Source organism: Aegilops tauschii, chromosome 7 (assembly GCF_002575655.3).
Source record: "Aegilops tauschii subsp. strangulata cultivar AL8/78 chromosome 7, Aet v6.0, whole genome shotgun sequence".
Classification (NCBI taxonomy): Eukaryota; Viridiplantae; Streptophyta; class Magnoliopsida; order Poales; family Poaceae; genus Aegilops; species Aegilops tauschii.
The window spans coordinates 244,456,719-244,528,308 of record NC_053041.3 but is presented as its reverse complement, the minus strand read 5'-3'; the positions used below and the strand labels follow the sequence as shown (position 1 = coordinate 244,528,308).

General features: G+C 43.7%; 3 protein-coding genes across 6 annotated transcripts; 2 read left to right on the top strand and 1 right to left on the bottom strand.

Moving 5' to 3' along the window:
* The first annotated feature begins 18,546 nt into the window (after positions 1-18,546).
* Positions 18,547-24,780, top strand: LOC109766670 (uncharacterized). The gene is made up of 12 exons (XM_020325445.4): positions 18,547-19,013; positions 19,412-19,540; positions 21,410-21,502; positions 21,920-21,999; positions 22,162-22,275; positions 22,551-22,624; positions 22,804-22,880; positions 23,042-23,125; positions 23,213-23,305; positions 23,382-23,489; positions 23,609-23,683; positions 24,115-24,780. The coding sequence occupies exons 1-12, from the start codon at positions 18,612-18,614 to the stop codon at positions 24,556-24,558; spliced, it is 1,773 nt and encodes a 590-aa protein (XP_020181034.3). The 5' UTR covers positions 18,547-18,611; the 3' UTR covers positions 24,559-24,780.
* On the bottom strand, positions 21,541-43,729 carry LOC109766671 (65-kDa microtubule-associated protein 8). 3 transcript variants are annotated; one of them, XM_020325446.4, is made up of 11 exons: positions 43,447-43,729; positions 43,160-43,363; positions 42,825-43,070; positions 42,530-42,748; positions 41,984-42,139; positions 41,722-41,881; positions 41,464-41,615; positions 41,305-41,392; positions 41,155-41,228; positions 39,011-39,085; positions 38,430-38,890 (listed from the first exon to the last, which is right to left on the bottom strand). In XM_020325446.4, exons 1-11 carry the CDS (start codon positions 43,528-43,530, stop codon positions 38,576-38,578), a joined length of 1,773 nt encoding a protein of 590 aa, XP_020181035.1. In that variant the 5' UTR covers positions 43,531-43,729; the 3' UTR covers positions 38,430-38,575. The 3 variants fall into 3 exon arrangements, with proteins under 3 accessions (XP_040252363.1, XP_020181035.1, XP_020181037.1); XM_040396429.3 differs by lacking the exons at positions 38,430-38,890; positions 39,011-39,085 and adding an exon at positions 21,541-21,564; XM_020325448.3 differs by having other exon boundaries at positions 38,879-39,098; positions 41,167-41,228.
* LOC109766669 (uncharacterized) lies at positions 25,683-39,120 on the top strand. Of its 2 annotated transcripts, none has more exons than XM_073502783.1 (21): positions 25,683-26,243; positions 26,739-26,987; positions 29,754-29,859; positions 29,944-30,100; positions 30,207-30,499; positions 30,723-30,944; positions 31,050-31,177; positions 32,062-32,136; positions 32,357-32,428; positions 33,213-33,278; positions 33,359-33,470; positions 34,031-34,127; positions 35,292-35,451; positions 35,534-35,582; positions 35,668-35,750; positions 36,517-36,725; positions 37,672-37,758; positions 37,841-37,916; positions 38,005-38,061; positions 38,268-38,378; positions 38,746-39,120. In XM_073502783.1, the coding sequence occupies exons 1-20, from the start codon at positions 25,851-25,853 to the stop codon at positions 38,340-38,342; spliced, it is 2,766 nt and encodes a 921-aa protein (XP_073358884.1). In that variant the 5' UTR covers positions 25,683-25,850; the 3' UTR covers positions 38,343-38,378; positions 38,746-39,120. The 2 variants fall into 2 exon arrangements, with proteins under 2 accessions (XP_073358884.1, XP_020181033.1); XM_020325444.4 differs by having other exon boundaries at positions 38,713-39,120.
* Positions 43,730-71,590: the final 27,861 nt, after the last annotated feature.

The window sequence follows — 71,590 nt, the reverse complement described above, 5'->3', positions numbered from 1 at the left end:
GAGATGTATCACTCTCTCTAGCTATCTATGCCTTTTCTCATCTCAAATTATTTTCATGCTACATAACAAAATAGGAACAAGTCATCTTCGGACCCTTCGGGTGAGGAGCACTCGGAGCCACCGATCCGTCAAGGGCTGACTTCCAAAACCTCTTAGTGAATTTCGGTCACACTAACTCATTCCTTTTCAGTCCCACCGAAACCACTAAGTTGATCTAGGTTTTCACCTCGGTGCCACTGATTAGAACGATTTGGTCTCACCGAGTTGCAGCAACTACAAGTAGTTTTGCATCTCGGTGCCACCGGGACATTCCACTCGGCGCCACCGACAACATATGGGTATATATACCGCGGACCGAACGTTTGGAAATTTCTTCAAACTCCTCGCTCCCGCACCCCATTGTTGCCGCCCCTTGGTCTCCGGATCGTCGCCGTCTCCACTTGTGCGCCGTCGTCGCAGGTCTCCGCCGCCGTCAATGGACATCGCCTCCGTCGTTGGCGCCGTAGCAAATCACCGCCAAGTTAGGGTATGGTTCGGCCCATTTGTGCTATTTCCTTACTCTAATTCAATGCACAAAGCAAATGCATGTATTCTTGCCACGATTGAAAGCTTCTTATCCACACAAAAATTCCTATAGATTAGATTTGATGCAAAATCTTAGGGTTAGGTTTCCACCGAACCCATCTCGGACCGATTGAATTGAAGTTTTCGGTCACACCGATTGGCCCTGGCCATTGCACTAAGTACAACTCGGTCTGACAGAAGTGTACTAATCAGTGAGACTGAAAGCAATTTCTCAGTGAAACCCTAGCATCTCGGAGTCACCGAACTGCAACTCGGTCTGACCGAAACTGCATGTTTAGACTCTGTTAGTGCTTCAGTGTCACCGAGATTATCAAATCGGTAGCTCCGAAATGCTTTCTGTACAAAACTAAAATTAAGGTTTTGAATCAATTTTTGCAAAAACTAGTTGTATTTTGTGATGCTCATCTACTCTACCTACACCCATCTATTCACAGGGTCAGTGGCAGAGATGTCAGAGGCCAGTGACAGTCAGAACAGGTCAGAGGAGGAGGTGAACCTCAGTGAGGGTACAAGCCCTACTAGTAGCTATGATGAGGGAAGCAGAAGCACCCCTAGCAATTTGCCAAAGGCAGTTACCAGACAGAGAAAGAAGAGAAACTCATAAAGTGAGGATGAGGACTTTGTGATTGAGGAGGAAGTGACCTCCAAGAAGAAAGTGGTGAAGAAGGAATATGTCAGTGCTGCTGCCACCACCAAGCCAGGTCTGCAAAAGAAACCTCCTGCCAAGAGAGATCCAATGTCCAAAGCCAGAGCTTCAACTCAAGAAACCATGCAATTCACACTTGAGACCAGAGAGGAAGATAAAGCTGCTGGTGGGAAGAAGAAAAGGAAGGAAAGGGTCAAGAAGACCATTGCCAGAGTGATTGGAAGACCATCCATGATGAGGGATGAGGAAGAAGAAGAGGAGGAGGAAGAGCCAGTTGCACCGCCTACCAAGTCACCGAAATTGATGGCTGATGCCATCAAGACTCGTGTTGCTCCTTCCAAGCCCAAGCCTACAGCTCCAGCTCAAGCACCCAAGTCATCTGCCCCAAAGAGATAAACTAGGAATATACCAGCTGCAGAGAAGAACAAGGCCCCAGTGCCTGAAATCCAAGAAGATGATGAGCCACTAGTGCTCAGGAAATTGAAGCCCAAGATCCCAGATCATAATGATGATCAGTGCCTAAAAATATGAAGTTGAGGAAGGATCATGGTCTGAGACTATGGAGACACACATATCCATATACCACAAGGAGAAGGACTACTATGGACTACCTTTTCATACCAGAGAGCAGCAGGACTTCTGTGAGACTATCTTATTGGACAAGAAGCCCATAGTTTGTGACATGAAATGGGTTGATTGGGAATATATTGATGACAATGAAGATTGTTTTCCCCATGTGCATGAGAGCTTCAGGCTGAATGGAGTGGACAAGTTTGTTGGATAGAAGTTGACAAAATGAAACGATGAGATGATCATGCAGTTCTACTCCACTGCCCACTTTTACCCTAATGGGAAGATTGTCTGGATGACTGAGGGAACTAGATACCAGTCATCAATTTCTGAATGGGCTAAGCTTATCAATGCTCCAAAGGAAAGTGAAGATGATCTTGATGTGTATATATAGCAAACTCAGGAAGGATCACAACTCAATGGCCAACATGTACAAGCCTATACCTGATGCAGCTCTGGAGACCCACAAGCTAGGTTCAATCTACTATCTGCTTGCATGATTGACCACCATGAACACTATCTTGAGGCATACTTTGTTGCCCAAGTCTGGAGATCACAGGATGATACATGGTCATTCAATCAACTTGCTCCACTTGTTTGACATTCCCCAGAAGTTCGAAGTCATGAGCTTGATAGTTGAGACAGTGAAGAGGACAGCAGCAGACCAGAAAAGGTCTTGTGGATATGCCCCACACATTCAGATATTGATTAACTCCAAGGTTGGAACTGGGACATATCTGCTTGACAAAGAGCACCTACCTCTTAGGCCTAATTTTGAGGACAATGAGGTTGTCATGGATGCATCACATCCTACATCTGCTGAGGCCCGGGAGAAGATTGAGAAAGCAAAGGCTGCAAAGGCAGCAAAAGCAACAAGTGCTCCAGATGCTTCAATAGTGGATCTCAAGACCAAGTAAGATCAGCTCAGTTATCTGCTTGAGGCTACTGTGAGGATTGAGAAGAGCTTGGCCACCTTGACTCAGAATCAGGAGAGTCTCGAGAGGATCATTGAGACCAAGATGTATGACCTTGATGTGAAGGTCACAAAGATTCAAACCATAGTGGAGAAGCTTCGATATGATGCTTAGGACAATGATGCTAGAGCTACAACAAACAGATTCCAAACAGTGCCAAGGGCACAAAGGTCATCAGTTGTGCCAGTTATAGACTCCAAGACTACCATCTCAGCACCTGCAACCATTGCCATAGTTGTTCCTCCAGTATCTCTTCCACCAGCTCCACAGACTTCAGCAGATGCATTTGTAGATGGACTCCTCTCCACGTCGTCTACGCACACCGGAGCTACACGTCAGAAGACCCCTTCAGGAGCTCCCGAAGATCTTGCTTAGAGTGTCGTATAGCACTATACATTTTCGATCTTTTTAGTAACTTGTTGCCAAAGGGGGGGAGTGTATAGATCATAGGCTTCGAGAGAGAGTGCCTTTTGCCTTTTGTTGGTTTTATTAGCCTTGCTACTTGCTACTTTGGTTTGATTTGGTTGTTGCCTCCTATGCTACATTTGTGTTATGATTGTGAGATACTTATGTGATCATGTGTTTGATCATACTACGCTTAATGCATGTGTGCTTGCATGAATATCTCTATGAATGTTTATGTATGATCAATCACTTGTATCTTTGGTTATGAGTGCATGTTATTGAATTCTTATCATTTTGTGCGCTCCACCAAGATGTATGTGACATGTAAGAGTGACCCATGATCCTAATCGATTGTGCATTTGCATTCAAACGCAATTTTTGAATAATGCACAAATTTAGGGGGAGCTCTTGCTTATCACATACTTCTCAAAGCGACGATGTATTTCATTCATATTGTCATTTGTCGAAGCTTTGATCTATATGTTGTCATCAATTACCAAAAAGGGGGAGATTGAAAGTGCAACTAATCCCCGAGTGGTTTTGGTAATTCATAACAACATATAGCTCATTGACCTAATATCCATTCCAGTTTAATATTTCATAAAGTTCAATGAATGGCATGGCATGGACTAGAGATGTGGACCCCTCAAAATGCTAAGGACACATATTGGCAAAAGCTCAAGACTCTTCATTTCTATTTTAGAGATCCAAGATCACATTGAGTCCATAGGAAAGCCAATACTATTAAAAGGGGATGAGGTGTTGCTTAATGGCTTGCTTGATCAAATGCTTAGTGATATTGCTCCAAAGCCCTCAACCACTTTCTCATTCCAAATATGTCAAAACCCTAAACTCCAACTCGGCCCCACCGATTCATTCCATCCGGAGCCACCGAGTTCATATGGCATAGCCACTGCCAAAAACCCTAAACAGTTCGGTCACCCTGATACGAATCTCGGTCTCACCGAGATGGCCTTGCCAATTCTCTGTTGCCTGTTGCAATTGTTTTGGTCTCACCGAAATAGCAATCGGTCCTATCGAGTTGGCTTGCCATTTTCTATGTTACCTTATTGCTTCACTTCGGTCTCACCGAGTTGACGCAATCGGTGCCACCGAGTTTATGTTTGCCTTAAGCCCTAGCACATCAGTCCCACCGAGTTGTTCCAGTCGGTCCCACGGATTCCTAACGTTCACATTTTGAACTAAATCGGTCTCACCGGGTTCTTCTATTCGGTCTGACCGAGTTGGGTCAAATGTGTGTAACAGTTGGATTTTGTATGGAGGCTATATATACCCCTCCACCCCCTTCTCCATATGTGAGAGAGCCATCAGAACGTGCCTACACTTCCAGCATACATTTTATGAGAGAGAACCACCTACTCATGTGTTGAGATCAAGATATACCAATCCTACCACAAGAATCTTGATTTCTAGCCTTCCCCAAGTTGCTTTCCACTCAAATCATCTTTCCACCATATCCAAATCTGTGAGAGAGAGTTGAGTGTTGGGGAGACTATCATTTGAAGCACAAGAGCAAGGAGCTCATCATCAACACACCATCTATTACCTTTTGGAGAGTGGTGTCTCCTAGATTGGTTAGGTGCCGCTTGGGAGCCTCCGTCAAGATTGTGGAGTTGAACCAAGAAGTTTGTAAGGGCAAGGAGATCGCCTACTTCGTGAAGATCTACCCAAGTGAGGCAAGTCCTTTGTGGGTGATGGCCATGGTGGGATAGACAAGGTTGCTTCTTTGTGGACCCTTCATGGGTGGACCCTCTGTGGACTCGCGTAACCGTTACCCTTTGTGGGTTGAAGTCTCCATCAACGTGGACGTACGATAGCACCACCTATCAGAACCACGCCAAAAATCTCCATGTCTCCATTGCGTTTGCACTCTCCAAACCCTTCCCTTTACCTTCATATGCAATGTTTTACTTTCCGCTGCTACACTCTTAGAATTGCATGTGTAGGTTGATTGCTTGACTTGTGCTAATTGCTAAAATCTGCCCACAACTAAAATTGAGAAAATGTTAGATTTTTATTTTGTCAAGTAGTCTAATCACCCTCCCTCTAGACTTACCTTCGATCCTACAATAACAAACAGAGTAAGGCTGTCGTTTTATCATTAGTAGCAAAAATACAATACGTGCCTCGCTACCCCTTCTGTCATGAGGTGAGGACACCACAAGATTGAATCACTACGAAAGCACCTCTGACAATGAAGATAAATCAATCTAGTTGGCCAAACCAAACGGATAGATCGGAGAGAAATACAAAGCTATCATAATCATGCATAATAAAGTTCAGAAAATACTCAATTACTTTTAATGAATAATCTGATCATAAATCCGCAATTCATCGGATCCCAACAAACACACAACAAAAGAAGTTTACATTAGATAGAACTCCAAGAAGATTGAGGAGAACATTGTATTGAAGATGAAAGAGAGAGAAGAAGCCATCTAGCTAGTAACCCGTAGGTCTGTAGTGAACTACTCACACATCATCGGTAGGGCAGCAAGGTTGATGTAGAAGCCCTTTGTGATCGATTCCCCCTCCGATAGAGTACTGGGAAAGGCCTCCAGATGTGTCACGCCCAATATGCGATACTATCCTAAAGAGACTCGAAAGCCCCACCAAGGATAGAACCGCATATTGAAACGCTTTTGCAAGGTGGACATCATTACATCAACATTACATAATATTTGGGGATACATACAAGGCATACAAATGCCGCAAGAATACATCAATACATCATACAAGAGATCAACATCCGACTACGGATGAAACATAAATAGAAACTCAAACGACATCCACCCTGCTAGCCCAGGCTGCTGGCCTGGAACCTATCCCCTGATCGAAGAAGAAGCAGAAGAAGAACTCCAAAGAAGCAAACATCGATTCCGCGTCATGATCATCACATAACCTGAACCTGCAACTGGTGGTGTAGTAATCTGTGAGCCACGAGGACTCAGCAATCCCATTACCATGGGTATCAAGACTAGCAAAGCTTAAAGGGAAAGGAAGGGGTAAAGTGGTGAGGTTGCAGCAGCGACTAAGCATGTATGGTGGCTAACTTACGCAAAGAAGAGCGAGTAGAGAAGCAACGGAACGGTCGTGGACTAACAATGATCAAGAAGTGATCCTGAACTCCTACTTACGTCAAACATAACCCAGAAACCGTGTCCACTTCCCGGACTCCGCCGAGAAGAGACCATCACGGCTACACACGCGGTTGATGCGTTTTAATTAAGGTCAAGTGTCAAGTTCTCTACAACCGGACATTAACAAATTCCCATATGCCACATAACCGCGGGCACGGCTTTCGAAAGATAATACCCTGCAGGGGTGTCCCAACTTAGCCCATGATAAGCTCTCACGGTCAACGAAGGATATTCCTTCTCCCGGGAAGACCCGATCAGTCTCGGAATCCCGGTTACAAGACATTTCGACAATGGTAAAACAAAACCAGCAAAGCCGCCGATGCGCCGACATCCCGATAGGAGCTGCACATATCTCGTTCTCAGGGCAACACCGGATGAGCAATCCGTACAACTAAAACCAGACCTCAAGTTTCCCCGAGGTGGCGCTGCAAGGGGCTCTAGTTCGGACCAACACTTAGACAAGCATTGGCCCGGGGGGGCTAAATAAAGATGACCCTCGAGAGAGCGACTCCCAAGGGAAAAGAAAAAGGCTAGGCAAATGGTAAAACCAAGGTTGGGCCTTGCTGGAGGAGTTTTATTCAAAGCGAACTGTCAAGGGGGTCCCATAAATCACCCGACCGTGTAAGGAACGCAAAATCCGGGAACATAACACCGGTATGACGGAAACTAGGGCGGCAAGAGTGGAACAAAACACCAGGCATAAGGCCGAGCCTTCCACCCTTTACCAAATATATAGATGCATTAATAATATAAGAGATATTGTGATATCCCAACATAAACATAATCCAACATGGAGCAATCTTCATCTTCACCTGCAACTAGCAACGCTATAAGAGGGGCTGAGCAAAGCGGTAACATAGCCAAACAACGGTTTGCTAGGAAGGGTGACAAAGGTTAGAGGATCATGGCAATTTGGGAGGCTTGAGGAGCAAGTGAATAGGTAGCGCAGCAAAGCGATAGAACGAAGCAACTAGCATAGCAATGATAGTAATGAGATCCAAGGTGACGGTCATCTTGCCTGAAATCCCGCTAGGAAGGAGAACGGATCCATGAAGAAGATGAAGCCACGAAGACGAACGAATCCTCACGATCGCAACGACACGGGAACTATCGAGAAGAAGCACACAACAAAGTAAACACACCACACATGAACAAGGCATGATGCTCAACCAAGAATGATGCATGACGAGGCTACATGAAGCTACTCGTGACAAGAGAGGATGCATACAAGAACAACACATCAAAGCAAGTTTAAATGAGGCCGGAAACAACATATAACAAATCCGGTAAGACCTCATATGCAAATTTCGAAATTGGTCCAGAACTGAAAAAGCATTAAGTTGAAGTTGTTAAACAGCAAGTTAAAGAGCACCATGATGATCTACACGAAATTCTAGTCAAGTTACATATAAAGTTCATTAGATTCGGAGCTACGGCCTAGAAGATATGAGCAAGACGAGTTAAACATGGCATTGATGCAAAATGCATACAAACATCAAGCAAACACCTCAAAACAATGATGCATCGAGATAATATGGAACTACATACAATTCTAAGCAAGTTTCATATAGAGCATGCTCAAAACGGAGCAACGGTGCAACACATACACTCCAAACAATACATAGCAACAATCTGTCCAAAACAGCAACTAGGCATAATTCAAGCATCAAAACAATATGCTACAGCAACTCAACATGAAAAAAAAGGCATGGACATGATGTACAGGTAAAGCACAACAAAACATGAACACTGAGCTATCTCCATAAATCACTAGAACATGCTCAAAAGGACATGGCAAGATTGCAAATAATAACAGGTTCACAGACTTAGTGAAATACTGGACATGACAGAAATAACATCAGGTTGCAATGTTCAGAGCACGATATCAACATGCTACAGGAATTTAACATGGCAAAACAAGGCATGGCATGAATCTACTCAAAGCATAAAACAAATGTCCCTTACTGACCATAAGCCAAAAAGGACCAGAAGATATGATGGCAAGCATGTAAACATAGCAAGTTTCGTTATCAGGTTTCAGACTTAGCAGAAAACAGAGCATGGCAGAAGTAATAATATGAAGGCCTCTTTGTGAGCTTGATGCACTCACTGCAGAGCAATGCATGACAATACAAGCATACCTACAGCAATATGGCATGTTTATGAAGCTAACCATGGCAAGAACAATAGCATAGCATGTATGGATCAACTACAATAAGCTTGGCAAAATTGCATATCATGTTAAGAATCTGCCAGAAATATTTTATAGCAAAAGTAGAGCAACTTGAGTCATGCTATGGCACTCCATAATTGCAAACAAGGGCAGTAATGGATCAATTACAACAATAGCTACAAAATATCCTTACTGAACATCTCCAAAATATTCATGGATCTCTCTGTAGCATCAAGTTTACATGGCAACAAAATTACAGCAGACAAAGACTTAGAGAAATCACTAAGTCTCTGAAATCAGAAACATTACGGAGCCTACTTTGCAAGCTTGTGCTAGTCACCATAGAGATCAAAAAAATACATGGACTACACCACTGGAAATAAGGCATGGCATACTTCAAAACACATGTAGAGCTCATACTCATAAGATGCACAGATTAAATGATACAAAAATGACAAATCTCCAAGTTCTGTTAAGAACCAGAGAATAACAGCAACTAGCCCTCTTCCAACAGAGATTTGGGCATCAAGATGACCTCTAATGAACATGGTGCAATTGAACAAAATGAAGAGCATCACGAGGCGAACAATTTGACATATTACTCGCGTGAATCGGAGCTACATGCAAGAAGTTATGATGCAGAGAACATGACATGATAATGATAAATTTTCAGGACTTAGAATATTTCGGAGGGGGAGGAAAGTCAACGTACGGGCAACCGGATCGAGATCTGGCCGAGGCGACGCTCGAGCTCGGGCCGGAGGACGGCGGCAGAAGCGCGCCGGCGGGGAGAGGAGGGTGGACGCCGGCGGCGGCGGTTGGCGGCGGACGGAGGCGGGGCACGGCAGGAGGTGGTCGACGGGGCGAGGCGACGGCGGAGCTCCGGCGTGGAGGCGCGCTCCGGCGGCGGGGCGGGCGGCGCACTCCGGCGGGCGACGGGCCGCGGGCTCGGGCGCCGGCGTGGGAGGCGTGCGCGGAGGCGGCGGGGTCCGGGGCAGCCGACGGCGGGGACGAGGCGCGAGGCGGCGAGGTGCGCGGTGGCCGACGGGATCGGGCGGCGGGCGGCGGCGCTGGCCCGGGCGGCAGGCGGCGGGGCACGCGGGCCTGGGCGGGCCGCGCCTGGGCCCGGCGGGCCGCGGCGGCGGGGACGGCGGCCAGGACAGGTGGCGGCGTGTGATTCGCGGAGGGGTCGGTTGGACATGTCCGACGGCGGCGCGGACATGTCCGGCGGCGCGAGGGGAGCGGAGCTAGGGTTAGGGTGGAATTCATCCGCGAATTTCGGGGGAGGGGGTGTTTATATAGGTAGAGGGAGCTAGGAGAGTCCAAACGAGGAGCGGTTTTCGCCCACGCGATCGTGATCGAACGACCGAGAGCATGGCGGAGACTTAGAGGAGTTTTGGGGCTGTTTGAAAGGGGGTTTTGCTGCAATGTCAAAACGGACTTTGCGGTTACCCGGCTAACCGTTGGAGTACCAAACGACCTCCAAATGGAACGAAACTTGACCGGTGGTCTATCGGTAGTATACCCAGGCCACTTGACAAGCCTCGGTCCATTCCGAGAAAGTTTGACACACGCACACGAAAGAAAACAAGAGGGGTGCACCGGAGGAGATAGGAGCACCGGATTGCAAAACGGACAACGGGGAAAATGTTCGGATGCATGAGACGAACACGTATGCAAATGCAATGCACATGATGACATGATATGAAATGCAGATGATGACATGGCAAAATGCAACACGCGAGCAAATGACATGGCAACGACAGCGAATAACTGGCAGACACCTGGCGCAACGGATCCGGGGCGTTACAAGATGGGATCGCTAAAGAACAGAAATTTACGGTGGCAGAAAAATTGTTTTGGGTGTCTCTCTGTTGGTTTCCCAATATTGAGAATTTATACAAGTGTAATTAGGTCAGGCGAAGCCACGTGTGGCCCATAAGGCATCAGGGCGTGCCTACCCCCAGGGCGCGCCCTGTTGACTTGTTGTCTCCTTGTTTGCCGTTTGGTCTCCTCCCGAAGCTTCTAGGGCCTCTTTTATCCAGAAAAAAAACATTAAAAAGTTCAGTAGGGTTTGGACTCTCTTTGGTACTGATTTTCTGGAAAACCAAAAACAGACAAAAAATAACAACTGGACTAGGCACTGGGTTAATAAGTTAGTTTCAAAAATTGATATAAAAGTGCATATTAAAGCATACAAAGTATACAATTGATAATATAATAGCATGAAACAATAAAAAATATTGATATGTTGGAGACGTATCACTGTCCCTGACGCTAATCTCCAAGTTCCTGAATAGATCATGCAACAATGGATGGTTTCTCGCGGTGTTAAGAAGATTCTTCACTCATCAAGTGGTCCGATAGCTCCGAAGAACTGGCCACCTGGGAAGACTTGGAAGCTCCCAAGCAATTGTTCCCTGATGTCTACTACACAACCTTCTTCTTGTAGACTCGTGTTGGGCCTCCAAGCGCACAGTTTTGTAGGACAATAGAAAATCTCGCTCAAGTGGATGACCTAAGGTTTATCAATCCATGGGAGGTTTAGGATGAAGATGGTCTCTCTCAAACAACCCTGCAACCAAATAACAAAGAGTCTCTCATGTCCCCAACACACCCAATACAATGGTAAATTGTATAGGTGCACTAGTTCGGCGAAGAGATGGTGACACAAGTGTAATATGGATAGTAGATATAGGTTTTTGTAATATGAAAATATAAAAATAGCACGGTAGCAAGTGGTAAAAGTGAGCGAAAACGGTATTGCAATGCTTGAAAACAAGGCCTAGGGTTCATACTTCACTAGTGCAAGTTCTCTCAACAGGGATAACATAATTAGATCATATGGCAATCCCTCAACGTGCGACAAAAGTCACTCCAAAGTTCCTATCGCGGAGAACATAAGATGAAATTGCTTGTAGGGTACGAAACCACCTCAAAGTTATTCTTTCTGATCAATCCATTGAGCTATTCCTATAAGTGTCACAAAGAGCCCTAGAGTTCGTAGTAAAATAACACCATATGACACACATCAATCAACCCTAATGTCACCTAGATACTCCAATGTCACCACAAGTATCCGTGGGTCAATTATACGACATGCTTCAAACAACTTCAGATTCATAATATTCAATCCAACACAAAGAACCTCAAAGAGTGCCCCAAGATTCCTACAGGAGAAACAAGGATGAAAACGTGCATCAACCCCTATGCATATATTACCCCAATGTCACCTCGGGAATCCGCGATTTGAGTGCCAAAACATACATCAAGTGAATCAATAGAATACCCGATTGTCACCATGGGTATCTCACGCAAGACATACATCAAGTGTTCTCAAATCCATAATAGTATTCAATCCGATAATAGTGAAACCTCAAAGGTAAAACTCAATTCATCACAAGAAGGTAGAGGGGGGAGAAACACCATATGATCCAACTATATAACTAAGCTCGCGGTACATCAAGATCGTGCCAAATCAAGAACACGAGAGAGAGATCAAACAAATAGCTACTGGTACATACCCTCAGCCTCGAGGGTGAACTACTCCCTCCTCGTCATGGAGAGCGCCGGGATGATGAAGAAGGCCACCGATGATGGTTTCCCCCTCCGGCAGGGTGCCAGAACGGGCTCTCGATTGGTTTTTCGTGGCTACAGAGGCTTGCGGCGGCGGAACTCCTGATCTAGTTTTCTTTCTGGGGGTTTCTGGATTTATAGGAATTTTTGGCGTCGGTTTCACGTCAGGGGGGTCCAAGAGTCAGCGACAAGGCAAGGGGGCGCCCTAGGGGGGTGGGTGCGCCCTCCACCCTTGTCGTTGACTCGGGACTCTTCTGGCCCAACTCTTGTTCTTCGGGGGCTTCTTCTGGTCCATAAAAAATCACCGCAAATTTTGAGCTCGTTTGGACTCCGTTTTGATATTCCTTTTCTGCAAAACTCAAAAAACAAGGAAAAATAGAAACTGGCACTGGGCTCTAGGTTAATAGGTTAGTCCCAAAAATAATATAAAATAGCATATTTATGCATATAAAACATCCAAAACAGATAATATAATAGCATGAAACAATAAAAAAAATACAGATACGTTGGAGACGTATCAAGCATCCCCAAGCTTAATTCCTGCTCGTCCTCGAGTAGGTAAATGATAAAAACAGGATTTTTTTTGATGTGGAATGCTACCTAACATATTCATCCATGTAATTTTCTTTATTGTGGAATGAATGTTCAGATCCATAAGATTCAAAACAAAAGTTTAATATTGACATAAAAACAATAATACTTCAAGCATACTAATAAAGTAACCATGTCTTCTCAAAATAACATGGCCAAAGAAAGTTATCCCTACAAAATCATATAGTCTGGCTATGCTCCATCTTTATCACACAAAGTAATCAAATCATGCACAACCCCGATGACAAGCCAAGCAATTGTTTCATACTTTTGATGTTCTAAAACCTTTTCAACTTTCACGCGATACATGAGCGTGAGCCATGGATATAGCACTATAGGTGGAATAGAATATGGTGGTTGTGGAGAAGACAAAAGGAGGAGATAGTCTCACATTAACTAGGCGTATCAACGGGCTATGGAGATGCCCATTAATAGATATCAATGTGAGTGAGTAGGGATTTCCATGCAACGGATGCAGTAGAGCTATAAGTGTATGAAAGCTCAAAAAGAAACTAAGTGGGTGTGCATCCAACTCGCTTACTCACGAAGACCTAGGGAAATTTGAGGAAGCCCATCATTGGAATATACAAGCCAAGTTCTATAATGAAATTTTCCCACTATTATATGAAAGTGACAAAATAATGAGACTCTCTATCATGAAGATCATGGTGCTACTTTGAAGCACAAGTGTGGAAAAAGGATAGTAACATTGCCCCTTCTCTCTTTTCTCTCATTTTTCATTTTCTCTTTTTTTGTTTGGGCTCTTTTTTTCTTTTTCTTTTTCGTCTGGAGACTCATCCCGACTTGTGGGGAAATCATAGTCTCCATCATCTTTTCCTCACATGGGACGGCTTTGCCACAAATACGATGTCAACTACATGATCATGCAAAGCAATATGACAATGATGAAGCGTGTCATAATAAACGGAACGGTGGAAGTTGCATGGCAATATATCTCGGGATGGCTATGAAAATGCCATAATAGATAGGTATGGTGGCTGTTTTGAGGAAGGATATATGGTGGGTTTAAGGCACCGGCGAAAGTTGCGTGGTACTAGAGAGGCTAGCAATGGTGGAAGGGTGAGAGTGCGTATAATCCATGGACTCAACATTAGTCATAAAAAACTCACATACTTATTGCAAAAATCTACTAGTCATTGAAACAAAGTACTACGCACATGCTCCTAGGGGGATAGATTGGTAGGAAAAGACCATCGCTTGTCCCCGACCGCCACGCATAAGGAAGACAATCAATAAATAAGTCATGCTCCAACTTCATCACATAAGGGTTCACCATACGTGCAAGCTACGAGAATCACAAACTTTAACACAAGTATTTCTACCAATCCACAATTACTCACTAGCATGACTCTAATATCACCATCCTCATATCTCAAAACAATCATAAGGAATCAAACTTCTCATAGTATTCAATGCACTTTATATGAAAGTTTTTATTATATCCCTCTTGGACACCCATCATATTAGGACTAATATAAATTCATAACCTTAGCAAATTACCATGTTGTTTAAGACTCTCAAAATAATATAAGTGAAGCATGAGAGTTCATCAATTTCTTCAAAATAAAACCACCGCCGTGCTCTAAAAAGATATAAGTGAAGCACTAGAGCAAATGACAAACTACTCCAAAAGATATAAGTGAAGATGAATGAGTAGTCGAATAATTATGTAACTATGTGAAGACTCTCTAACATTTAAGAATTTCAGATCTTGGGAAACTATTCAAACAACAAGCAAAACAAAATAAAATAAAATGACGCTCCAAACAAAACACATATCATGTGGTGAATAAAAATATAGCTCCAAGTAAGGTTACCGATGAACGAAGACGAAAGAGGGGATGCCGTCCGGGGCATCCCCAAGCTTAGATGCTTGGTTGTCCTTGAATATTACCTTGGGGTGCCTTGGGAATCCCCAAGCTTAGGCTCTTGCCACTCCTTATTCCATAGTCCATCAAATCCTTACCCAAAACTTGAAAACTTCACAACACGAAACTTAACAGAAAACTCATAAGCTCCGCTAGTATAATAAAGCAAATCACCACTTAGGTACTGTTGTGAACTCATTCTAAATTTATATTGGTGTTGTATCTACTGTATTCCAACTTCTCCATGGTTCATACCCTCCGATACTACTCATAGATTTCACCAAAATAAGGAAACAACACATAAAAAACGGAATCTGTCAAAAACAGAGCAGTCTGTAGTAATATGGGTACTTTCCATACTTATGTAACTCCAAAACTTCTGAAAAATTAGGACAAGAGAGGCAATTTGTATATCAATCTTGTGTAAAACATTCGGAATTTTATCACGCTTCAGTGAATTTTCAGAATTCTGCAACTGGACGCAAAAGTTTCTGTTTTTGCACAGAATCAAGTCAACTATCATCCACACTATCCTAAAGGATTTACTTGGCACTTTGTTGAAACAAAAGCTATAAAACATGATTACTACCATAGCTTAATCATGTGAACACACAAAAATAGTAGGTATAAGTATTGGGTTGTCTCCCAACAAGCACTTTTCTTTAATGCCTTTTTAGCTAGGCATGATGATTTCAATGATGCTCACGTAAAAGATAAGAATTGAAACACAAATAGAGCATCATGAAGAATATGACTAGCACATTTAAGTCTAACCCACTTCCTATGCATAGGGATTTTGTGAGCAAATAACTTTTGGGAGCAAGAATCAACTAGCATAGGGAGGCAAAACAAGTAAAACTTCAACACTTTAAACACATAGAGAGGAAACGTGATATTATTGCAATTCCTACAAGCATATATTCCTCCCTCATAATAATTTCCAGTAGCATCATGAATGAATTCAACAATATAATTATCACATAAAGCATTCTTTTCATGATACATAAGCATATAATTTTTATTACTCTCCACATAAGCAATTCTATTCTCATGAATAGTGGGAGTAAACTCAACAAAATAACTATCATGTGAGGCAATATCCAATTGAAAATTAAAATCATGATGACAAGTTTCATGGTTATCATTATTCTTTATAGCATACATGTCATCACAGTAAACATCATAGATAGCAACTTTGTTCTCATAATCAATTGGAACCTCTTCCAAAATAGTGGAATCATTACTAAATAAAGTCATGACCTCTCCAAATCCACTTTTATCAATATTGTGAAAAGATTCAACACCCTCCAAAATAGTGGGATCATTACCTAGAGTTGACACTCTTCCAAACCCACTTTCATCATCATAATCATCATAAATAGGAGGCATGCTATCATCATAATAAATTTCCTCATCAAAACTTGGGGGAGAAAAAAATCATCTTCATCAAACATAGCATCCCCAAGCTTATGGCTTTGCATATCATTAGCATCATGGATATTCAAAGAATTCATACTAACAACATTGCAATCATGCTCATCATTCAAAGATTTAGTGTCAAACATTTTATAGACTTCTTCCTCTAACACCTGAGCACAATTTTCCTTTCCATCATTTTCACGAAAAATATTAAAAAGATGAAGCATATGAGGCAACCTCAATTCCATTTTTTGTAGTTTTCTTTTATTGACTAAACTAGTGATAAAACAAGAAACTAAAAGATTCGATTGCAAGATCTAAAGATATACCTTCAAGCACTAACCTCCCTGGCAACAGTGCCAGAAAAGAGCTTGATGTCTACTACGCAACCTTCTTCTTGTAGACTCGTGTTGGGCCTCCAAGCGCAGAGTTTTGTAGGACAGTAGCAAATTTCCCTCAAGTGGATGACCTAAGGTTCATCAATCTGTGGGAGGCGTAGGATGAAGATGGTCTCTCTCAAACAACCCTGCAACCAAATAACAAAGAGTCTCTTGTGTCCCCAACACACCCAATACAATGGTAAATTGTATAGGTGCACTAGTTCGGCGAAGAGATGGTGATACAAGTGTAATATGGATAGTATATATAGGTTTCTGTAATATGAAAATATAAAAATAGCAAGGTAGCAAGTGGTAAAAGTGAGCGAAAACGGTATTGCAATGCTTGAAAACAAGGCCTAGGGTTCATACTTTCACTAGTGCAAGTTCTCTCAACAATGATAACATAATTAGATCATATGGCAATCCCTCTACGTGTGACAAAAGTCACTCCAAAGTTACTATCGCGGAGAACATAAGATGAAATTGCTTAGGGTATGAAACCACCTCAAAGTTATTTTTTCCGATCAATCCATTGAGCTATTCCTATAAGTGTCACAAACAACCCTAGAGTTCATAGTAAAATAACACCATATGGCACACATCAATCAACCCTAATGTCACCTAGATACTCCAATGTCACCACAAGTATCCGTGGGTCAATTATACGACATGCATCAAACAACTTCAGATTCATAATATTCAATCCAACACAAAGAATCTCAAAGAGTGCCCCAAGATTCCTACTGGAGAAACAAGGACGGAAACATGCATCAACCCCTATGCGTAGATTACCTCAATGTCACCTCGGGAATCCGCGAGTTGAGTGCCAAAACATACATCAAGTGAATCAATAGAATACCCGATTGTCACCATGGGTATCCCACGCAAGACATACATCAAGTGTTCTCAAATCCATAATAGTATTCAATCCGGTAATAGTGAAACCTTAAAGGTAAAACTCAATTCATCACAAGAAGGTAGAGGGGGGAGAAACATCATATGATCCAACTATAATAACAAAGCTCGCCGTACATCAAAATCGTGCCAAATCAAGAACACGAGAGAGAGAGAGGGAGAGAGATCAAACACATAGCTACTGGTACATACCCTCAGCCCCGAGGGTGAACTACTCCCTCCTCGTCATGGAGAGCGCCGTGATGATGAAGATGGCCACCGATGATGGTTTCCCCCTCCGGCAGGGTGCCAGAACGGGCTCCCGATTATTTTTTCGTGGCTACACAGGCTTGCGGCGGAACTCCCGATCTAGGTTTCTTTCTAGGGGTTTCTGGATTTATAGGAATTTTTGGCGTCGGTTTCACGTCAGGGGAGTCCACGAGTCAGCGACAAGGCAGGGGGCGTGCCCTCCACCCTTGTCGTTGACTCGGGACTTTTCTGGCCCAACTCTTGTGCTTAGAGGGCTTCTTCTGGTCCATAAAAAATCATCGTAAATTTTCAGCTCGTTTGGACTTCGTTTGATATTCCTTTTCTGCAAAACTCAAAAATAAGGAAAAACAGAAACTAGCACTGTGCTCTAGGTTAACTGGTTAGTCCAAAAAATAATATAAAATAGCTTATTTATACATATAAAACATCCAAAATAGATAATATAATATCATGAAATAATTAAAAATCATAGATACATTGGAGACGCATCATTCCCTCGCGCGCCGGCTTGGGGGCAAGCTGCATCTTGTCCGGGAGGGATTGTCAGCAGCAACAGCAAGCCTCAAGCGCGGGAAGGAAGCGAAGCAAGTTCAAAGGGGCAGCCCACTTGCAAGCCTTGACCGCCCGCTCGGCTTGCAGGCCCAAATGGGCCTTGTGTCTTGTAAACATGTAAATACCCCATTGGCTGTAGCAAGGACAGGCCAGCAATTGCTAGAATAGGGTCGCTGCGAGCTTCATCCACCTCTCGTTCTCCTCGGGAATTCCCCTCTTCGTGTAGCTCGGATTCGAAATTCATGGTGAAACAGAGAGAAGGCCTCACAGAATCGCCCTCATGCCTAGCATCGTGGCCCAGCCAGGGCCCTAGGCGGGCCACGTGCCGGCATGGCCAGCAGGCGAGGACCAGCCCATTTGGCCCCCTTGATATATACCATGCTTGGTGGGCCGAATTTCCACCACGGGATCCAATTCTTCGGGCCGTGTACGCGACTAATGCGTTACTGGCATACCGGCCTACACGGATAGGTCCCATTCCCACCGTGCCCTTGATTTTTCGCTGCTCCCGCAGAAGCGCACAGCCATGGCCACCGCCGCCGCCACAGCCACCTCACCGTTGCACGACTCCCGAACCTTCGCCCTGCAGCAGGGCGAGTTGGATGGGCGCTTTGCGGATGCCGAAGAGAAACCAGCAGCACCATCCGAGGAGCCCGCGGAGGCGGAGGCGGAGGAGGACGAGGACGACGATGAGGACGAGGACGAGGAGTATTGGTCCTACCATGACGTGGGTGAAGCCCTAGACTGGCTCGACGCCGCGGAGGGCCCGGATGGCTCGACGCGTCTTTCCTCAACATTCTCGGCCGCCGGAAGCGCCGCTGCGGCGCGGAGGCCGAACGCGCACGGCGGCATGCTCGCGCGCACACTCCAGCCACTCTCCAACCGCACACAGAAGCTGGCCTCGCACGTCCGCGCCGCTCCCTTGGAGGTATGCTCTTTCAACTCACCTTGGATTAGTTCTGATCGGCCTGTTCTGTATTACTAACTTTTATGGCCGTATGCTATCAAGGACTAGGGTTCAGCGGTTCACTATCTTCTGGCCAATTACCTAAAATTACTAAAGAGAACAGTTGCACTTCATATTAGAGCCAGGCCTAGTAGTATCAGCTAGGGATATTCTAAGTTTCCAACGTCACTCTGCAAACCAATAACTGAAATAATTCTGCTCAAGTTTTGATGTCTGCTGCAGTACTGAATTTTATGTAACCCCGGTGCCTTAACATATGGATATTGTTATCTGAACGAAACATTGGTCATGCTTTATTCATCTGGGTGTTGTAGCTTTTTTTGCTGATCATTTGATGTCGTGAGTTTTGAACCACTCAGGAGTGGGAAGGTAGAATGAACGTGGGGATGTCAAATTCCGTGACGACTGCAATCAGGGACAGCATAAGGGATACTGCAATTGGGAAAACAAGGAACACTGGGAAGGCAGATCGTGCTACAGTTGAACAGGTTTGTACATTTTTTTGCTGTTTGGTGATGCTTAATTGCTTATTTCATTTTCTGCTTGGGAGTTGAATCTGTGCATTTTCATATTCCTGTAGCAAATTAAGAATCAATCCCGCAGCCTTTCACCCTAATTTGCTTTCTGTCAAGTGGTTGTCTGTTTTAAAAGTTTCTCCCCTCATCAAGTATGCAGTAAATCAAATTTTACTCCCTCCGTTCCTTTATATAAGGTGTATTTGTTTTTTGATAAAATTCCAGAATGTAAGGTGCATTTCTTCTAATTCCTCATAATTCCCTTGTTAGCCCTCCAGAAAAAGGGAAAGCATCTCTATCCTGATTGTCTGTATCTCTCCTTGTAGCAAAAGAAGGAAAGTATCTCTCCATCGATTGCATGCATCTCTTACTTTTCTGGACTAACTGATTTACTTGTCACTAACCAACAAATTTGCCAAGGGTAATTTCGTCGTAACATGTCTATAATTATGTGCCTTGGTCACCGTGCCGAAAATAATACACCTTACATAAAGGAACGGAGTATTTATTAGTGCTAGATTATAAAACTTTGGTTTGATGTACATGAATAAATTCCTATTGAAGTTATTGCAGTTCCTGCTCAACCTCCCATCGCAGCATATTCCCAAACCCACTGCATTCCTGGGTATATAGGTGGCTGAAATGGCACCATTAATCCGCTGTTGACTACAACAACAACAACAACAACAACAAAGCCTTTAGTCCCAAACAAGTTGGGGTAGGCTAACAGGTGAAACCCATAAGATCTCGCGACCAACTCATGGCTCTGGCACATGGATAGCGAGCTTCCACGCACCCCTGTCCATAGCTAATTCTTTGGTGATACTCCAATCCTTCAGGTCTCTCTTAACGGACTCCTTCCATGTCAAATTCGGTCTATCCCGACCTCTCTTGACGTTCTCCGCACGCTTTAGCCATCGGCTATGCACTGGAGCTTCTGGAGGCCTGCGCTGAGTATGCCCAAACCATCTCAGACGATGTTGGACAAGCTTCTCTTCAATTGGTGCCACCCCAACTCTATCTCGTATATCATCATTCCGGACTCGATCCTTCCTCGTGTGGCCACACATCCATCTCAACATACGCATCTCCGCCACACCTAACTGTTGAACATTTCGCCTTTTAGTCGGCCAACACTCGGCGCCATACAACATTGCGGATCGAACCGCCGTCCTGTAGAACTTGCCTTTTAGCTTATGTGGTACTCTTTTGTCATAGAGAATGCCAGAAGCTTGGCGCCACTTCATCCATCCAGCTTTGATTCGATGGTTCACATCTTCATCAATACCCCCATCCTCCTGCAGCATTAATCCGCTGTTGACTACTTGAACAAAAAAAAAGCTTTATAAATCTTGGTTGTTACTTATTGTATACCTTCATCAGACTTGAGTTCCGCTTCATTTTCTATTGCCTGTTGTGTAAGTTCGTGAAGCAGAAATTTGTTAGTCTGAAGTTTGAACATCACTCTTTTTGGTGCCTACTGCATTTTTGTTTATGAGTTCTCCTGACTGATTAGGTACCATTGCTTCAATGCTGATAAGCAGGGGGTGATCTGATCTATTTCTTTTCCTCTTCTGCAATTTGTTTAATTAATATTGTCATTGTGGGCCTCAAAAGAATGCTCTCTATTGCACATGTGATTTGATTACTTGATCTTATGACCGCACGATAATTTCAGTTCTTATAGGCAGGGCATACTTGCTCATTCGTCCATCCATATAAAGTTATAAATTTTGAATAACTGGGAAAGACAAAAACATGCTTTAACTCTATAGTCTATGTAATGAATGATGTTTTAGTGAAGTACTTATTCTGAACATTTATTTTTTTCTTTATATGCAGGCTATTGACCCAAGAACCCGCATGGTTTTGTTCAAAATGTTAAACCGTGGTGTTTTTAATAACATAAATGGTTGCATTTCTACCGGAAAAGAGGTAATCTTCAATTTGCAGTGCACATCGTAGCGCCAAGGCATCTGCTACCAATTTCATTGCACCTGCGGATTTAAAAATAATATTATGAGATAAGTGTGTGGAGCACAGCGCTACTTTAGCTGTTGACAGAGGAACATGGAGAAGGCAGGGGGATTGGATGATTTGCCCCACTTTACAAGGGGTTGGATGATTTGCCCTTTGATTGTCTCAATGACAGTGGCCCCGGGCCCCACCCGGTAGCCTCTCAGGGGGGGGGGGGGCAGATGATCCAATGGAGAAGTAAAGTGGGGCAAAAGATCCAATTTCTCATCCCATACTACAAGTTGCATTTTTTTCTTCATCATTCTATATATCTATAATTAGAATAACACACTCAATATTAACTGTGGCAGTTGATTTGTTTTTTTTCCTTTGTAGGCAAATGTATATCATGCAACAAAGACAGATGGCAGTGAGTTAGCAATCAAAGTCTATAAAACTTCAGTGCTTGTTTTTAAGTAAGATATGGATTTTTTTACTTGCTTTGTCTTATAACTGGATACTCAAAGCTACATCAGTAGGCTGTTTATGGGCATTTTGCTGTATCCTTCAAGTACTTCTAAATTGTTTTGATTCAAAAGGGTTTCTGTGTGAACAGAGTACACACTTCCTTGTTGCAGGGATAGAGATCGATACGTTCAAGGAGATTATCGCTTTAGACATGGTTACTGCAAGCATAATCCTCGGAAAATGGTAAAGACCTGGGCTGAAAAGGAAATGCGAAATCTTTTACGGTATGAAATATTCTCATTAAGCATGCTTTATTCATGATTTTCATTCCAGTAATTTGGCAAGATGTTTCTCAACGGGATTCTGTTGTTGAACTGGGTTTAATTTTTTGGGGAAAAAGGGCATGCATTTGGTGGCACAAGCTGTTGCTATCCTATATTTTGTTCTGTCTCTCTCTAAATTAAATTCTCACTTTATATAATTTTTATCTTCTGCAATACTTCGCAAAATGCTTTCAGTTATTGAAATAGAAAGATTTGCACTTCCCTCTCTTGTTCAGAGTTAGAGCAGAAGGAATCCGATGCCCGAAGCCGTTGCTCTTGAGGCTTCATGTTTTGGTGATGGAATTTATAGGTAAAACTTGTGGTGACATTTGCTTATTCAATGCCTATCAACATTTTCCTACAGAAATGGTATCATACCATGACCTAATAATTGTTCAAAACATAGGCCTTGTAGCAGAACATCCCACAGATCAGTATTTTCAAAGGTATTATCAGTGCGTCTAATAAATTGAGTTGGTTCTCCTTCAGGAAAAGGAGGTTGGGCTGCTCCTCGTCTTAAGGATGCTGCTTTGTCGGATGACAAGTTGCGTGAAACTTACTTTGAGGTACATGATGCATGCAAAGATTAACTACCAGTTGAAATGTCGGCTGAATATGGTCTTTTCATATAGAAGAATGAACAAGGAACCACATAGTACCCAAACATTAGATTGTGGGTACTCTTATCATACCATTTTCCAATATACTTACTGCAGCTTATTTTCAGATTGTTACAACGATGCGGACACTTTACCAAAAGTGCAAGCTTGTCCATGGTGATTTGAGTGAATACAACATTCTTTATTTTGAGGTAGTTGAACACTTCTGATTAAGCCTCTTTAACCTCTTTTATTTCCCTGTTAACCAGGTTCCTCATTCTTATTTGCTTGTTGTGCAGGGACACTTGTACATCATTGATGTTTCACAGTCTGTCGACCTTGACCATCCTTCAGCTTTGGATTTCCTGAAGGAAGATTGCTTGCATGTTAATGTGAGTAAAATTAAATTAAAATTGACCAGACATGGATAACTCGTGGTATTTAATACGTGTGCAATGCTGTTTTCAGGATTTCTTTGAAAAACGAGGCATTCCTGTCATGACAGTAACAGAGCTATTTAATTTTGTTGTGGATCAAAATATCGCTGATGAAGATGTTGATGATTACTTGGAGAAGGCATGTCCTTATTTTACTTTCAGTAGTTACATTACTTTGCAATCATCGATTTTTGCGTGATACTATGCTCATCCTTGGACAGAAGATCTGACGGGTTAACAATATTGTGGTTACAACAGGTTCAACAAAAGATTTTGGAAAATGGAGATACAGCTGCAGATGATGATGAAATTGCTCCGACAGTCTTGGTGCAGGTAGGAATATGAATATTGTACTATGCATTTGTGCAGCTTTGCCAGAAATATACTCCCTCCGTCCCAAAATAAGTGTCAGCTGAGTTAGTACAAAGTTGCACTGGAGTAGTTTACAACAGTGAGCATCTTCACTTCTCCAGTGAGGGACCTTAATATCTGAGGCATATGTTTATTTATTGCATATATCTGTTACTCGTCAATCATCACTATTTTATACCATGTTTTGATTCAAGGTATTGACATTACCTTGGTGGTAACTGTTTTATCTCATGTACACAATTCATTGGTCTGATTCCAGTTAGTCTTGTCTTCCAGATCTCTTATACGAGTTTGTAACTACTTTGTGTTTATTTTGTTTCTTTCATATGTTTGTGCTGTGTGTTATACAGTTCACTTACTAATAATATTACCTGCTTTGCTCTTTTTGATAGACGTTGGATTATGTGAAGCAATGCGAGGCAGATATTGTCAGCATGTCAATGATGCAACGCCCATCCGTTGGTTATGAGCCAACAGCAGATAAGCTTTATGACCAGCCACTGTTAGGATTTGTGCGGGCTAAAAATGAGCCTACCGAAAACCAGGAAGCACAGCCGGCACAAAAAACACGGGAAGAACCCTTGGACCTGCAAACTAAGTGCTCGTTGGAGAACAAGGAGGAAGATGAATCGGGTGACAGTGAGTCCTGCTCTAGCTCCGACGAAGATGGTTCGTGGCACGAGTCCACAAAGATGGGGCCCGAGGAAAGGAAGGCTGCTCGCAAGGAAAACAAGAAGAAAGTGAAGGAAGAAAAGAGGGAAACTCGCAAGACGAAGATCCCCAAGGCCGATAAGAAGAAGAGGAAGAAAATGGCGAAAGCGAAGTGCAAGCGGTAGTGGATCACTGCTGGCTGGCAATCCGCATGGTTGACACCCATCAATTTTGTTATAGAAATCTACTTGCAGTCAGTGTTGTCTCTAGTGGAAGTAAGTCGATGTGTTGGATGTGCTTCTTTTCTGTTGTGGTCCTTCTAAATGTATTGCTTAAAAACCGATGTTGTTAAAGATCTGTCCTGCCGCAACATTATCAGATATTTTGAGTTGGATATATGCTTATAATTCCGTCTGTTCTGTTGGTTACATCTTACGTGGCGATTCTAGGGTAAACTATGGATGAGAACATCAACTCTTTATGGATGTACAAAGTTCACGATAAATTGTTCTCAAGCCCAAATCGCATACAGAAGCAGGAAATTTTGAATAGTTTGTCTAATTCATATCTAGATGTTTTTAAGGATATCACATCTAAGCTCCCACAAATATATAATATGGCAACAAGAAACAAAAAAACTAGAACACAAACAAAGTAAAAATCAGGTTAGACGTGACATAGTTGATGTAACTATGTCACATCTAGATGTGTCCTAAACCGACCCAATTTTGAATGTGTGATGTGAAGATAAAGAAAGGAGACGGGTGCCTATGCCTGGACTGTGTGATCCAAATCTCCTAAGCTTGCATCAAATAGGAGAGCATCCCATTTGAAATTTCACTTAGTACAGCCCTGTTTAGAGTCCCTCCACTCCGCCGCTCCACTCCGGGAGCAGGGTGGAGCTACAGTTAAACAGTACGGAGCTGCAGTCCATCTATACCTGGCCATACCTCGGGCCGGGCCGGGCTTCGGGCCGGGCCTCGGGCCGGGCCTAGCCAAGCCCGACGTAAAAAACCTAGGCCCGAGCCCGGCCCGGCCCGGCCGTCGGGCCTGTTTTCTGGGCCCGAGCCCGGCCCAAACACGTAAAAGCCCGTCGGGCTTCGGGCCGGCCTGACTCATCCTTCAGGAAAATGCGAAAACGATGGGCCCAGGCCCGGCCCGGCCCGGTCTTTGGGCTCAAAATCTAGGCCCGAGCCCGGCCCAGGAGCGGTGTCGGGCCGGGCTGCCCATGGCCAGGACTGAGTCCATCCACTTTGCAGCTCCTCATATTTTGAGGAGCTGGTACGTTTATCTGATTCCAAAATTTTCCGGAGCACCCCTGACATAACCCCCCGGTAAGAGTTAAAAAAATCCACATCTTACGGTCGCCCTTCCTTCGATTCGAAGGCGAGGCGAGCGAGCGAGCAAGCAAACCCTCCCAAAACCACGAGCCCCTCTCCTCCGCGTCCCCGGCCCTCCTCTACCGAAGCCGGAGCGAATGCCGGAACCGCAGGCCATCCTCCCGCTCCGCGCGCTGCCGCCGGACGCGCCGCTCCCCTTCCCCCCGCCGTTCCACCACCAGACCCCCGCCACCCCCGCCTCCACGGCCACGGCCACGGCCACGGCCAACGCCAGCGCCACCCCGACCCCTCCCCCGGCCACGCCCCCGAACCCGACCCCTCCCCCGGTCACGCATCCCCACTCCTCGTCCTCCACGCGGCCGCCGCACCCATGGGAGATCGCCGCGCGCGCCTGGCTCGAGTCCTTCCCCGACGGCCGCCCTCCCACCGAGCCCGAGGTCGACGCCTACATCGACGCCCACCGCCCCGAGCTCCCGTCCCTCCCCCGCTCCCAGCTCCACCAGCGCCTCCTCGCGCTCCGCGGCGACCAGGTAACCCATCTACCCTTTCCCTTTCCACGGTCGACGATTCGCGCACTGGATGGAATTATTACCTGATTGCTCCGTGGTTAAGTTTACTGGATTCATCAACTTGAGCTCTTAGAGTGGCTGCACGAATTGTGACATGATAGGTTGACGGCTGTGGGGTATCTTTTACATCAATCGAGGTGACCATTGTTTGGGGTTCCAAGTAGCACCAGTCATGCAAAAGTTCAAAAACAAAAACCATGCAAAATTTAGCTTCTCAAATTAGGTTTTCTGAAATCGAATCATTATTACTTTTATTGGAACTCTAATTCGAGCACATTAAATTCTTACTTCAGGTCTTCAGCTATGTGCCTGTGTTTATGAGCTTCATTAGCCCAATTTGATCTGCACAATATCTCTTAAATCTGCTAAGATGTAGCTATCTTTTGCATTCCTCTAATCCTTCCAGTGACCAAGGAAGCTAAGTTCATTGTGCAATTTTTTTGTCGTTTCCATCAGGTTTTAGATCCAGACCAAAGTGCATTCCCATACAGGTTCCAGCGAACTGATCTATGGAAGCCTGTGTATCAGTGGTTGGAAACTCTTGAGATGGACTCGCTAGTTACATCAAAGCAGATATCGGACTGGCTTGCATCGAACCCACAGGTGATGGATAGGCTGGTTGAGAAGCATTCCAAGTATCATCTGATACACTACAGCCAGCGGATGCACTTGAAATTGCTCAAGAAGAGAGGGAAGTTGCCAAAGGTACAAAATTTTCTGAACCACTTTGATTGGTTCGTGGGTGAAATGTTTTTATTTTCTTTGTACTGGCTGAATTTGTTTAAACCTTTCCAAACAATACTATATTGGTATTTTGACATCAATTGTATTTATATTTGTTCTTTAGGAGATGTGTGGTACTCTGACATGTTTCTGTTTTTCATGAATCAAATATACTATGTCTAATTTAAATTTAACACCCTTGTAAAGTAGTATTAGCTTTTGTACCTTCCTTGTATTATTACAACAACAACAGCAAAGCCTTTAGTCCCAAACAATTTGGGGTAGTCTCGAGCTGAAACCCATAAGATCTCGCAACCAACTCATGGTTCTGGCACATGGATGGCTAGCTTCCACTCACCCCTGTCCATGGGTAGTTCTTTGGTGATATTCCAGTCCTTCAGATCTCTCTTTACGTACTCCTCCCATGTCAAGTTTGGTCTACCCCGACCTCTCTTGACATTATCAGCACAATTTAGCCGACCACTATGCACTGGAGCTTCTGGAGGCCTGCGCTGAATATGCCGAAACCATCTCAGACAATGTTGGACAAGCTTCTTTTCAATCGTTGATACCCCAACTCTGTCCCCTATGGCCGTATATCATCATTCCGGACCCAATCCTTGTGTGACCACACATCCATCTCAACATGCGCATCTCTGCTACACCTAACTGTTGAACATGTCGCCTTTTAGTCGGCCAACACTCAGGCACTCATCGCCATACAACATTGCGGGTCGGTTACCTCAGGCACAGTTATAGCTCTTTTATTTCAGCAGGAGAACGAACCTAGCCTCCTCTAAAGCAGCACATACTTATTTTTCTGGTCGGTTACCTCAGGCACAGTTGTTTTAGTAACACAACTTCTTCTTTGCTTCATTAGTTATTATATGTGGTTATGCTAGTTTGAACTGTTGGCTAGTTAAGTTGCATTTGCAAGGAATCGTTTGGGGTAATAGTACTTAATACAACATACTCATTTTGGTATCTCATAGGTTTTTTGTTTGTTTCCGTAAGTTTGTTCTGTGAATACATCTTCCTATCCTTGCAAATAATATTCTGATCGGCTGTTTCTCGATTGCTTGAGAATGGATGAAATCACATTCCATTTGCTCACTGTTGGATCTCCTCAAATGATTCTTACTGCGTATTTCGTCTTCCTCTCTGGAGATGACAGTGTGTTGGGTTAGGGTTAAGGTTCGGATGTAGGTTCAGGGTGGAGGTTACCCGTGGGGAGCAGGGAGAGCCGGCGGGTGATCAACATGGCGGGGATAGAGGTGATGGCGGTAGCTGCTGGAGTTGGAAAAGGAGGGCCGCGAGAGAGATGACTGATAAAATGTGTGTAGGAGGATGGAGGGCGAGGCTGCTGCTGTCTGTTGGGATTTAGAGCATCTACAACCAGGCGACCCAAACCCTCCTCAAACGCCGGGGTGGCCCGCCCGGTCACGAAATTTTGACCCAGACGGATGCACCAAACGGGCCTCAAATGCCCGGGCTGACCGGCACCCCTAATATCCAGCCCAAATATGGGGCGGATATGGGGGTGCCCGGGCGCGTCAGCCACGTCGGACCTGGCCCACGCTGGCCCACCCGACCCCACATATATTCGTCCCTATCCACTCGCCGGACCAAACCCTAGCCACTTCACACTCCTCTCCCCTCCACTCCCTCCGCCACCCGAGCTCACCTCCGGCAATTTCCGGCTGTCTGGCATGGCGGGCAGTGGATCTGACTCCGACCAGTCCGAATCCATCGATTGGGGTGTCATCCCGTGCGGGTTGGAGGAGGCAATGGCGGTCCGCATTGCACTCCGCCGCTCCCGGGAGGACAACGCCCAGCCGACGGAAGGATCTGTCCGGCGCGACTCCATAGCATCAGCTCAACGGGCGCTTGGGTCCTCTAGGGCTGGATCATCGCGGTCCCAGCAGCCGGAATATCTCTCCTTCCCCATCACTGGCCGGGCAGACTATGAGTCCCACTGGCCCGCAGTGGGAAGGAGCGGAAATGGAGGTGGCTGATGCGGCGGCGCTGCCGGCCGCAGAGGAGGAAGAGCCCGCCTTGTGAAGAAACGGCAGCGGAGGAACACGCATGCCTCGCCCGAGAGCAGAATCGGGCGGTCCGTGCCATGGCCGGACTGCCACAGAAGGAGAAGGAGGACAGCGACGACGAGGACAGCTCCGGCTCGATCCCTACTGCGTCTTCGACCGGTACTTCCGCGTGAAGGACGGCAAGGGCAAGAGCAGCTGTGGATGATCTCCACCATAGCCAAACATGCCAAATTTTGGTAGTCCGATGGCATGTTAGTAGTGATGGAGCAGCCGGACGATGTGTTCAATGCATCGACGTAATTGCATGAGTTTGTATGGATTTGAGATATGATAATTGAGGTGTCCGGTTGTGAGAAGGCAAATTTGAGGCTTGACCGGTCAGTGTCCGCGGATGCGCCCGGGTGCGGCCGCGGGCGTTTGAGGGGCCGGATTTGCAAAATCCGGCTGTAGATGCTCTTAGATCCAACAGTTCACAACATTGACTGGTTTTAACAAAAAAGCAAGCAACTGTGGTTCACAAGATCACATCAATTGACCTCTTTTGAACAAAAAAAATCTACCGTGCAGCTGTTGGATCCATATATATTTTGTCCTTATTCTAGATGGTCCTTACATAATCTTGATTTGCGTTCTTTTCTTGTTCCCCTTAACCTTTTTTCACTTGAAGATACTAAGCTTTACAAAATTGATGCTTAAATAACAGACTCTACAACTTTCTGCGGCTAGAGCCACATTCCAGCCAAGTGCTGTTCCAGTTGCCCCACCAGAAAGTGTGGCGACCTTACCGAAATCTCTACCTCCGGCGACAGGTTTTACTTTCATTGATTCTACATCTTTTCTGGAAATTATAATTTTTTGGTCTCCTTGATCATATGCGTTCTGCCTTTCCATAGGTGGATTTCCAGGTGGCAATGCAAGCATATCTCCAGGTGGCAGTGCAAACAGATCTCCAGGTGTCAGTGCAAGCAGACTTCCAGGTGGCAGTACACCAGTAAAGGACAAAAATATGTCTTTGTCCAAAAAGAAAGAAGCTCTCTTCAAATATGAACTGTATGCACCTAACTCTTATGCTGTTCTTACTTCTTAGGGTTATCAGTTGACTTTCTCTGCTACATTATTAATGATGTGTGCTAAAATAACCGTGCATGCATTTCAGTTTGACAGATTTGCAGAATCAATTGACCAGTGTGATGTTAAAGCACTGTTGTACTGTCGCCATTAAAGATACAGATTCACTGTATATGGATATTCAAAAGCCAGAGACCAACATATTGTGTATACACGAAGGGGCAACTACTGCAAACGCATCAAACCCTGCAGATGTGCCAAAGATTTATGTCAATGAGCAGCCGAACGCAGGGGGAGTAGTGGAGAGTGAATTTGGCCAAAAGAGAAAGAGAAACCCAATCATTGTTACACCAGCGTGGTGTTACAGTGAAGCTGCAACAGGTTTGTCCCTTTTCTTGGTGGTAGGATAGATCCTCTGTTCTGTTCGATACAAGTTAATTTACAGACTTAGACACCCTTTTGGCTGTTCATTTGTGTATTCTACGGATTGTAGGCTTGCTCTTTAATTTGTAAACATACCATGCCAAAGGCCTTCCATTATCCGCAGTCATATAATTGCAAATTTGTTGTTTTGATCCGTATCAACTGAAAAGTCATGTTTCAGGAACGTCAGAGCGTGAACAGAATTCTAGTTCATATAGTGATGGTGTGAGAAGTTTTAATATATGGAAGGGACATGTTAATCCATCGTCTCCACAGAGATCTATAAAGAAAAATCTATTGTTCTGCCTAGAGGGGCGTGAAATCGGTAGCAACTGGTCTCAAGTTTGTTCTTATGGAGGTTATGCTGGAAGGAACCGTGAAAGATGGACCCCATTTCTTGAAGGCATGTTTGTTCTGATCTCTAAACAATATTGTTGTTCAGCAGTGTTCTGATATTTAGTTTTCATCTTGTAAATCCTAATAGATTCTTCTTGATTTCAATATTTAGGATGGAATTCACCCGCAGTTCAGTTTGAAGGGCCTGCGGTACAAGCTGTAAGAAAAAGTTACCTATCTTGGAATGCAACTTCATGTGCTTATACATCAAGTGCTCCTTCTGCTCAGCCTCATGACAGGGTATGGATCTCTCAAATGCCTGGTAATGCAATTCGGTACAAGTTCAAATACTCCCTCCGTTCCTAAATATAAGTCTTTTTAGAGAATCCAATGCGGACTACATACAGAGCAAAATGAGTGAATCTACACTATAAAATATGTATATATACATCCGTATGTACTCCCTATTGAAATCTCTAAAAAGACTTATATTTAGGATCGGAGGGAGTAGTTGATAACGTGATGGAACTGATGTCTGGCAGTTTGCTTGCTCAAAGCTTATGTAGTATCAAACATAGTTTAAGAAGCCTGAAAGCAAACAGACAGTTAACCGAAAAAACAAGAACCATTGTGTAAGTGTGCCAATAGAGGTACAAACCACGTCTGATTAACAAGTGATGATCATGCGAACTCTTTGGCTCATGCGGTTACTACTAAGATCAATAGAAGCTTGTGTAAGTTACCCTATTGAGATCAAGGAAAAAAAGTGGTAGCGTTAATTGTGCGTTTTGACACTGCCTTGCGCTTTTCTGACCAAAATGCATGCTTAAAGCGCAATTATGCGCACAATAAGTGCAATTAAGCGCCAGCCTGCCTAGGCGTGTATTTTAAATCATGGGTCGAGATAGAAAACTTAGTAGAATTCAAACCATATTAATTGATACTCAATGGTGATCACATGGTTAAATTGTGAGCTAAGTTGTCATTTCATCTTTATTTACTGACAAAGTATGCTTGGGCTTATGTTGACCCACTTCTACAAGTTTAGACCTAATGTGCAATCATCAAGTTCAGAGACCCAAGCGACATGTCTGTACAAGCTGAAGGACCTATGATGCACTTTACTCTTTATTCTACCATTATACACATTCTGTTCTTAAATTCTCTACTTTGTGTTGGCTCAGCAAGGTGTACGCAAAGTTCTTGATGTAAAATTTCACCCAGAAGGGTTGCCCCAGCTTGTTTCTTGCTCTAATGAGGTTGGTACCTTTCATGATTACAACTGCATTTTCTATTTAAGATTTTATAGTAGTGAGGGGGAGCCCTGGGAGGCAGGCTGGCAACAAGCATGGCATTATAGCTGCTGTGAAATGCCTTGATACCTCCCTGTTGTTCTTTGGATTCCTATTTGTATTTTGTAGTTTTTAATTGATAATTTCCTTCTTTTGATTCATATAACATATTATTCCATCAATCCAGGCACCAAATGAATTATTGCTTTTCAATCTTCTTTCTGGGAGGGCTATTCAACTTAGAGGCCACAATACTAAGGTATGCCATACAAGTTCGTTTATGTCATATCTACCCACATATAAATAGAGTATCTTCTGCTAGTGAATCTATTCCGCCTTAGGGCTATTCAACTTAGAGGCCACAATACTAAGGTGCGCCATACAAGTTCGTTTATGTTATATCTACCCACATATAAATAGAGTATCTTCTGCGCTAGTGAATCTATTTCGCCTTCCTTGTTTGTCCTTTTTTTGTTGAACGGATCTTTTTTTTGAACAGCTCTTTTGTCCTTTTGTGCTTGGAGAACAGTATACTTTAGACTTTACTAACTCGGATAAAATAACTCAAGAGTTAAGACCACCGCCATAAGAAATACAAAATAAGTGGTTGTGTGACATGCTTAACCTTCTGTTTCCTGCAATATTTACTTGTCATTCTTCATGATCAATTGTTTGTCATGTTTTTCTTTTTCAAGCATGTTCCATACAATGAGAAAATGTGCACCCTGTTTCTTCTGTTACCATGCTACGACTACATAAAATAAATTCAGAAGTACAGTACTATGTTGCCCCCTCTGTAAAGAAATATAATACCTTTTAGATGAAATATAAGACCTTTTAGATCACTACTTTAGTGATCTAAAAGGTCATATATTTCTTTACAGAGGGAGTACTATGCTAGTATTAATCACTCTCAACTCTCAGTACTCATTGTAAGATGCATGTTTAATCCTTGTGCTCGTATTTGGCATGCCTTACTTTCTTTTTGCCTTATACTACTGTTACTATTAGTGTTTCACTTGGTTATATTTTATTGTTCCCAGATCCAGTCAACCTCATTTGCAGTTAAAGGAGCAAGCGTTGTATCTTGTGGTTCTAATTTACTGAAGGTGACCCTGGAGTACTAATCAATGCAACAAATAAGAACCGAATGATATTAATTTATTTTTTCTTTATAAATAAACAATAGGTATGGGACTGCATAACGGGCTCTTGCCTCTACACCCTGGGTGGCGATGACCAAAATTCAGTGGGGCATACTCAAAAAATCAATGCTATGGCAGTGAATAAGTGGCAGTCCTGTATGTCAACTCTCATGAGCTTTATTTCTGTGTGTTTAATATAAGTGTACCTATACCCGTCTTTCTTGTAGATGTCTTCTTTCACTTCCTCTGTTTGCAGTTGAGTTGAGAGCTTTAATGGATAGGTCTGAGATCTGGAGATATGTTTATGTATGTTTAATATGTCACATTGTTTCTTACACTTACTTTCCTCAGGAAACTATGACTGAATGACTTAAAAGTTTTAACAAGCAATTTCATATTCTGGTTAGTTTTATCTATGATACTAAAATGTGCTGCCTACTGTATTGATGATTGTGTCCATGCGTCCGTTTTTATAGGTTACCCCTCACATTATAATAGTGATATCACTGTATCCTTTTGTTGCGCATTCTCTTTGCCTATGTGTTTTGGAAAATCAGTACAAAGGAGTATCACAGGGATACAGTTTTTTCCTTTTTGGTACCTAAGCACTGTAGTGTTTTTGCTCTACTCAAACTTGTTGTTCTGCTCTAAATTGTTTATAGAGCATCTCTTCTTTAACTTTGGTTATTCTAGTTTTTAACAGTGTACACTTGTAGGTCTGGTTGTCACTAGTGGAGCAAAAGGTGATGGGAAGCTTCTACTATGGAATGCTCTGAGAGGTGAACTCGCTTCTGATCTGAATTCAAACCTGAGGTAAGCTGGATCCTTTCTTCTTCTGGAATACTCCCCAGTCCCTAAGTATCAAGATGCACACCATTCTGGTACTGTGCAGCCAAAAAGTTCCAAACATTACCTGTTAGGACTATATTTAGCAAAAACAATAACAACAAAGCCTTTGGTCCCAAACAAGTTGGGGTAGGCTAGAGGTGAAACCCATAAGATCTTGCGACCAACTCATGGCTCGGGCACATGGATAGCAAGCTTTCACGGACCCCTGTCCATAGCTAGTTCCTTGGTGATACTCCAATCCTTCAGGTCTCTCTTAACGGACTCCTCCCATGTCAAATTCGGTCTACCCCGACCTCTCTTGACATTCTCCACACGCTTTAGCCGTCCGCTATGCACTGGAGCTTCTGGAGGCCTGCACGGAATATTTAGATTGGTCCAAAAATTACCTTTTAGGATTCTTCCACATCGTTTTTATTTTATTTCTGCATATTGTCTGTTCTCTTGAGACAAGAATCATCTGATGAGGAACACCTTCTAGCAAATTTTCTTCTCCCAGTAATGTTTTGTGTCATGCCCCAGTGAAACATCTCACTTCCTGCTAGCATTTTGTGAAGTCCCAACGTTTAGTATATCTTCTGAGTTGTGGCTGCTCCATTGATATAATAGATTTTTGACAGGTGGAATTGGAAGCCCACACAAGTGATTTGCTTAGATCTTTGTATAACTAATTCCAGTTTCATCTTCCAAAGTGTCGTAGCTTCCACTCCATCAGTTTCGGTTGACCCATGCATCTGTCAGGTAGTAGTAGCTAGTACCTATGACCCAGAACTCTGTGCCTGGCACATGAATGTATCGTCAGGCTAAGCTTTGTCATTCTAAAGATGGATTTTCTAGGGTTTACATGTCCTAATTAACTAATTAGGAAATTTCACCACAAATAGATGAACTTATATTGTGGGTCTATCTGGGTCAAAGAACTATGGAACTGAACATTTAGGTCAATTAACTACAAAACTGTGCATTTCGGGTGAAAGAACTTGTTAACCAAGAAAGAGAGATAAAAAATGGGCCATCCATGTGAGTACTAGATGGGCCATCCATTTAGAGGTTTTATGTTTCCTGTTTCCTCCATAATTCTTATTCATCTTGTCATAGATGTTAACCTTATCAAATTCTTTGCTGATGCAGGTCACAGGATATGGTGTATCCTTCGATTGATACAATGGAGTTCTGTAGCGAGAATCTTCTGGCGTGTGGAAGTGACTGTGATTATGGTGGCTCAGCTGTGGTACAACTATGGGATATTGAGTCTCCAGAATCTTACTTATCTTTCTCTGCAAGCGATTCGGTATATATCATTTTTTTTAAGTTTCTTACCGAAAGTTGTAGAAGTGAACACTGAGCAGAACACTAACACGTTTCATTCACAGTATATTACTTCCCTTAAAATCAATCCTGCTGGCAACACTATCATTACAGGTTATGTTCCTTCTCTGCTGTGTATAGTATCTCTATATTGCAGCCAAACTAACACTGGGGTTATGGTTGCCTCCTCCAATAGCAGGTTCTGGTGATGGGACTATTGGTTTATTTGACATCCGTGCTTGTTCTGCAATTAATCATTTGTCGGTGGGGTCTGGTTCTGAGGTACTATTCTTAATGCTTTCCATCAGTTACCAAACATACTGGTCGTTTTGTGTTAGTGTAGTTCTTAGACACTTCCTTTTAATTATATTTTCCTGGGTTTACTCATGGGTACCAGTGTTTGCTGTTTGTACTTTGACCAAAGCTGGCATCAGTGCATCACCCTTACCTTGTAACTCAAACACGAAATGATTGGTGTGCCTTAACATTCTGCTTTATCTGGAAGCTGTCATCAGCGCCCTGTAAATTTTGAGCCCTATTTCCTCTTGGATGCCTATTCAATGGAGTGGAAGGAAGGGATATGTAACTTCAGTCAACATCAGTGTAGAATTTGTTTCAAACTTCCCAATCGCTCAGTTGACTTGGTTTCTATATCTTATGGCTTTCAACTTTCAACTCTAGCCTACCTCAACTTGTTCTTGTTCATTTGACGGCACATACCATAGCTCTTTTCGAGAGCATATAGCTCTAAGTATTGAAACAGTTCCTTGTTCTTTGGGGCTTATTGTGTCCATTAATCTGCCACAGTTAGTAGATTCTGAAATTTTTGGGTGGAGTTTGCACGGATCATTTGTAAATTATGTCATGTCTTATTGGTTCTCGTCTAAGGATTACGGATGCATCTGTATTGCTGAAAGTGATATTTTCTTTAAGCTTCCTGTGTCTTCTTGGTGGATTTTTTTTCTTCAAGCTTCCATTCTGCCTATTTGAATGATGCTAACATGTTTCTTCCATAAGAACTAATAATTACTGTATTGGTGCTCAACAGGTTACATCTGTTTCATTTAGCAACTGTGGTACCTATTTTTCTGCCTCTAGCACATCAAATAATACTTTGGTTTGGGATACAAGACTAGTTCCACTAAGTCACACCAGGGATGTTTTGCGAAGCAAAGACATGCGTTTTTTCCGGCCTTTACATTGTTTGAGCCATGGCAAGCAGATGCCAACTGCAGAATATACGAGCCAACTACCAGGGTAATTGCATTAAATATAAGTTTGGCATTGTTGTAGCTAATGATTTTTTGTTTTCAGAAATGTTTGTGGTTATTTATGATCTTTGTTGGTGAGCTAACTGGGACTCATTTGTTTTCTGGAGTTGACAGTAGTTTTTGACCCGATCCGTGATTTACTGTTTCAAAGTAATCTGGCATACTCTATCAACCTACATGACACATCATTCTCTTCTGTTTTATTTTGTCCAGTGATGAAAAATTTGCGACTTTGCACAAGAAAATGCTAACTTCACAATACAAGAATGTATTTGTATGGATGGACATCTTTTTTCTATAGTAAAATTTCACATTGTGCTGCTCCAGTAGCTGAAGATACATAGTCCAGCATTGAAATTTCTTGCCTGTGTCCACAGCTCTATATGAATTGGCTGATTTAATAGCACAGAAGGTGCTAATTATTGTCGCAAAATACAAATGGGCACTAGCATTGCCATGAAGATTTGGAGATAGCTAAATAGAAAATTAATCTTAATTACTAATTGTGGTAGTAATCCAGTACATTAGTATGTACGCACTCTTGTGACTAGTAGTCTACCATGTTACCGCCTTTCTAGCAGCATAACCTGAATATAGATGAATGCGTAATTAGCTGATAAAATGTAAGGTACTCCTGTGTCCTGGTTTATTGGTCCCTTTTGTATTTTGTGCCAAATTTTGTCGTTAGTTAAATCTAAGGTCAAAATTTGGCACAAAATACAAAGGGACCAATAAACCAGGACAGAGGTAGTAAGTCACAGCGATAGACCGCTCACCATACTTCGGCTTGGATAATTTGCTGACTATGGTTGGCCATAAAGTTCATCCTATATTTATTGTACATCTTATTTGGTATCACTCGGTGGCTTGTATATAGTTCTTTTTTCCGGAACTACATTGTGTTTTGACAAAAACTGTTGTCATTGTTACAGTCATGTCGACGAGGGTGATCAGGGGGTAAACGCCACACAGTGGTTGCATAATCAACCTGTCCTTGTTACTGCAAGCGGTGATGGCAGGTGAGTAAAAATAAGTCAATGAATATGATCGTTATACTTCTGTTATTCTTGTATAAAATGTGCTCAACTGATTGACCTGCAGCGTTGGAATGTGGGATGTTACTCTAGGCAAGCCTTGTGTCAGACATATCGTCACTCATAATCGATGTGCCAACGCTGTAAGCATCATGTGCTCCAATATTTTCTACTGCTGGTCCTTCAGCAAACTTTTCTGATGTTTCAAGTTTTTCATGAAACAAATTCCAGGTTGCTGTAGCCCCCAATGATGAATACATCTCCACAGGAGGAAGCGACCAAAAAGTTGTGAGTTTCTGTTTGACATTTTAGTCAGTTCCCTTCGATGGGCGTTATAATGCATGGATGGGGGTGGTTTAGTGTGTCTGCAACCACAGAAAAAGTATAATAAGAAGTTGGCATGCAACTTCCTGTATTTCATCCTGTTGTTTCTGGTAAAAGGGTGACTGTTTGCCTAGTTTCTTATGTTTAACTGCTCTTGCTTGATTTGGCAGGTTTTGTATCATAATAGAAATGGGTGTGCACATCTTAATTGGCGTCTTACGTACCCTCTGCCTGGAACTGATTAATATGCTGCCAGAAATTGTGCGATGATTGCATTAATTGTAAGTCACCTATTTTGTGCTTCTTGCATTCTTGAGCTTGCACACAGACAGTTAAAGGAGCAGAGGTTTACTCAGTGGTATAATAATAAATACATGAATGCTGTATCAATACATATGAATCTACTGATTCACTTCTGCAATAGCTTTGAGTAGTATTGTTAATTTCACATCTAATGAGGCCAGAAAGAAAGAGATAATTAAATTGATGAAAGGCCTTGTTTTGTGGAGACCCCTGATGTTTTATCTTCATCATGGACTGTACAGCTTCTGTTATTCCCCACCTTACTCTGCATACTTCTGTCCCTAACTTTTCTTATATGCATATCTTTTTCAGCTGAGTTATCTGAAATAGGTTGTTGATCTACAGAAGAAACTCTGTGGCTTGAAAAGGAGGTAGAGCGATGGCTGGTATTGAAGCCTCTGCTGGATGGACGACTGCAGCCTGTGTTGGGCCTTGATATAAATGAATTTTCATTCCTCTTTACAAGTTGAGTCTGTACCTTTTTATTCTCCTGTAAAGAGAATTTATCAACCTGACTGGTGATAGTTTTCTAATCTTAGTGAAACGTTAACACAGTTATGAGCCATATTAGGCAACTCCCTGTAACACCGATTGAGCAATAGCTACTCACCCGTTGCCTGCATCTCTCTTCTTCCTTTTCCTTCAGTGTTAACATGTACTGTTTCAGCATTTCCAAAAGGGGAAGCTGCAAAAATTAATGTTAGCAGTTATATTCGTGAATGGTTTTCTACTTTTTGTATATGGTGGCAAACAACATAAAATTGGAGGCTGATCGTTGATGTCATGCTTACCATCGTATGTTGCATGAGCCGCCGTGATATTAGGCTTTGTGTGTGTGTTGTGTGTGCTGTGATGAGTGTATTTTTGTTTGGCGTGCGGCCTTAAACTCTTGTATCTATTTAATTTGCTATTTTGCTTCTCTATTTAATGAAAAGTTGCACAAATGTTTTTTTTTGCACTTCATCTAAAGAAATATTGAACCAATTACTCGACCATCTGTCTACCTGAATGTGCATGAGTTTTGAATCTGTACCAGACTGTTCAAGCCAGATGCCTTATTTCTTTTATCAAGGTTATTATTTTTGCAGTAGAGTTAATAATATCACTTTCAGGTTCTTACTAGTTCGAATTTAAGATGGACATGGAAAGTAGTATTATTATCATAATATTAGAAGGAAACCATCATCAATTCGCCCTATATTATGCTGAATTGGAAACAAGATAATGTGATGTTATCACTTATCAGTGAACTGATATGTAGTGTTGCGCCTGAAATGCACACTAGGTCTGTAGGTATATTTTTCCCAGCGGATACTTTGTTTGTTCTTTAATGCCGAGTATAAATGGTACTCCCTCCGTCCCATAATATAAGAGCGTGTCAAAAACGCTCTTATATTATGGGACGGAGGGAGTATTATGTTTATTTACCAGTATGTTGCCTGTTTGCCATTTGTTCAAAATGGTAACTGAAGTCTGTAATTTAGGAAATTTAAGTTCAGTGTTACACGTTGCTCATGTATCGATAATATTTGATGGAACAGTCAAGACCTGTCATGCAAGGTAACACAAGGTTTTTTGGCTCTGCGACATAATGCATTTTATATATTTCAAATTTTATGTTGTACATTTTAACAGACATATCACCTCATGAACTAACCTGCAGGAAATTTTGTTATTTACCTTTCTGGGAGTAATATGATAATAGGCTTCTTCCAGTGATCCGCTGACTATTACTGTTTTTTTTTTCAAATGCAGCGTTATAGGGGCATGTCATATGTGACTGCCATTTTGACTATAGCTATCCATAAGCTATACTTTTTAGTTCGTCATTTTACAAGTATGTTGTTCAGTTGTTGGATTTATTGTTTACTGTGTTTCCACTTTGTGAAGATGCTCTTTCGCATTTTAATGCTAAATTTCATGCTTGTCATTTGGTTTCTTGTTAACTGACAAATTCATTATACTGACCAAAGAGTTAATGTCAGTCCTCTTTAATGAAAGCCAAAAATTTAAATGAGATTGCATGACTAAATGTCCTTCAAGAGAAGATATTATAATACTTCAATATGCTTGTTCATAATTTTTATTTGGGAGCTCCCATACCAGCAGCAGGCCAAGTCTTGGCTGCTCAGCCCGGGCCAAAGCAAGCTGGTGGAGAAACAGGCAGATCTAGCACAGGATGAAGGAGCTGCTACCTGACAACAATGACAGGTAATGCTACCAGATTCACTCCAGGAGGCCACACAGTTCAGGATGGCGAGGGGCGGTGGCTAAGCCTAGGTCTTGGTTTGATACCAAGCTGTGATCTCTTGTATATTGAGAGCGCCCAAAGAGCATATACATAAGATGAACCGTCATTAGCTTATTTCCTTTTAAAATAATTGTTACTCCCTCCGATCCATATTACTTGTCACTCAAATGGATGTATCTAGATGTATTTCAGTGCTAGATACATCCGTTTGAGCGACTAGTAATATGGATAGGAGGGAGTAGAAGATCAGGTTCCGAACCTTATCTGTTTGTTTAAGCAATTTATAGAGTACTGGACCCTTTACGATTATGTTTCTTGCAATTCAAAGACAAACTACATCCAGTAGGGAACTAGGCCAACTGGCCAATTCCAGTAAGAACAGTTTGGACCCTGTAGATTGACTTGTTCATTTCCAAAATTCTTTTTCTTCTGCTAGAACACTAAATTCTGAGTGCTGTATGGAGGGCGGAATTCTGTTTTTATTCAAAGTTATAAGCTCTCACCTCATCGTAGTAGAATATCTTTTTTCTCCCATGTTCCCAGATCTCTGTCTTTTCAATTAGAAGCTCTACCAAGCCTGCAACTTTTTCTAGTTAGTATGTCTTCTCTATTGACTTTCCTTCCATTGTTTTACTTAGCAGCTCTGTGCTTACCTGGAATTTTGTTTGCTATAATTCTAGCACGTTCCGCGCGTTTCAAGTGCCTGTGGGCTCCTCTGCTTACTGAGTACCTTCTCTCATCCTGTAGAGAGAAATATAATTAGCTGAAAGAAATCTTTTACTTGGAGTGAAGTTATCAGGCAGGCACTGCACCCTGCTGTATTCTTCTAGCCACCGCTCCTCATCACATGAAGTGATCCATTTTTCGACTTTGTCCATTATTTCTTTACGGCTTGTGGCCTCCTCTTTTGTTTTGTATATATATCCATCCATTGTCTTAAGTAGATTATCGTGGTCCACATCTCCTGTACATATGTTTTTTAGACAATAGTGGAGATGTTATTTGATGCAATGGAAAGTATACTTATTCCCTTAAACAGAAGGGAATGGAATAAGACTGGTGGAGCGCACCTGACATTATCAGTTCCATTATGTTGTCCATTTCTGTCTGGTAAGGCACATCCATGTGGGATATCTTGCAAATTTCCTCAATCTCAGCTTTCTTTTTGATGAATAGCTCTTTCATTTTGCTTGCTTTTAACTGATCTAGTCGGTGAACTTCAGATTCAATCTATTCATTCAATATAGCAATATTAAATACATAGCTGCTGAAGGGCGCAGCTAGTAAAATTAATGCAGCATAACTCGGATGAGGTTCTTGTCTGGGGTTTACCTGCTGAATTTTCTCTAGTCTTAGACTTCCAGGACCTAGCATACCATTGGCTGAAGTCAATGAAAATATATTAATTTGCCCGTACGGCTGGCGTTCCTCCATCGTAGTATCTAGTATATTCCATAAGTTTGTCAAGGCTTTTCCAAGGCTGTGGAGCTGCAAAGTAACACCTGCATCAGTAGGTAGTTCTGCAAATTCTATGCTGTGTGGGATATGTTTGGAACTAGGAAAATCACTAACATTCGAATGCTACAATAAAATTATTAAAGAGTTGAATATCTATATTTCTGAAACTGACTAGGCAAGTTTCTTATAAATGTCTTAAGCCTGTTTTCCTGATGGCGTTGAACTTGGAATGCTACCGGGCGCAAGTCTAGCTTTAACTTCTGAGGTGTTTTGGCACTTCGTCAGTTCTGTTTTGTACCTTTTGCTATCCCTATCATTTTCCTGGTTCCTGGTGCTGTTTGTTATGTTAGAATATTCTAATAATTCCATTAGGTCTGTCAACCTCATTACAGAAGCATTTGCAGAAGCATAATATATTACCTTTTCCAATCTGTGGTTCTTCTCTTCTTTAAGCTGCTGGACCATAGTATTGAGCTTGTTAAGGATGTCGTCACTGATGTTCTTTTTCTGTTGTTCATTTGCTCCAATTAGCAAGCTGGGGTGAACACTTGCAAGAACGTTTGAGGGATCCATCCCCATAATCTTTGCGAAATTGCAAATTAGAACTTTATACTCTTCAACTTTGCATAGGCGATCGCCCTGAAAGAAAATAAATTGTGGTTGGTATGTGAGATGAACAGGACGGTTGTAGCACAAGTTTTCTGTTTCTATGTACCTTTTCTCTTTTAAGTCGTTGCAGCTCACTTTGGTGCTCCTCAAGTTTCTTGAGCGACAAATCATCTTCATTTACTGTGACAACTTCATTCTCCGAGCGTCCTGCTATTTCGGAGGCGATTATCTGTACTTCAGTCTGAACCTCTGTGAACTGTTTTAGTCTGGCTTCTTTTTTCATTTGCATTTCTTGCAGGGCTGGTGTGATGGAATTCAGCTGCTCCTTTAGAGTGCCATTCATTTTCTCAGGCTGCAGAAAGAAAATTCAGGTTAGTCTTTTTCTTAATGTTTCCCTTGTGAATGTGATCCAAGGGAAATGCCTTCAGTTGAGAGTTATACTCGGCCTGGGAATGATCTTTCTCCAAGGGAAAGAAGTAGGTTGGTAAATTCTGCTTCAGATTCAGCCAATGATTGATGCAGTTGAATCCGCAACATATTAGCACTATTTACTTTTCTCCTGTAAACTTCCTGGCACTCTTGCTCTAGCTCTTCCAGTATTCTTTCCCTCTCATTTTCCTCTTGTCCAACCTCGTCCCATATCATCTGGCACCATATTGAGTTCAAAAAGTATAAGAACATCATCATCTCCTTGTGCAAGAGAAACTGGGGAGGAGAAATTTGTGCACCTTTAGTTCTTGAAGCAAGTATGTAGACGAGGACTCCGGCAGAGCCAGGCGCTGAGCTGTGCCAGCCGTCCTGAGTGACCCCATCGCCAAGAACTTCCGACAATCTCGAGGAAAACAAATGCAGGAGCAACCCAAATGGGCGTGCTACTTGCTTAGAGCATTGGAGGGTCGAGAGATGTGTAAGTAGTGAGTGGATGGATGCTGCGAGTGGCTTTAGACGCTGGTTTTGCTTCCAAGACAAGTAGCACGCCTGTGGTAGGTGTCGCCATGAGGTGAGCCAAAGCCTGAAGCTTTAGGTACAAGGCTAGTTGCTTTGTTGCTTCTTTATATATTTTTCTTGGTCGCTGGCCTCCGTATTTTCAAGTTGGGCAGGTATTGTCTACTCGCACCTTTCCTTTTTTTTCATTCGTGCATCGCATTGAAACGAAAAGATGAGTGTTCCAAATCAGTGATGGTGCTCTGCATCCATCCTCATTGGATCGAGTTCAACGGGCTCTCTGTCGGCGGCGACCTTGCAGCTGAAGAAGCCGAGCGCACAAATGGGTGCTGCTTTTTTGGGACATGTGGATTGCTTTGAGAAGGAAAGGTTACTCGGTGGTTACTGGCTGGTAGACCTGAAAGTAACGGGCCAATTGCTCACACCATTAATCGAGTAACTTGATTTGCAGGTAAACGTGTAGTAGTACGTAGTTTCCTGGGCATGAAAGTTGCTATTCCCGGCCACGTGGTATCTTCTTCTGCCCAGCTGCCTGCCTGGTTCTCTCTGTTTCTTAGCGTCTTAACGGCCTGAGGTTCTATTTGTGGATTGCTGAAATTTCCGGCGTCCACGTTTTTTCACGTGAATTTCAGTCTGAAACGGCAGCTTTGGTATATGTTGTCATGCCGTGCCTTTGTTTCGTGTTGGCATGTCACCTCGCATTTGTGGAACTCGCAGTCAGCGAGGTGTGTATAACGACGTCCGATCTCACGGGCTAGCTTTGTCGGCTATCAGGTTCGGTTCACAGAGCTAAAGATTGTTCGGAAAATCTATCTGGGAGACGTCTGCTGGTTTTGTCCTCGTGTGCGGTGCGCTAAAATTCTAAAGTTCGGGCTAGCGAAGAATCGGACGGACGGTAGGCGAGGACGTCAGCTCGCTCGAATGAGGTGAGTAGTGTAGGACTGTAGGCGGGCATGGGAGGCCTAAACAAAGCCACCGATTTGCAGATAAGTGGCGTAAAAGAGGCGGTGGTCGCTTGTGGCATTTTGTTGGTGCAGTTGTTGTAGAGATGATAGGATGCAACATTATTTATATTCATGGGCATTCAGTGCCAATATATAGATGTATAGGAAGATCATCACGTCCAAGACTAAACCTATGAGATGGGCGCAGATTAGAGTACATGTATATGTACTGGTACATAGGGCGCTCAACACCCCCACCTGCAGTGGAAGCATCGGCGCTGACACATAGACTGGACCAAAACTCCTCGAAAACCGATGCCGGTAACCCCTTTGTCATGATATCTGCAAACTGCTGAGAGGTAGGCACGTGAAGAACTCGAACGTGACCAAGAGCCACCTGCTCGCGAACAAAGTGGATATCTAACTCAATATGTTTGGTGTGGCGATGATGAACGTAGAGAGACCCAAACACTACTCTAGCTAATGTCTCACAAATCGATCAACACCTCCGGCTCCCATAAGCTTCCATTCCCTCCATTCCTCGAAGAGGAGCTCAATGAGTTGTAACAATGTGTTTTTCAAATGCGGGCTTGGGGGTGGTGGAAGAAGGGGATGGAGCGGCAGAGCGGTTCAGTGATGGTGCCTTCAACAATGTCTGATCAGTTTTATTGTGTATGCTCTTGAGGTAGGCTTCGTGGTGGGGGATTGGGGTCGATGGGAGGTGGGGAGGGGCCAGGAAGTGATGTTTTGTGTTCGCCTTCAACAAAGAGCTCGTGTGATGTATCTTGGTGGTGGTTGTGTTGTGTTGTGCGTGCGTGTGTGTGTGGGGGGGGGGGGGGGTAGCGCTTATCCTCTTGGCTCTACAAATGTACTTCAGTGGGGTAGAAGTGCAAGGAGGGGATGATGGAACTATTGAGGGAGATAGTGCCATCATCTTCAATTGTGAGCCCACCTAGGCATCCTTGGGAGCAGGAGCAACACTGCGTTTTCTCTTTATTCAGGTGCATGCGCTCGGCGACTACTAATAGTGGGAGTGCGAGATTGTCACAATTTTCTTCCTTCATTGTGCACTAGGGGAGGATGACTGTTGTTTTTGGTGTAGAGGGGATTTTAAGTACGGATGCGGGATGCGGCATGGTGGTAGCGAGAGCTGCCCCTTGTTGATGGTGGTTATTATGCTTTTCTTCCTAGGGCACATGTATGGGGATCGTAAGGCAAACGTGGTGGTGAGGCCATATCCTACTCGTCAGTGTGGAGGTGTGAGGTTTTATATGGTTGTTTCACAAGCTGTGGAGAGATGTGCCAGTGAAAAAAAATAGAGGTAGGAGTTATTGCCATCGATGGCTATTCCTGATGGTAACACCGTAGGACGAGAGATTGACAATATTTTGCCAACTTCAGCTCTGTTAGCTTTTACTATAGCGCCAGGGAAGGCAATATGGCGGTGGATGTGCTGGCTAGTAAGTCGGAAGCTTCACAAACTATTGTTTGGCAGTTCGAACCTTCTGATTTTTAGTCAATTTATTATCAAACGATGTTTCCTTGTTTTCGCATGAAATATAAACCGCCATGATGGCATTCCCCGAAAATAAAAGGAAAACTCCATGAGTACCTCTCAAATGAGAAGTTCACAAAGGGGTGCTTGTTATACGAAAGACCGAGTTGTATCAACTAGAGGGGTGGTAGGATATTATCAAAGTTCAAACCAATTCGTTTGCATGCAAAGGTGAGGAAACAAAGCAAGAACTAAATATCAACTAATAAGGAAACAAGCACTAAGCAAGAATAAGTAAGCAACTAGAAGGTAAAGAGCAAGGAACGAATACACCAGATTAGCTTCCTGAAGCTCAAGTCATTGGCTCGACTCTATGTCTTCATTAGAGAGCCTTGAGCATGCATGCTCTAAAGTCACTTAGACTCCACCTTCATCTCCTTAAACTTCACTTAGAACTCACTCCAGTCACTCATGGTAGATCTTGAGGTGATCTTGGACCTATATAAACTTTGCTCGTGGTGGATCCACAAGATGGAAGCTCTAAAACGCCACCCGCGTGTCAAGGAGACGCCAAATCTCCAAGAGTAGCAAGTAAGATATCTAGGCTCGAAGTTTTTTTATGCTCAATCAAACCCCCAAAACCCATACTGCTCTCGCGTCTTGCTTCGACGACACCTCGATTTCTGTCATCAAGTCTAGTTCCTCATGCCCGGTGTTTTTGCTTCGTCTATCGACATTGCCAAGATGAGGCTCTGAAGTAATTTTGGGTGTTTTTGGTTTCCTCTCAATATGAGTTCGATTCTCAAATCAACATCACCGAATGTGGTTTCTACGGATATGTTTTTATGTTGTGCATCTAATTCCTCATAGTTGTGTGTTTTCTAAAGAACTCAGACTGATTGGTTAGGATCTTGGCGCCGCCAAGTGAGAATCTTGAGGAAAGATGGCTAGTTTTATCGTGAGACTATATAAGGAACCTGGCCCCTCCAAGATCGGGTAGACACCCCATCACATTTATTGTACTCTCGTACTTTGTGTTCCTATTTCCTTCATTTCTTGAGCTCACATCTTAAGATAGAGCACTTTGAGAGAGGCATCAGGTCCAAATGGCTTCCTCGCAGAGCTCTACCATAACTTCCAAGTGGTCATCTAGTTGGATCACATGGTGATGTGTAATTTTCTACATGTCGGCCAACTTGACAAAGATTAAGGAGGCTGAATGGATCCAGCAGTATAGGCTGATTTCATCCTTAATATTAGCTTCAAAATTTTAACTAAAGCAACCATTAATAGGATCAATTAATGTAACAATTGACCATGTGGCGCGGCCCTCTCAAACAACCTTCATGCAAGGAAGAAATCCTTGATGCAGTAGTTATCCTTCATGAGACAGTACACGAGATGCACATGAAAACCATGAGAGGGGTAATATTCAAAATTGACTTTGAAAAACTTAGGACAAAATCAAATGGTCATTTCTTTAGCAGACCCTAAGAATTAAGGGTTTCTCCAAGAAATGGCATGCGTTGGTTGATAATTCCGTCTCTAGCCATAGTGTCGCTATACAAGTCAATGATCATGTCGTCCATTAATTCAGGAAGGATAAAGGACTTTGTCAGGGTATCTGATGTCCAATGTTATTTAATATTGTCATAGATACGTTGACCATTATGATTGAGCTTTGAGCATGCTAAATAGGACAGTCAGATTGCAGGTTTTGTGCCACATCTAGTGGATGGGGGCCTCTCAGTTCTGTAATATATATATCGATAACACTAGTAGAAAACGACCCATTTATCCCGGTTCCATAGGCCCTTTAGCCCCGGTTCTGGAACTGGGACAAAAGGGTCGGGACTAAAGCCCAAAACCTTTAGTCCCAGTTTGCTTACGAACCGGGACAGAAGGGGCTCCACGTGGCCACTGCGGGGCGCCCAGGCAGGAGGACCTTTAGTCCCGGTTGGTAACACCAACCGGGACCAAAAGGCATCCACGCGTCAGCAGCTGGCAGGAGTTGGGGTTTTTGTTTTTTTTAAGGGGGGGGGGGGTAGGGGTTTTGGATGGTTAATTTAGGGGTTTCATATTGTGTTAGCTAGCTAATAGAGAGAAGTGACCTCTCTTTATCTCCGTGCTTGGTCGACGCTAGCTACTATACGTATAGAGAGAACTCAACACGCTAGCTAGTAAGCAAATGAAGGAACCATTAAGTACACAAGATCGTCATGAACATATACAGAGAGAAGTGACCTCTCTTTATCCGAGAGATTGGTCGAACAACAAGTTTTCGTATATCTATCTGACTCTACTAGCTACATATATACAATATAAGATCTCTTATAATCCCTAACATCTAAAGTCTATATCAATTTCCACATGGTATTCTCCGGCTTTATGTATGACGTGGTCAAGAAAGAATCCGGCCAATTCCTCTTGAATTTCTCGTATGCGATCATGTGGTAGGAGTTCATCCCGCATATGCTAGATCTAATTTAAAGAAGGGGGTCAATACATATATATGAATGAAACTCAACACAAATGATGGTAATAAAACAAAATTGTGAATATTATTGTTTACGCACTTGATATTGTTTTTCAGAGTAGCCCCGCTAAGAGGTCGCGTTGTAGATGAGCTCGCAAACGTAGTATCCACAAAAATCATTCCCGGCTTCCTGCCACAAGCACTTTACGAGAAATAGAGTTCAATCAAACTGATAATCAAGCATGATAAATGGTACTGATGAAACTAGAATCAAAGGGAGATGCGCGGAACTAGCTAGTAGTACTTACTTTCGGGTGTGTAAATCGCAGCTCCCTCGGCAGTCCCGGAACAATTCCGGTGAACTCTTTCAAAACCCTGCCAAACAAAGAAAATAATTACTTGATATCAGGAAATGAACAAAGTTGCCGATATGGTGCGATAATGATCGATTGAACTTACTTCTTGAGCATTTCAGTCATGTCCGCATAGTCCTGGGGATCTTTTTGTGTCGAGTCTAAGACAGTTACTACTCCCCGATCAAGCTTAATCTCTAGCAGAATAAAGTGGAAGCTGCACACGCATGCATAACTCATCAATTACATTACTATAACCTCGAGTAGGGGAAACCGAATATCCACAAGATAGTAACAATCACCTGAAGTTGTAAGGAAAGAGTATTTTCTCCTTGTTTTGATTTTTAAGCAACAATTGTAGTAAGTTGTCCTCGGTATCTGTGACTCTGTTTTTAACGGACCATTCAGTTATGGTATTTGGGTTAATGAACCCAATGTCATAGATTTGTGCTTTTCTACATTCGAAGATCTTCAATCTGCATAATATAGCGAGGATAATTATATATACATGCAATGAAAGAGCTGAGCTATATATAGAGACTTAATTACAAAAGTAATACTTACAAACAGTAGCAAGTCACGAGTTGTTTGTCGAGGGCCAATTGATTGTATAACTGGAATAACTCCACAAATTCAACATGCAACAGCTCAGTTCCAACGAGGTCGTGCTCCTCTTTAATTCTCAGCAGCAAACTATCCTTCCCAGACTCGCTGCAGGTTTTCATGTACCATTCATGCAATCTTCGCATCATCGTTGTTAGAGGAGGATGATCAGGTTTGACGAGAGGCTGCCCGTACTGGTATCTGAAGCTGTCCACCTCCATTATTTCAAACTCTACATCATCACTCAGGTAATCAGCAGGATTGGTACCGGATAGTAGCCCCGGATGATTAGCGACGATATCGCTAGACACCTTGAGCGGGGGGCACGATTGGTTCGCCTGTTCGCCGAGCTGGGGAATTTTTTTTCCCACTTCTTCGTTCTGCTAACCTTGCATCACTGGAAGTACTTCCCGACCGCCGCGCATCTTCATATGTCTTTTTAAGACATCGGACATAGTTGGAATCTAGTGGAGGCGGTGGTGGTCGCTTCACAGCATCGATAATGCGCTTCACTTTCACCGGATCGAGCATCTCCTTCGGAGGTGGAGGTTTCTTTACAAAAAAGTCCCTCACTTGGGCAGCACAGATTTCCTCGTTTTCCTTCTCGGTCCTTTCATATTGTAAGTTTTTCTGAGGCTTGAGAGATGGACCGTATCTGAATTGCCTCCCGCATCTGCTTGTACTGCTAGCCGCCGGAGCGGCGGCGTCTGTCTTCCGCCATTGCTGACGAGGCGGAGGAGGAGGTGGAGTGCCCTCACGCGCCGGAGGAGGCGGAGTGCCCTGATCACTCGCCGGAGGAGGAGGAGGCGGAGTGCCCTGACTCGCCGAAGGAGGAGGAGGAGGCGTCCAGTTTGGAAGCTTGATGTACTCCTTCCTCCATAGACATGTACTCCTCAAAGCATAAACCAACTGATTCTCCCCTTCACCCGTAGTGTGGTCAAGCTCCAGCTCCTCAAATCCCTCCATTATTTCATCCACCGTCACAACAGCATAGCCATGTGGAATCGGACGGCAGTGAAAAGTTCCGTCAGCTTGAGGAGGTGCAATAGAGCCGACAACCGCCTTCAAAGTCAGGTTCTGTCATTTCGTCATAAGCTCGCAATGTTGAGCCTCCGTGGTAGTATCCACGGGGTAGCGAGGAGCCATGAAATCAGGTTGAACGAGCTCCGTGGAAGCCACGCTGCTTCTCCGCTGAGATGGTGGGGTAGCTTCGTGCCGCTGAGATGGTTGGCCGGCAGCTGCAAATTCCTCTAGCTTCGCTATTCTTGCATTGAGCTTCTGCATTTCGCTTAGCTCCGCTTTCCTCTTTCTCTCTCGGCTTCTGTAACCGCCTGCGCCCAGAAACCCAATCACCCACTGAATGGAGCCTGGCGTGCCTCGTGTTCGTCCAGGGTGCTCAGGATTCCCGAGGGCCTCAGTCAGCTCGTCCTTCTCTCTGTCGGGAATGAACGTCCCTTCCCATGCTGCGGTGATATAATCGTAAAGCTTCTTGATGGGTATTGCAAGTTGCTCGTCCGTCCAATGACACTCCCCTGTTTCTGGGTCCAAAGTTCCCCCAACCCCGAAGAACCAAGTCCTTGAACGGTCTGGCCAGTTCAATGTCGCTGGTTGGACCCCTTTAGCAAGCAAGTCTTGCTCAACTTTATCCCACAATGGCCGGGCTTTGTAGTAGCCACCTGACCCCGTGTGATGGTGATACTTCTTCTTTGCAGCATTTTTCTTGTTTGTCTCTGACCTTTTCTTACCCTTCTCTGAATTCTTGTAGGCCAGAAATGCGGGCCAGTGATCTCTTATCTTCTCATATCGGCCGGTGAATTCTGGAGTCTTCCCTTTGTTGACAAACTTTGTGTTCAACTCTTTCTTCCAGTTCCCGAATAGATCTGCCATCTTCTTAAGAGCACACGCCTTGACCTTTGGCTCTATAACTGGCTTATTCGGATCCCCCTCTGACGGTAGGGTGAAATTTTCCTTCAGCGAGGTCCAAAGATCATCTTTCTGTCTATCCCGGACATAAGAAACTTCAGGGTTGTCCTTACTCTTATTCCGTTGCTGAATGCTGATCGGGATGCTGTCCCTAACAATAGCTCCGCATTGACCAACAAATGCGTCCTTGGTCCGCTTGGGTTCAATCGGTTGGCCATCGTCCATGATTTCTGTGATCGTGAACCTTTCATCTTGGCGCAACCTTTTCTTCGGGCCTCGTCTCTTTACGGAAGTTTGGCTCAATCCTGAGGGCTATAAAAGAAGAAAGAAGCGTTAATATATGTACATACCAAAACAATTAATGCATCAATTAGTCAGCACAGGCTTAATTAATATATATACCTTGCCGGACTTTGCAACAGCTCCCTCCTCCGTTCGGTCTCCGGAGCCGTCATCATGATCTCCTTCTTCCTCCGCCATTTGGTTACCGGAGCCGTCATGATCTCCTTCCTCCTCCATTGTTGGATTACCGGAGCCGTCATCCTCTCCTTCCTGACCATCGGTGTCGTTGAGAAACGACAAGACATCACCTCTGTCACAGATTATATCCCCAACAACTCTTCTTGTTCTAAGTCTCTGTCCATAGTTTCTGCAAATATTACAACATGGCAATATACAAACATGAGAGATGGATATATGATAACCCACAAGTATAGGGGATCGTTTGTAGCCTTTTTGATAAATAAGAGTGTCGAACCCAACGAGGAGCTAAAGGCAGCACAAATATTCCCTCAAGTTCTATCGACCACCGATACAACTCTACGCACACTTGACGTTTGCTTTACCGGAAACAAGTATGGAACTATTTTGTAGGTGTGATGCTAGAACTCCTTTGCATGAATAAAACTAGAGGTACTTTGCAAGATAATAAAAGTTAGGTGTTTAGTAAAAGGGTTTGTGTCAACAAGAAAGTTATTTGTCCCTAGGCAATCGATAACAAGTACCGGTAATCATTCTTGCAACTTTATATGAGGGAGAGGCATGAGCTAACATACTTTGTCTACTTGGATCATATGCACTTATGATTGGAACTCTAGCAAGCATCCGCAACTACTAAAGATCGTTAAGGTCGTGAAACCCAACCATAGCATTAAGTATCAAGTCCTCTTTATTCCCATACGTCATACCCCACCTACTCGGGTTTAAGTTTCTGTCACTCTCGCAACCCACCATAAGCAAACCATGAACATATTGCAACACCCTACAGCGGGGGCCCCTCACGTTTGCGCGAGACGAAGAGCACCATAGGACAGCACCATAAATAAAATATGCAATCATACCAACCAAGATCACGATTAACCCACAGGACAAAACGGATCACTCAAACATCATAGGATAACCACAGATCATTGGGGAATAATATATGGAGTTGAGCACCATATTTAAGTAGAGATTACAGCGGGGAGAAGAGGTGTTACACCGCTGCATAGAGGGGGAGAAAGTTGGTGTTGACGGTAGCAAGATTGTTGATGTAGATCGCCGTCCCGATCGTTGCCCCGGCGGCACTCCGGCGCCACCGGAAGCGAGGGGGAGAGAGCCCCCCTCCTTCTTCTTCTTCCTTGCCCCCCCCCCCTAGATGGGAGGAGAGTTCCCCCTCTGGTCCTTGGTCTCCATGGCGGCGGAGGGGCGGGAGCCCCTCCGAGATTGGATCTCCCTCTCTGTTCTCTTCTGTTTCCCGTTCCCCAGATCTGGCCAAAAACCGTTTCTCATATTCCCGAGATCCGTAACTCCGATTGCGCTGAGATTTAACACGAATTTTTTCCGGATATAAGCTTCCTTGCACCCGAAGTAGATCTCCAATCGACATTCGAGGAGGGCACAATCCACCACGCCACGCCTGGCTCCGGGACCGCGCCCTGGTGGGTTGTGCCCACCTCAGGCCTCCGTTTGCGGTGATTCCAACTCGCAAAAATCACATATATTCCAAAATAATTCTCCATGAAATTTTATTGCATTTGGACTTCGTTTGATATGGATATTCTGCGATACAAAAAACAGGAACTGGCACTGGGCACTGGATCAATAGGTTAGTCCAATAAATCATATAAAAAGTTGCCAAAAGTATGTAAAAGTTGTATAATATTGGCATGAAACAATCAAAAATTATAGTTACGACGGAGACGTATCAGCATCCCCAAGCCTAATTCTTGCTCGTACTCGATTAGGTAAATGATAAAAAAGATAATTTTTGATGGGGAATGCTACCTAGCATAAACTTGATCATATGTCTAGTCATGGCATGAATATTAAGACATAAGTGATTCAAAGCAATAGTCTATAATTTGACATAAAGACATCAATACTTCGGCATCCCAACAAACAATCATGTCTTTCAAAATATCAACGCCAAAGAAAGTTATCCCTACAAAATCATATAGTCTTGTCATGCTCTGTCTTCTCAACACAAAGTATTTATCATGCACAACCCCGATGACAAGCCGAGCAATTGGTTCATACTTTTTAACGCGCTTCAGCTTTTTCAACCCTCACGCAATACATGAGCGCGGGCCATGGATATAGCACTACAGGTGGAATAGAGCATGATGATAGGGGTAAATATATAGAAGACAAAAAAAGGAAGAAAGTCTCACATCGACACGGCTAACCAACGGGCTATGGGGATGCCCATCAACTGATATCAACGTGAGGAGTAGGGATTGCCATGCAACGAATGCACTAAGAGCTATAAGTGTATGAAAGCTCAATATGAAAATTAAGTGGGTGTGCATCTAATCCTATAATGAAAAATTCCCACTAGTATATGAACGTGACAACATAGGAGACTCTCCATATGAAAAACATGGTGCTACTTGAAGCACAAGTGTGGTGAAGGATACTAACAATGCCCCTTCTGTCTTTGTTTATTTAGTTTTTTCTTTTTCCTTTTTTTCTTCTTCTTTATAGTTTTTTTTCTTTTTTCTTTTTCTCTCATTGTCCGGAGTCTCATCCCGACTTGTGGGGGAATCATAGTCTCCATCATCCTTTCCTCACTGGGGCACTGCTCTAACAATGAATAATGATGATCAACATACTTCTATTTACTTATAACTCAAAAGAAATAAAATTTACAACTCGATACCTATGACAAAGTGTGACTCTATATGAATGCCTCTGGCAATGTACCAGGATGTGCAATGATCTAGCGTAACATGTATCAAAAATGATGAACGGTGGCTGAGCCACAACTACTATGTTAGATATATGATCATGCAAAGCAATATGACAATGAATGCTCAAGTCATCAAAACGGAAGCGGTGGAAGTTGCATGGCAATATATCTCGGAATGGCCATGGAAAAGCCATAATAGGTAGGTATGGTGGCTGTTTTGAGGAAGATATAATAAGGCTTATGTGTGACAGAGCGTATCATATCACGGGGTTTGGATGCACCTGCAAAGTTTGCACCACGTCTCAAGGTGAGAAAGGGCAATGCACGGTACCGTAGAGGCTAGCTATTTGCAGAAAGGTAAGAGTGCGTATAATCCATGGACTCACATTAGTCATAAAGAACTCATATACTTATTGCAAAAGTTTATTAGCCCTCAAAGCAAAGTACTACTACGCATGCCCCTAGGGGGATAGATTGGTAGGAAAAGACCATAGCTCGTCCCCGACCGCCACTCATAAGGAAGACAATCAATAATAAATCATGCTCCAACATCATAGCATAACGAGAGACTATACGTGCATGCTTCGGGAATCACAAACCTTAACACCAATATTCTTACTAACCACAACCGTTTACTAGTACCTCCCACATATTCCATCTCTATATCGCAAAACTATTGCAAGGAATCAAACATATCATATTTAGTGATCCACAAGTTTTATGTAGGATTTTATGACTAACCATGCAAATGACCAATTCCTTCTGACTCTGTAAATAGATATAAGTGAAACATGAGAGTATAATTATTTCTATAAAATATCATGCTCTAACAAATATAAGTGAAGCAAAAGATCATTCTTCAAACAACAGTTTTCTATGTGAGGAGAAACAGGCAATCCAAACTTCAAATGATATAACTGAAGCACATGAAGCATTCTATAAAGCCATACTCAAAAGATATAAGTGAAGTGCAATGAGCATTCTATAAATCAACGATGGACTATCTCATACCGGCATGGTGCATAAAAGAAAAGTGAAAACTAAATGCAAAAGACGCTCCAAGATTTGCACATATCGCATGAACGAAACGAATCCGAAAACATACCGATACTTGTTGAAGAAAGATGGATGCCTTCCGGGGCATCCCCAAGCTTAGACGCTTGAGTCTCCTTGAATATTTACGTGGGGTGCCTTGGGCATCCCCAAGCTTGAGCTCTTGCCTCTCCTCCTTCTCCTCACATCGAGACCTCCTCGATCTTCGAACACTTCATCCATACAAAACTTAACCGAACTTTTAGTGGCGGGGTTAGTGAATGTGGCAATGAAATCCCATCATGTACTGCCGTAACATTATTGTATAATTATAAACAAACATTACCCACTGTATGCTATCACAATTCTATGGCCCCAAGTCAAGGAGGCTTCAACAAGAATTCAAACATATGCAAATAAGGAAGCTATAACAGAAATATGTGAAAACAGGACAGTCTATAAAGATTCAAACATCCACCATACTTCTGTAACTCACACAATTCTGAAAAATTAGGAAAAATAAACATTTTGCATAGAAACACAGTGCAAAAAGTTTCAGAACCGTTTGACGTTCCAGTAAAAAATGTAAAATCGAGCACTACAACCAAAGTTTCTGTTTTGCACCGCACAAACCAACAAGCAATTTAATCATCCTAAAGGCAAACCTTGGCACATTATTTTTATAAAACAATGGAATTGTACAAGGGGATAATTATTTTTGTGAGAATCTTCATGAAAAATTCTACATTGTTTCCATGAGCATGAACACAAGTGTTCAAGGTCGACCCTCACTTCTCCAATGCATAACTTCCAATCGCTTCTCTTTTGTGAATTTTTTTAAGTTCCCCTCTATATTTTTTTGTTTTTAAACTTTATAAAAGCACTCAACAGAATAAAATGACTCTCTAAAACTTCCGGGTTGTCTCCCTGGCAGCGCTTTCTTTAAAGCCATTAAGCTAGGCATGAAGTGCTCAAGTAATGAATCCACTCGGATCCCAAGGTATATCAGAGCCAATTTGAATCAACAATGATTTAGCATTTAGTAGTGAGCACAAAGCAACATATATCAAGCAATGACGAAGTCTAACTCTCTTCCTATGCATCGGCATGTCATACAAGAACAATTCATGAACATCAAGTAAAGGCCAATACATAGCATAAGTAGTTTCTTGCAATTCTATTGTGTTGGAAACATAGAGAGGCGGAGATGTATTTCCTCTCTCAAAATAATTGCAACTAGGAGCAGCAAGCACATGCATATTATATTCATCAAAATTATCATGTGAAATAGTAAAAGGCAACCCATCAATGTAATCCTTAATAAGTGCAAACTTCTCCGATATAGTGTAGTTTGAAGAATTCAAAAAGATCATAGGACTATCATGTGTGGGTGCAATAGCAACAATTTCATTCTTAACATAAGGTACTAGCTATAGCAAGTTCATCTCCATAAGCATAATTTAAATTGGCATCATGGTCACAAGCATAGCAAGCATCATCAAAAAGGGATATTTCAAACGAATCAATGGGATCATATCAATTATCATGGCATTCATCCTTCGGTAAGAACGATGGGAAATTAAACAATGTATGGGTTGAAGAGTTACTCTCATTAGAAGGTGGGCACAGGTGATCAATCCGCTCTTCCTCCATTTGTTCGTCGCTCTCCTCCTCATCTTTTTCATCCAATGGGCTCGCAGTTTCATCAATTTCTTCTTCCATAGGCTCCTGCAAAATATTAGTCTTTTCTTGGACAGCGGAGTTATTGTCAATAAATACATCAATATCGTAATTGTATTTATAATTATCATAGCAATATTTTCAGGTCTATAAACTAAATCATCAAAATCTTCAAACTTTTCAAACAAAGATTCAATTTCATAAGCACCCTTAAAAGCAACAAATTCTTCTATACGTTCCACATCATAGTAATTGTGGCACCCCGGCTCAGAGCGACCGGTTTACCTTGCATTGCCAACCCAGAGATCATGTCTTCTGGCAACACACAACATCTTGGTACAGAAATCACCACTTTATTGAAACTAGCGAAAGCATAGTGTGACATTACATCAAGTTGCGAGGCCAAGAGGCACACTCGGTGCGGCTGAACAATATGTATATTATTTAGTGAACATAAAAGGGGCCTCGAGCACGACATCTATAGGGCAGCGGAACAACGACGTAGCGGGACTCCATAGCACAGGGACACCGATGTGGACACGGTCTAGACACGACAGCACTCCGATCCAGTTAGGCTTTCCTGAAATCTGGCATAACATGCCAGGTCAGTACATTGAATGTACTTGCAAGCTCACAGCAAATAGAACCATAATGACAAACAATATCATGACATTTAATCAAGTTCAATGCAAACAACAACATGCTACTAATGCAGTGAAACCAAACTTGTGCATTGAGTCACTCGGACTGTCTTACCAACAGGTTGCCTCACAACCGAACAGTGCTCACGACGAATCATGAATGGAACCAAACTTGGTTCAACTGGTTACCTCGTAACCAAATAGTGATCACTCCCGGATCACAAGTGATACCACAATAACCAGTCTCACTAACATCATCATGATCCAACCAGTGCAATGCAAATAACTTAGTGTGCAAGATTTATTTATGAAAGTTGATCCATGGTGTGACTTACTTACAAACTAGGCCCTTATCCGCGGGCGCGGCTATCGATAGATTAATACACTCTGCAGAGGTAGCGCACTTTACCCACACCCCGTAACCCATGGTCTCGCACTCCCATTCGGGTGGACCAACAGCATTCCGACAGAACTCTCCCATTGCCATGACACTCTTACGGCCACTCCGACCAACTCCCCACTGAGATTAGTCCTGGGTAACCGAGCCTACCAAAGGCAAAACAACCACTCGTGGCAAACAAACAGTCCCAAACGGGGACAAGGTACCATAACAACAACAGGTCCACAAGGTTATGTCTGCTTACCAGGCCAGGGTAACGCATGCCCATAACCTTCCCTTGTTGGAGGCACCGATAAAAGGCATGACAACGGAATGACTAACAGCCTCCCCATACTAAGGCAAATGTGGTTGCACTTGTCAGCCCGATTCAGTGGCACCATGACCCGACCAACTTTATGTTCAAGTTCAATTATCATCAGGTTTAACTTGAAAATAAAATTCTCGAGTCACTATATGCCATTCTTATGCAACCATATATCATGCATCACATCCATTCAGAACTAACAGATCAACCTTATTCAAAGTTCTACTTGCACAAACTCAACTTTCAACATTTCTGGTCCTTTCTTACTTGTTATTTATACTCATCACTTTAGTTGGCATTTATCAAATAAAACTCATTTTTGCATATAGGAAAAATAAGACCGATGATCATATTACCATAACCATGACAAATTTACTTAGATCAACTACACAAGCTATATCTCACTAGTTCAAGCATTCATTTCTGTTAACTAAGCATTTTGATCATGACAAACTAAATAACACATGCATTATTTATTTTAATACTATATGCAATGAATAACATATAAATTCAAGTAGAAAATCATGGATATTGCAAAGACACCATGACAATGTTGTTGTGGCTTGCCTTAGTGCAGAGGAGCTTCACACTCCTCCTGGATGCCTTCAAGACAAGCTTCACCTTCTGAAAATAAATCAAATGACAAAAAGAAAATATCAAGAACACTTCTGAAAATTACCAGAAATTCTAGGCAGCAAAGAAAAATCCCATCTTGGGTGTGCTGCTAGGATTTTCAAGTAAGAACAGAATGCAAAAAGAATCAACTCATTTGGACTTGTAGAATAAAAGTTACAGCTAGTCAATGTTTTGGTCAAATTTGAACTCAATTTGAATTCAAAGAAAAATCAGAGGGGGGGGGTGACGTCGAAGGCGTAAACCGCCTGGGCGCCACCACTCATACCGCTTCGGCCGCGGCCTGAGTGGCTGACAGCGGACCTCAGCGGTCAGGTCGAAGGGGGAGGGGAAGAGAAGCAGAGGCGGGCGGCGCGGCGACGACGCTTTCTCCGGCGAGGAGTGCCCGACGACGAGATCTAAGAGGATAGGGTTGTAGAGGAGATTGAGGCGCACCTGCCCGTACCCGTAGTGTGGCTAGGGGTGGCCGGACGGGGTCGGAACGGAGCTCTCCAGCGGCGGCAACGGGCGGAGCTCGTGGGAGATGGTGGTTCCGGCGAAGCGGGGCCAGTCCAGCAGCTCCAACGGCACCAGCATGCACCAGTGGACCACCACGAACATGCCGGAGTGGTCAGTGGAGCTCGAGCGGCTCTGGAGAGAGAGGGGGCAGAGGACGAGGATCGTCGGCGAGCTCGGGGCGGGGACGGTGGCCAGAGGCCTGCCCGGCCAGGCTGCGGCTTCCTACGGTGGTGTGGAGGTGTGCTGAGTGTGTGTCCAGAGAGAAACGAGTTTAGGGGAGCTCTATTTATAGGCGAGGCCGAGGCCGGGATCGAGAGCTCGCCGGAGCTCTCTGGAGTGTCGCCCGGCGACAAATGGCGTCAGTGAGAGGGGGAGAAGGTGCCGGGGATTACGCGGGGGCTGTACACGAGCTGCGACGAGCACAGGAGCATGGTACGCGACGAGCACAGGGGCATGGGCGCATTGTTGCCTTGGCCGCGCCGTGCCCGTGCTCGCTGCGGCAAGCTCCGGCGTCGGCGAGCGCCAGGGTGGAGTTATGGAGGTGCAAACGAGGAAGGGGGTGTAGTTTGGCAAGGTGCAGCGGCCGGGGCAGCGAGCACGCGCAAAACAGAGACGTTGGCGCACCGCAGAGCGCGTCGGCCGCATGCCAACCCCCTTGGACACTCGTGGTCACCGCGTGAACTTTGGCATCAGGCTGAGCTAAGCGCAAACACCATGTCTGGCAGTTAGTCCTTAGTGGTTTTGGTTTTTTGCACAGTTGGCTGGGTCATAGGTGAACTGTGGGAGTGGCTTTCTTCCTGGCAAGTTTCTGGACAGAAACTTGTGAGCTTCACTGAGAAATTTTTTAGTGAGAACTAAAGGCTGTGCTTTGGGGTTTAGCAATCTCTTAGGAGGGTAATCAAGCTCAGAAAATATCAGCCCCAAAAGATCAAGCAAAAATATACTTGTTGTGCAAAGTGATCATTCTGTCCAGAACAGAAATGATTTTCTATAGCAAAAATATTACAAAAAGTTACGCAATATTTTTGCTCAGGAAGGTGCCCTAGGGTTCAAAGAATATTTGTGAATTTATTCGGGATTTTTGGAGCAAGAAATCTAGGGGTTGCTTTGGAGCATACTTCTCTGAAGTGATTTTTAGGGAAGAAAATGAATAATTTTCTTTTATGAAAAATATTCCTTGGGCTTTTGTTGAAGTTTTTCAGAGAAGGAAAGGTGAGTTAGAGGTGGATGGGTCACTTGGGTGAAAATCAAGGGTAGGCCCAAGTGTTCAAGTCCATTTGAATTGATTCAAAACTCCAAATCCAAAGCAAATGCAAATGAAAGTCCAGAGAAAGAGAGAAGGCAAATCCAGGCTGTCACAAACCTCCCCCACTTAAGATGAATCTCGTCCTCGAGATTCGGTTGCTTGGGAAAACAATTTTGGGTAGGTTGTCCTTAAAAAATCCTCTCTTTCCCAGGTTGTTTCTTCTTCGGTGTGATGCTCCCACTGGACCTTGTAAAATTTGATCGCTTTGCTGCGTGTGACCCTTTCTGCCTCATCCAAGATTCTGAATGGTCTCTCCTCATAAGTTAAATCTTTGGCAAGCTCAATTTCTGACATATCAGTCCTCTTCTCGGGTGGTGAAATACACCTTCTCAGCTGGGATACGTGGAACATGTTGTGTACTTCCGACAATTCTGGTGGCAATTACAACTGATAAGCAACTGTGCCAACTCGTGTCATGACCGGGAACAGACCAATATATCTTGGTGCCAATTTCCTTCGGGTCTGAAATCTCTTGACTCCCTTCATGGGTGTGACTCGGAGATACACGTGTTCACCAGGTTCAAAATTGACTTGCCGATGTTTGGCATCATAATAACTCTTCTGTCGTGACTTAGCCAGTTGTAGTCTATCTCGAATTTCCTTGACTTGTTTCTCTGCCTCTAATATCAGATCAGTACCGAAGATACGGCTGTCTCTGGTTTGAGACCAATTTAATGGAGTGCGGCACTTACGACCGTATGAAGCCTCAAAGGGTGACATTTTCAGACTGGTTTGAAAATTGTTGTTGTATGAGAATTCCGCATATGGCAGACAATCTTCCCATTCGGGTCCATGGGCCAAGGCACATGCTCGAAGCATATCTTCAAGGATTTGATTTACCCGCTCAGTCTGACCGTCTGTTTGTGGATGATAGGCGGTGCTATATTTGAGAGCGGTCCCCAAAGCTTGATGTTGTCGGGACCAGAATGAGGATGTAAACAATGAACCTCGGTCCAAAGTGATTGTTTTTGGCATTCCATGCAAACTGACAATTCGGGATACATATAATTGTGCAAGTTGATCAACGGGAAAGGTGGTGCGGATGGGAATAAAGTGAGCCACTTTAGTCAGCATGTCCACTATGACCCATATAGCATGATTGCCTCGGTGAGTCCTGGGTAGATCGGTGATAAAGTCCATGCAGGCATCGCCCCATTTCCATTGCGAGACGGGTAGAGGTTGGAGAAGTCCGACGGGTTTTTGGTGTTCCCCCTTTACTTTGTTGCAGATGTCACAACAAGCGACAAAATATGCGATGTCCCTTTTCATTCCATCCCACCAAAATATCTGTCGAAGGTCTTCGTACATTTTAGTGCCGCCTGGGTGTATTGAATATGAGGATTCGTGTGCTTCTGCCAAAATTTTTGTCCTCAGATCTGCTTGCTTAGGCACGCATATCCTTCCTCGGAACTTGATTGTACCCAGTGCGTCCCTTGAGAAATCCTGGGTCCTGCCTTCGTGCAGATGTTTGAGATATACTTGCAGAATCTTGTCGTCAGCCTGTGCTATGCAAATCTCCTCTTCTAGAGTAGGAGTTACTTCCAAAATATTCGCAAGACCGGCATTTATAATTACCAAGTTGAGTTGAGAGATCTCTTGCTGGAGTTCTGGAGACAAAGACTCCATCATGGCATTTAAGTTGGTAGGCTTGCAACTGAGGGCAGCAACAACCACGTTGGCTTTTCCCGGATGGTAATTTATTTCCAGATCATAGTCTTTGACCAACTCGAGCCATCTTCACTGTCGAAGGTTTAAGTCTGGCTGGGTGAATATATATTTGAGACTCTTGTGGTCGGTAAATATTTGACATCCCTTTCCAATGAGGTAATGTCTCGAAATCTTTAGAGAGTGCACAACAGCAGCCAGTTCCAAATCATGTGTAGGATAGTTTCCTTCATGAGGTCATAGCTGGCGAGATGCGTAAGCTACCACCTTGCCGTCTTGCATAAGTATGCACCCAATGCCCTTTCTAGACGCGTCGCAATACACATCAAAGCTGCGGTAAATGTCTGGGAGAGTCAGTACTGGTGCTGATGTCAATCTGGTTTTTAGCTCGTTAAAGCTCTGCTCGCAATCCTCAGTCCATTCAAACTTCTTGTCTTTCTTGAGGAGTTCTGTCATTGGCTTGGCAATTTTGGAGAATCCTTCGATGAACCGACGGTAATACCCGGCTAATCCAAGAAAACTCCGGACTTTGGATACCGTCGTGGGTGCTGCCCAATCAAGCACATCTTTCACTTTGCTGGGATCCATTGCGATACCTTCTGCTGAAAGAACATGCCCCAGAAATCCGACTTGTTTGAGCCAAAACTCACACTTGCTGAATTTTGCATACAACTGATGGTCACGGAGTCTCTGTAAGACTGCTCGGAGGTGTTCCATGTGTTCTTCGTCACTTTTAGAGTATATGAGAATATCATCGATCAAAACCACCACAAACTTATCCAAGAATTCCATGAACACCTTATTCATCATATGCATGAAAAAGGCGGGGCCGTTTTTGAGCCCGAAGGACATCACCGTATATTCATAGAGACCATAACGGGTAGTGAACGTGGTCTTAGGAATATCTTCCTTCTTGATCCTCAGTTGATGATATCCGGTCCTTAAATCAATCTTGGAAAATATTTTTGCACCACTGAGCTGATCGAACAAGTCATCAATCCTTGGTAGCGGGTATTTGTTGTTGATTGTGACATCGTTCAACTGACGGCAGTCAACGCACATTCTGAGGCCACCGTCTTTCTTGTCTACAAATATTGCAGGTGATCCCCATGGTGACGAGCTTGGGCGGATATATCCTTTCTGCAGCATCTCATCCAACTGCTTCTTTAATTCCACGAGTTCGGAGGAAGGCATCCGATAATACTTTTTGTACAATGGTGCAGTCCCAGGTACAAGATCAATTGCAAACTCAAGCTCTCTGTCTAGGGGAATTCCGGGTAATTCCTCAGGGAATACATCGGGAAATTCACTGACCACATGAATCAGATCCAATTCTTCGGCTACTGCAGTGAAGACCATCTCCCTTTTGGGTATACCTTTGCGGGCATAAAATTTTATGGCTCGCCCATCCTGATTTGTCAGGGTGACTTCTCGGGTCGCACAGTTTATGCATAATTGATATTGAGTCAACCAGTTCATTCCCAAAATGACATCCAACTTGGCAGACTCGTTGACTATCAAAGCGGTTGGAAAGCGGACACCCTTAATATCAATTTCCAAATTCCGGCAGACCAAATTGCTTTTGAGCACAAATCCCGGGGACTGAACCATCATACTTTTTCCCAAAAGCGAGCAAGGAAATTTGTTTCGGGCAACGAAACTCCGAGAAACAAAAGAGTGGGAAGCCCCAGAGTCGAATAAAATTATTGCGGGTATGCTATTAATAGAAAACATACCAATGACGACTTCGGGGTTTTCCTGAGCCTCGTCTGTGGAGAGGGGATGAACTTGCCCCTGGACGATCTTCTGGGTATTATATGGCCCCATGTGATTTACTTGCGGCCGGAACGGGGCATTTGACTTCTTGGGACACTGCCTGGCATAATGTCCGGTCTGTCCACAATTAAAGCATGCGTTGTTGCGCTGACGCTCCTCGTGTACTGGGCTGATCACGACATTCTTAACTTGAGTAGTGGTCTTGTTCACATTCTGCTGCCAATTGGGTTTGTACTCCACTTGAGTCTGTTGCCAGGTACTGGCCTTCTGTATGGGCTGTCCGTCCTTCTTCGGCTCAAATTTACGCTTGTGGTCATTGTTTGCGGGTCGGTTGTCTTGCACAGGCTTGTACTCTCTTTCCGCGATGAGGGCCTTGTTTACCAGAGACTGAAAATCTGGAAAATCGAGCATGCAGGGAGCACTCCTGAGGTGTTGATTTAATGCTCCAAGGAACCTGTCAATCTTCCTTTCTTCTGTGGCCACATCATAAAGGGAATAACGGGCCAGATGGTTGAACTTGTGCAAATATTCACTTACTGACAGACTTCCTTGGGTGAGACCAAGAAATTCGCGTAGCTTGACCTTCATGATACCAGCTGGAATATGATACTTGAGAAATTGGTCCTTGAAATTAGTCCACGTAATTTCTTCTCCCGCAGGCCACAGAGCTTTAGCATTATCCCACCATATAGCAACGTCTCCTTCAAGATAGTGGGTAGCGAACGGAACCTTATCAGCTTCTTCAGTGCGAGCAATTTCAAGTTTCTTATCAATGGTTCGTAACCAATCGTCTGCTTCCAAAGGGTCAACCACTTGACTGAAACTGGGAGGCTTAGTCCTTTGAAAATCTGACAGCTTGGAGTGATGGCCATTTTGATTCCCATTCTACCCAACCATAGCTTGCACACTTTTTAACAGCTCAATCAGATCATTGTTCCTTCTTTCCTCAAACATGCGCATAATTTGTTCAGTGGAGGGTGGATTTGGCGGTGGAGGCGGTGGCTGTGGATACGGCTCGGGGGAGTGTCCTGCCTGTCTTCCTGAGCGACGAACAGGGACATCCTCACAAGCCTGCGTGCTGCTGCCTCCCCGCGTCATCCTACTGTTTATTTTTCCCAGTAAGAGCAACCACGATGAGCAACATCCAAACGTGGGAAGAAAAGAAAAAAACAGTGACAAACCCGAAAGAGCGAAACGAACGAACCAAGAAACACGGCGATCGAATAAAAAGTTCCAATATAATTATACATAGACTCATACATGAAAGATAGACATCATGACTGGTGCGACTACTTGCATACATGCAACGATACACCATGGCTCATACAACTACATCCGTACATCACATGACCACTACAGATACTCAGACGCTCTAGGACTCTGTCGGCGCTGCCGTCCTCTCCTGAGTCAGACCCAGATCCTGAACTGACGACGCCAACCGAGACCTCCGGGTTAAAGGTAACATGACTACGCAGCCTCGAGGGCTCTCCCTCAGGGGTAGGCGCGGGATGAGAAGGGATCATGGGAGCTGCGGGGGTAGCAAGAAGAGACGCCCACTCAGCAGGAGCATTGTGTGGGTTCACTGTCGAGGTGCCCGAGCTACTCGGGGGAGTAACCGGAGAAATAGGCGAGCTAGAACTGGGCACAATATAAGGAGTAAATCCCATAGAAGGTGGAGTAGGGTAGGATCTAGCGGCGGCTAAAGCAGAACGAGCACGATTCAGCTCTCGAGCCAACTCGTGAATCAGAAGATAACTAGCAGTGATATATCGAGAAAGGTGGTTAGTGTCACTATCAGACGCCAGATCAATGGAATGAAAGCGAACACGACCATCATCGTGCAAAGATGGGTAGAAGCGAAAACCTGGGTGTTCTGCATCCAAGCCTCAGCATAGCGTAACTCAACAAGGATCTTGAATGCAGCATACTGGACGGCCTGAGCGGCGGTGGATGCATAACCGCTCCGAGAGGAACAAGTGTAAGAACCCGCTGATGAACTGGTGCGTAGAGTAACCACGGCATGATACTCATACACGGAGTCGGCTAGACGCTCCTGGTACACCCGATATGCTGGGTCGTCACCGTGAGGGTACAGTCGATGCCACACGCTACGAAGGAGATGCGGAGAAGTGTAGGGCATCAGCTGCAACTGGCATGGATACAGCACCAGAGCCATCTACACTCACAACCATTAACTGGTTAGAAATAATAATAAGTCTAATGTATGCAATGCAGCATCCAGATGCAAATACTAACGACACTCAATTAGCAAACTAACTAATGTTTACTTCGCGTGTCGGGGTCTAGCGTATCCAACTGTCAGCGCGGCTCTGATACCAAGCGTCGTGGCACCCCGGCTCAGAGCGACCGGTTTACCTTGCATTGCCAACCCAGAGATCATGTCTTCTGGCAACACACAGCATCTTCGTACAGAAATCACCGCTTTATTGAAACTAGCGGAAGCATAGTGTGACATTACATCAAGTTGCGAGGCCAAGCGACACACTCGGTGCGGTTGAACAATATGTACATTACTTAGTGAACATAAAAGGGACCTCGAGCACGACATCTACATGGCAGCGGAACAACGACGTAGCGGGACTCCATAGCACAGGGACACCAATGTGGACACGGTCTAGACACGGCAGCACTCCGATCCAGTTAGACTTTCCTGAAATCTGGCATAACACGCCAGGTCAGCACATTGAATGTACTTCCAAGATCACAACAAACAAAACCATAATGACAAAAAATATCATGACATTTAATCAAGTTAAATGCAAACAACAACATGCTACTCATGCAGTGAAACCAAACTTGTGCATCGAGTCACTCAGACTCTCTTACCAATAGGTTGCCTCACAACCGAATAGTGCTCACGACGAATCACGAATGGAACCATACTTGGTTCAACTGGTTACCTCGTAACCAAACAGTGGTCACTCCCGGATCACAAGTGATACCACAACAGTCAGTCTCACTGACATCATCATGATCCAACCAGTGCAATGCAAATAACTTAGTGTGCAAGATTTATTTATGAAAGTTGATCCATGGTGTGACTTACTTATGAATTGGGCCCTTATCCGCGGGCGCGGCTATCGATAGATTAATACACTCTGTAGAGGTAGCGCACTTTACACACACCCCGGAACCCATGGTCTCGCACTCCCATTCGGGTGGACCAACGGCATTCCGACAGAACTCTTTCCGTTGCCATGACACTCTTACGGCCACTCCGAGCAACTCCCCACTGAGATTTGTCCTGGGTGACCGAGCCTACCAAAGGCAAAACAACCACCATCATGGCAAACAAATAGTCCCAAACGGGAATAAGGTACCATAACAACAACAGGTCCACAAGGTTATGTCTGCTTACCAGGCCAGGGTAACGCATGCCCATAACCTTCCCTTGTTGGAGGCTTCGATAAAAGGCATGACAACGGAACGACTAACGACCTCCCCATACTAAGGCAAATGTGGTTGCAATTGTCAGCCCGATTCAGTGGCACCATGACCCGACCAACTTTATGTTCCAGTTCAATTATCATCAGGTTTAACTTGAAAATAAAATGCTTGAGTCACTATATGCCATGCTTATGGAACCATATATCATGCATCACATCCATTTAGAAATAACAGATCAACCTTATTCAAAGTTCTTCTTGCACAAACTCAACTTTCAAAATTTCCGGTCCTTTCTTACTTGTTATTTATACTCATCACTTTAGTTGGCATTTATCAAATAAAACTCATTTTTGCATACAGGAAAAATAAGACCGATGATCATATTACCATAACCATGACAAATTTACTTAGATCAACTATACAAGCTATATCTCACTAGTTTAAGCATTCATTTCTATTAACTAAGCATTTTGATCATGCGAAACTAAATAACACATGCATTATTTATTTTAATACTATATGCAATGAATAACATATAAATTCAAGTAGAAAATCATGGATATTGCAAAGACACGATGACAATGTTGTTGTGGCTTTCCTTAGTGCAGAGGAGCTTCACACTCCTCCTGGATGCCTTCAAGACAAGCTTCACCTTCTGAAAATAAATCAAATGACAGAAAGAAAATATCAAGAACACTTCGGAAAATTACCAGAAATTCTAGGCAGCAAAGAAAAACCCCATCTTGGGTGTGCTGCTAGGATTTTCCAGTAAGAACAGAATGCAAAAATAATCAACTCATTTGGACTTGTAGAATGAAAGTTACAGCTAGTCAAAGTTCTGGTCAAATTTGAACTAAATTTGACTTCAAAGAAAAATAAGAGGGGGGTGACGTTGAAGGCGTAAACCGCCTTGGCGCCACCACTCATACCGCTTCGGCCGCGGCCTGAGTGGCTGACAGCGGCCCCCAGCAGTCAAGTCGGAGGGGGAGGGGAAGAGAAGCAGAGGCGGGCAGCGCGGCGACGGCGCTTTCTCCGGCGAGGAGTGCCATGCGACAAGATCTAAGAGGATAGGGTTGTAGAGGAGATCGAGGCACACCTGCCCATACCCGTAGTGTGGCTAGGGGTGGCCGGACGGGGTCGGAACAAAGCTCGTCGGCGGCGGCAGCGGGCGGAGCTCATCGGAGATGGTGGTTCCGGCGAAGCGGGGCCAGTCGAGCAGCTCCAACGGCACCAGCACGCACCAGTAGACAACCACGAACACGCTGGAGTGGTCAGTGGAGCTCGAGCGGCTCTGGAGAGAGAGGGGGCAGAGGATGGGGATCATCGGCGAGCTCGGAGCAGGGACGGTGGCCAGAGGCCTACCCGGCCGGGCTGCGGCTTCCTACGATGGTGTGGAGGTGTGCTGAGTGTGTGCGCAGAGAGAAACGAGCTCGGGGGAGCTCTATTTATAGGCGAGGCCGAGGCGGCGATTGAGAGCTCGCCGGAGCTATCTAGAGTGTCGCCCGGTGACGAATGGCGTCAGTGAGAGGGGGAGAAGGTGCCAGGGATCACGCGGGGGCTGTACACAAGCTGCACGAGCAGATGAGCGCGGTACGCGACGAGCACAGGGGCACGGGCGCACTGTTGCCTTGGCCGCGCCATGCCTGTGCTCGCTGCGGCGAGCTCCGGCGTTGGCGAGCACCAGGGTGGAGTTATGGAGGTGCAAATGAGGATGGGGGTGCGGTTTGGCAAGGTGCGGTGGCCGGGGCAGTGAGCACGCGCGAAACAGAGACGCTGGCGCACCGTAGAGCGCGTCAGCCGCATGCCAACCCCCTTGGATGCTCATGGTTACTGTGTGAACTTTGGCATCAGGTTGAGCTAAGCGCAAACACCATGTCTGGTAGTTAGTCCTTAGTGGTTTTGGTTGTTTTGCACGGTTGGCTGGGTCACAGGTGAACTGTGGGAGTGGCTTTCCTCCTGGCAAGTTTCTGGACAGAAACTTGTGAGCTTCACTGAGAAAAATTTAGTGAGAACTAAAGGCTGTGCTTTAGGGTTTAGCAATCTCTTAGGAGGGTAATCAAGCTCAGAAAAGATCAGCCCCAAAAGATCAAGCAAAAATATACTTGTTGTGCAAAGTGATCATTCTGTCGAGAACAGAAATGATTTTCTATAGCAAAAATATTACAAACATTTATGCAATATTTTTGCTCAGGAAGGTGCCCTAGGGTTCAAAGAATATTTGTGAATTTATTCAGGATTTTTGGAGCAAGAAATCTAGGGGTTGCTTTGGAGCATACTTCTCTGAAGTGATTTTTAGGGAAGAAAATGAATATTTTTCTTTTATGAAAAATATTCCTTGGGCTTTTGTTGGAGTTTTTCAGAGAAGGAAAGGTGAGATAGAGGTGGATGGGTCACTTGGGTGAAAATCAAGGGTTGGCCCAAGTGTTCAAGTCCATTTGAATTGATTCAATACTCCAAATCCAAAGCAAATGCAAATGAAAGTCCATAGAAAGAGAGAAGGCAAATCGAGGCTGTCACAGTAACCATATATACCTCTAGCATAAGAAGCCAAGGTTAGAACTCACATGAATAGGGAAGGTGTGGAACCTCAATCTTAGAGCAACAAGTATAATCATATCTCAAGCATAGATTCCAAGCATACCATTGCAACATTTCAATCCCATAAATTTTTTCCCTTTTGAGTCAAGCGATAATCCCTAAAGTATTCACGTTGATCCAACGTTAATCCCGTTATCAAGTTGAATGGGGTTTTCTCGGGATTATCAAAGTAGTGCATAATATTTTTCACATAACGAGCATCGAGGGTTTTAGGAGGTTCCCCATCTCCATGGGTAGCAAGTACCACTAATTTTTTTGGTGTTTCGTGTTCCATATCCATAACTAAAGATAGAGAACAACTTAGAACAGGAAATAAAAACTACTTAGTGATAAAGCAAACAAGCACACACGAGAATATTCACCCCATGCTAGTGCTCCCCGGCAATGGCGCCAGAAAAAGGTCTTGATAACCCACAAGTATAGGGGATCGTTTGTAGCCTTTTTCGATAAATAAGAGTGTTGAACCCAACGAGGAGCTAAAGGCAGCACAAATATTCCCTCAAGTTCTATCGACCACCGATACAACTCTACGCACACTTGACGTTTGCTTTACCGAAAACAAGTATGAAACTATTTTGTAGGTGTGATGCTAGAACTACTTTGCATGAATAAAACTAGAAGTACTTTGCAAGATAATAAAAGTTAGGTGTTTAGTAAAAGGGTTTGTGTCAACAAGAAAGTTATTTGTCCCTAGGCAATCGATAACAAGTACTGGTAATCATTCTTGCAACTTTATATGAGGGAGAGGCATGCGCTAACATACTTTCTCTACTTGGATCATATGCACTTATGATTGGAATTCTAGCAAGCATCCGCAACTACTAAAGATCATTAAGGTCGTGAAACCCAACCATAGTATTCAGTATCAAGTCCTCTTTATTCCCATACGTCATACCCCACCTACTCGGGTTTAAGTTTCTGTCACTCTCGCAACCCACCATAAGCGAACCATGAACATATTGCAACACCCTACAGCGGGGGTCCCTCACGTTTGCGCGAGATGGAGGGCACCGTAGGACAGCA

Bases quoted from the DNA above. Each gene is read 5' to 3' on its own strand.
- LOC109766670 (XM_020325445.4), top strand. From the start codon at position 18,612: ATGGCCACCGCCGCCGCCACAGCCACCTCACCGTTGCACGACTCCCGA. The intron at 22,625-22,803 runs GTAAAACTTGTG...GTTCTCCTTCAG, and splicing joins TTTGGTGATGGAATTTATAG to GAAAAGGAGGTTGGGCTGCT. The intron at 23,684-24,114 runs GTAGGAATATGA...TCTTTTTGATAG, and splicing joins CTCCGACAGTCTTGGTGCAG to ACGTTGGATTATGTGAAGCA.
- LOC109766669 (XM_073502783.1), top strand. From the start codon at position 25,851: ATGCCGGAACCGCAGGCCATCCTCCCGCTCCGCGCGCTGCCGCCGGAC. The intron at 33,279-33,358 runs GTGACCCTGGAG...AATAAACAATAG, and splicing joins GTGGTTCTAATTTACTGAAG to GTATGGGACTGCATAACGGG. The intron at 37,759-37,840 runs GTGAGTAAAAAT...ATTGACCTGCAG, and splicing joins ACTGCAAGCGGTGATGGCAG to CGTTGGAATGTGGGATGTTA.
- LOC109766671 (XM_020325446.4), bottom strand. From the start codon at position 43,530: ATGGGGTCACTCAGGACGGCTGGCACAGCTCAGCGCCTGGCTCTGCCG. The intron at 43,364-43,446 runs GTGCACAAATTT...ATATGGTGCCAG, and splicing joins ACTTGCTTCAAGAACTAAAG to ATGATATGGGACGAGGTTGG. The intron at 41,229-41,304 runs GTAAGCACAGAG...AAAAAGTTGCAG, and splicing joins TATAGCAAACAAAATTCCAG to GCTTGGTAGAGCTTCTAATT.